We start from the raw sequence: 72,089 nt of genomic DNA, 5'->3' as shown, positions 1-72,089 counted from the left end.
AGGATTAATGAAACAGTTGGTTCTTTGATAAAATCAACAAGAGAGACAAGCCCTTATCCAAACTAACCAAAAGACAGAGAGAGAGAGAGCATCCAAATTAACAAAATCAGAAAGGAAAATAGGGACATAACAAATGACAATGAGGAACTCCAGGGAATCATCAGGTAATACTTCAAAAACCTCTACTCCACAAAACTGGAAAATCTAAAAGAAATGGATAATTTTCTGGATAGGTACCACATACCTAAGTTAAATCAAGACCAGATAAACCATTTAAATAGTCCAAAAACCATTAAGGAAATAGAATCAGTCATTAAAAGTCTCCCGACCAGAAAAAAAAAAAAAAAAAAAAAAAAAGCCCAGGACCAGATGGTTTCAGTGCAGAATTCTACCAGCTCTTCAAAAAAGACTTAATACCAATACTGTTTAAATTGTTCCACACAATAAAAGCAGAAGGAATATTACAAAACACCTTCTATGCGGCTACAATTACCCTAATTCCTAAACCAAACAAACATGCAACAAAGAAAGAGAACTACAGACCCATCTCCCTCATGAACATTGATGCAAACATACTAAAAAAAACAGACTCCAAGAACACATCAAAACAATTATCCACCATGATCAAATAGGCTTCATCTCAGGGATGCAAAGGTGGTTCAACATATGAAAGTCCATCAATGTAATACACCATATAAACAAACTCAAAGGAAAAAAAAAAAAAAAACATCATCTCACTAGATGAAGAAAAGTCATTTGACAAAATCCAACACCCCTTCAAGAAAAAGGTCTTGGAGCGATCAGGAATACAGGGAACATACATAAACATAATAAAGGCAATCTACGGCAAGCCAAGAGCCAACTTCCAACATGAAATTAAATGGAGAGAAACTCAAAGCGATTCCACTAAAATCAGGAACAAGGCAATACTGCCCCCTCTCCCCATACTTATTCAATATAGTATTGAAGTTCTAGCAAGAGCTATAAGACAACATAAGGAGATTAAGGAGATACAAATTGGAAAGGAAGAAGTCAAGCTTTCCGTATTTGCAGATGATATGACAGTAAACATGAGTTACCCCAAAAATTCAACTGAGGAACTGATACACCTTATAAACACCTTCAGTTACATAGCAGGATACAAGATCAACTCAAAAAAATCAGTAGCTCTCCTATACACAATAGACAAACAGGCAGAGAAGGAAATCAGAGATACATCACCCTTTACAATAGCCACAAATGATATAAAATACCTTGGGGTTACTCTAACTAAGTATGTGAAGGACCTATATGAGAAGAACTTTAAGTCCCCGAAAAAAGAAATTGAAGATGTCAGAAAATGGAAAGACCTCCCATGCTCATGGGTAGGCAGGATTAACATAGCAAAAATGGCAATCTTACCAAAAGCAATCTACAGATTCAATGCAATCCCCACCAAATTACCAACACAATTCTTCACAGATCTGGAAAGAATAATACTCAACTTCATATGGAAAAACAAAAACCCCAGGACAGCCAAAAGAATCCTGTACAATAAAACAACCTCTGGAGGCATCGCAATCCCCGACCTCAAGCTCTACTATAGAGCTACCATAATAAAAACAGCTTCGTACTGGCATAAAAACTGACATGTGGACCAATGGAATAGAATTGAAGACACTGACATTAACCCGCACACCTATGAACATATACTTTTTGACAAAGAAGCCAAAACTGTACAATGGAAAAAAGAAAGCATCTTCAACAAATGGTGCTAGCATAACTGGATGTCAATGTGTAGAAGGCTGCAAATAGATCCATAACTGTCATCATGCACAACAATTAAGTCCAAGTGGATCAAAGATCTCAACAAAAATCCAGTTACTCTGAACTTGATAGAAGAGAAAGTAGGAATTAGTCTGGAATGCATTGTCATCAGAGCTCACTTTCTAAATGTAACACCAGTAGCACAGACACTGAGAGAAACAATCAATCATTGGGACCTGTTGAAACTGAGAAGCTTTTTAGAGGAAAGGACATGGTCAACAAGACAAAGCAACAGCCTAAGGAATTGGGAAAGGTCTTCACCAACCCCACATCTGACAGAAGGCTGACATTCAGAATATATAAATAACTCAAGAAATTAGACATCAAAATGCCCAACAGTCCAATTAAGAAATGGGCTAAACAGAGAATTCTCCACAGAGGAAGTTCAAATGTCTGAAAGACATTTAAGGAATTGCTCAATATCCCTAATTATCTGGGAAATGCAAATCAAAACAACTTTGAGATACCACCTTACACATGTCAGAGTGGTTAAGATCAAAAACACAGAAGACAGCTTATGCTGGAGAGGATGTGGAGCAAGGGGAACTCTCCTATACTGCTGGTGGTAATGCAAACTTGTACAGCCACTTTGGAAATCAATATGGGGCTTCCTTAGAAAATTGGGAATCAATCTCCCCCAAGACCCAGCTCTAATACCCTTGGGCATATACCCAAGGAATGCTCAATCATACCACAAGGGCATTTGCTCAGCTATGCTCATATCAGCATTGTTTGTAATAGCCAGAACCTGGAAACAACCCAGATGCCCTTCAACTGAAGAATGGATAAAGAAAATGTGGTACATATACACAATGGAGTACTACTTAGCAGAGAAAAACAATGACATCATGAGATTTGCAGGCAAATGGATGGATCTATAAAAAATCATCCTGAGTGAGGTAACCCAGACTCAGAAGGACAAACATGGTTTGTACTCACTCATAGTAGGATACTAGATGCAAAACAAAGATGACTAGACTGCTACACAACTCCAGGGAGGCTACCTAGAAAATGGGACACTAGGAAAGACACAAGGATCACCCAATGACAGAGAAATGGATGGGATCTTCATGAACAACCTGGATGTGAGTGTGGGTAATGAAGGGCAAGGTTCGAGGGAAAGAGAGCTTAGGGGAGCAGGAGATCCCAGTTGGATCAAGAACAGAAAGGGAGAACAAGGAATAACAGACCATGATAAATGATGACCACATGAGAACTGGAATATACAGAGTGCTGGAGAGGTCCCCGGATATCCACAATGACACATCCTCTGTAGACTGCTGGCAATGGTCGAGAGAAAGCCTGATCTGACCTAGTCTGGTGATCAGATGGCCAAACACCCTAACTGTCATGCTAGAACTCTCTTCCAATAACTGATGGAAGTGGATGCAGAGATCCTCAGCCAGGCCCCAGGTGGAGCTCCAGGAATCCAATTGTCAAGAACCAGTGGGGATTGTAAGAGCGTGAATTGTTGAGACCAAGATTGGAGAGGCCCAGGGACAAATAGCCAAACTAATGGAAGCACATGAAATATGAACCACAGGCTGTGGAGTCCCCAGCTGGAGCAGGCCCTCTGGATAAGTGAGACAATTGAATAGCTTGAACTGTTTGTGAGGCTCCCAGGCTGTGGGTCCCAGACCTTTCCCTAGTGCATAAGCTGGCTATTTGGAACCTTGGGCTTACACATTGACACTTTGCTCAGCCTGGAAGGAGGGCACTGGACCTGCCTGTACTCAATCCATCAGGTTTAAATGAATCCCCAGGGGAGTCTTGGCCCTGGATGTGATGGGAATGGAGGGGAGGGGATGGGTGGAAGGTGGGTGTGGGGACGAGAAGGTGGAGGACAGGGGAACCCATGGCTGATGTGTAAAATTAAAACACAAATACAATAATAAAAAACAAAAACAAAAAAAGAGGAAAATCAGAACCAATCTGACCTTTGCATGGGTTCCAGCAGGTATGCAACTCTGCACGAATAATAAATAAAATTTTAAAGAAAGAGAGAGAAAAAAGATTTTTCATACCTTAGAAGATTAATTACTAATAGGCAGATCATTTTAATAGCATATATATATATATATATATATATATATATATATATATATATATATATATATATATAATTAGTCAGGCAATTTTTAGATTTTATGGTATAAAAATCACTAATAAAACACTAAATTTGGGAGTTAGAGACATGACTCAGCAATTAAGAGCACTTTCTGCTTTTGCTGAGAATGTGAGCTCATTTCTTAGCACCTACATGAGGTGGCTGTCAAGTACTTATAGTTCTACCCACTGAGAATCTGATACTTTCTTCAGGCCTCCATGGACATACACATACATATGGCATATTCATACATATAGAAATGAATAAAATAAATATTTTTTATGTTTTTGTGTTTCTTTTTTATTTAAATTGTTTTCATTTTTCATACCAACCACAATTCCCCCTCTCACTCCTTCTCCTGACCTCCTACCTCCCCACATCCCACCCCCACCATCCACTCAACAGAGGGGGCAAAGCCTCCTGTGGGTAGTCATCAAAGTCTGGCATGCCAAATTAAGGCAGAGTCTAGCCCCCTCTCCCTTGCATCAAGGCTGAGCAAAGTATCCCACCATAGGGAATGGGCTCCAAAACGCCTGTTCACACACCTGGGATAAGTCCTGGTTCCACTACCGGGGCCTTACAAACAGATCAAGCCACACAACTGTCACCTACATTCACAGGGCCTAGTTCAGTCCCATGTAGGTTCCCTAGCTGTCAGTCCAGAATCCATGAGCTCCCACTAGATTGGGTCACCTGTCTCTGTGGTTTTCTTCATCATGAGCTTGATCCCCCTTTCTCATATGATACCTCTTCCTTGTCTTCAACTGATCTCCAAGAGCTTAGCTCAATGCTTGGCTGTGGATCACTACATCTATTTCCATCAGTTACTGGATGTAGGTTCTATCATGACACAAATCTGATTACTGGGGAAGACCACTTCAGGCACCCTCTCCACTGTTGCTAAGAGTATTATCTGGGATCATCTTTGTGAATTCCTGGGAATTTCCTTAGCACAGGGTTTATTTTATTTCTATTTTATTGATTTCAGCTCTCAATTTGATAATTTTGTGGTGTCTGTTCCTCCTGGGAGACTTTGCTTCTTCCTGTTCAAGAGCTTTCATGTGTGCTGTCAAGTCACTAGTGTGAGCTTTCCCCAGCTTCTTTATGTGGGCATTTAGTTGTATGAATTTCCCTCTTTGCAATGCTTTCATAGTGTCCCATAAGTTTGGGTATGTGGTGTATTCATTTTCATTGATCTCTCGGAACTCTTCAATTTCTTTCCTTATTTCTTCCTTAACTCATTTGCGATTCAGTTGAGTATTATTCAGTTTCCATGAGATTGTAGGATTTCTGTAGGGTTTTTTGTTGATGTTGTTTTGTTGAAATCTAACTTTAAATCATGGTTGTCTGATAGAACACAGGAGGTTATTCCGATAGTTTTGTAACTGTTGAGCTTTGTTTTGTGGCCAAATACTTGGTCGATTTTAGAGAAGGTTGCATGGGGTGCTGAGAAGAATGTATATATATATATATATATATATTGTTCAGGTGGAAGGTTTTGTGGATATTGATTAAGTCCATTTGAGTCATAACATCAGTTAAGACCATTTTTTCTCTGTTAAGTTTCAATTTGGCCAATCTATCCAGAGGTGAAAGTGTGGTTTTGAAGTCTCCCACTATTTATGTGTTGGGTTTTATATGTGATTTAAGCTTGAATAATGGTTCTTTTACATATGTGGGTGCCCTTGTGTTTGGGGCAAAAATGTTCAGAATTGAGACTTCTTCTTGGTGGTTCTTTGCTGCGATGAGTATGTAATGACCTTCATCATCTCTTTTGATTGATATTAGTTTGAAGTCTATTTTGCTGTATATTAGGATGGCTAGACCAGCTTGCTTCTTAAGACCATTTGATTGGAAAGTCTTTTCCCAGCTTTTTCTTCTTACGAGGTGTCTATCTTTGAATTTGAGGTATGTTTCTTGTATGCAGCAGAAAGTTGGGTCCTGTTTTCGTATCCATGCTGTTAGTCTGTGTCTTTTTATAGGTGATTTAAGTCCATTGCTATTAAGGGATATTAATGACCAGTGATTGTTCATTCCTGTTATTATTTTTATTTTTTGGTGGTAGTGTGTGTGTGTACTTCTCTTCTTTGGGGTTTACTTCTGTGGTGTTATCTATTGCCTGTGTTTTCATGGGTGTATCTGCCTTCCTTGGGTTGGAATTTTCCTTCTAGTTCTTTCTGTAGAGCTGGGTTTGTGGATAAGTATTGTTTAAATCTGGTTTTGTCTTGGAAGGTCTTGTTCACTCCATCTATGATGATTGAAAATTTTACTGGGTATATTCGCCTAGGCTGGCATCCATGGTCTCTTAGTGTCTGCATTATATCTGTCCAGGTCCTTCTGACTTTCAAAGTCTCCATTGAGGAATAGGGTGTTATTCTTATGGGTTTGCCTTTATAAGTCATTGGTCTTTTTCCTTTGCTGCCCTTAATATTCTTTCTTTATTCTGTATGTTTAGTTGTTTAATTAGTATGTGGCGAGGGGATTTTTTTGGGGGGACTAGTCTGTTTGGTGTTCTATAGTCTTCTTATATCCTCATAAGCATTTCCTAGTTTAAGTTGGGAAAGTATTCTTCTACAATCTTGTTAAATATATTTTCTGTGCCTTTGAATTGGTATTCTTCTCCTTCCTCTATCCCTATTATTCATAGGTTTGGTCTTTTCATGGTGTCCCAAATTTCTTGGACATTTTGGGTCATGACTTTGTTGGTTTTAGTGGTTACTTTTTTTTGACTGATGAGTTTATTTCTTCTATTGTATCTTCAACACCAGAGATCCTCTCTTCCATCTCTTGCCTTCTGTTGGTTATACTTGCCTCTGAAGTTCCTGTTTGTTTACTCAGATTTTCTATTTCCAGCATTCCTTCTGCTAGTGTCTTCTTCATTTTTTCTATTTCCCTCTTCAGGTCTTGGACTGTTTCCCTCATCTGTTTTGTTGCTTCTTCCTTATTTTCTTTCAGGGACTTATTGTTTTCTTTTGCTGTAATTGTCCTTTCCTCTAGTTTTTTATAGCATTCTTCACATTTTTTGTTTGTCTGTTCCTCCACTTTATTTTTGAATTCTTCTATATAAGGCTCTAGCCTCTTCATGATGTTACTTATAAGGTTGTTTTCTTCTGCTTCTTCCATTCTGTGATGTTCAGGTCTAGCTGTTGGAGAAGGGCTAGGTTCTTGTGATGCTATATTGCTCTTTATTTTGTTATATGTACTTCTGCCTTGATGTCTGCCCATCTCCTTGAGGATTCATTCTTGGTCTTATCAGTGTAGTTGTTCCAGACAGAGCTGACAGATTTAGGGAGCCTCTGTTTGGTCCAGGTGGAAGCTCTGGGCCAGATGGGAGCTCTGGTCCTGATGAGAGTGCTGGCCAGATAGGAGCTGGGGGCCTGGACTCTGAGTCTCAGGAAGTCCCTCGGGTCTCCTTATCTTGTCCAGATGGGAGCTCCTCTTGTCCAGATGGGAGTTCTGGGACAGGATGGAAGCTCTGGTCCAGATGGGAGTTCCGGGGCAGGATGGAATGTTGGATGCTGGTTTCTAAGTCTCTGGAAGTGGCTGGGTTCTCTGGCAGATGGGTGTGGTGGCAAGGTGTTGAGGTTATAGTATCCACTGGAGGGTCTCTCTGATCAAGATGGGAGTTCCATGGTGGATGAGAGCTGGGGCTGGTCTTTGAGTCTCAGGAAGTGGCTGGGGTCTTGGGAAAATGGTTGTGGGGGCAGGGTGTGGAGCTTGCAGGGTCTGCCTGCAGTCTTGGAAAAGGGAAGACTTCCCAAAGGGCCCGCGGATTGGCCAAAAACTGGGGCCAAGTTGGGCAGGTCCTCTGGGGATGACTGGTGCCCAGGGGTGGGAACCAGAGGAGGTTGCCTCTCTGACCATAACCACTGGCACTCACTTATGGTCCAGATGGGAGTTCTGGGGCATGACTTTCCTCTTTTATTTGTGTATCAGGGATCAAAACCAGTTCATCAGGCTTGGTAGGCAAACACTTGTATCAAATGAGTCACATCACTGGCCTTAAAACTTTTGTGTTATTTATTTCCATTTTCTAATTATTATCATTACATTTTAAAGGTACATAAGTTGTTAGAGAGTGATGGTAGGGTAAGGGGGAACTAAGGGTTAGGCAAAAGAGAATGAATTTTATCAATCACATTCTATAAATAGGTGTATGAAATTCTCACATAATAGGCAAAGATGTTCTCTGTTTAGGTACTTGAAATCCTCATCTACTGACAATAGTCAATCAAAAAACCATGATTTTCTACTCAGAAGTGTGCCATGCCAGAGGCACAAAAGAGAATTAATTTCTACATATAGTCATTTCCATTTTAACAACTTCCCACGTTTAGTCTCTTCATGGTCACACATGCTCTGATCTGTAGATCCAGTTGCACCACACAAGTGTTTCAAACAATGTCCACAGAGCCACAGGGCCTTGGCTTATCAGAACTGACACAGCAAGTGAACTTCCTTTTCAACCTGTGGTCCCAAAGGTTACCAGAAGCAGTTTGGGGCTGGGAACATGGCTCCATGAGTAGCAGCTCTTGCTGGACAAGCATGAGGACCTGAGTTCATATCCCCAGAACCCATTACAATTTGAGATACAGTCTTATGCATCTAGAATCCTGGTGTGGAAGGAGGATCTCTGAGCTTGCTAACTATCAGCCAGGTTCCAAGCTTGGTGAGGCACTCTTTTTCAATGAATAAAGTGGGGATTCATTGAGCAGGACACCTAACATTCTCCTCTGGCCTTAACATACACATATATTTGGGTATAAAATGTACACACATATATACAAACACAATACTCCCCTCCCTGCAATTCTGTTTGCATTGATGTATAAAGCATGATGTGGTTCCCCTACTGTCTGGACTCAGGGTGATGCTAAATCTTGAATTTTTTCACTATTGTCCAAAAACACATTATAGACTATTTTCCAACCAGAGTATCCCAACAAACAATAAAGATACTTTATTCTCAATAGAAAAAAATAGAAATAATATTGAAGTCCCATTTTTAATAACATTTCTTTGATGCATTTGAAAAAATACAGGTGCATTATTGGTTCGCTGTAGTTTGTGCTAATCTCCATGGTTGTAGAAATGTCAAAAGTAGGATATTTTAAAGATTACAATAAATGTAAAGAAAAAAATGATGTTGGCCTGGAATCTAAATGGATAAAGCAATTTTATGTAAATGAAAGCCTAGTCAAGGGGATGTGGAGATATTTTCATTGCTGAAATGTTTGCTGTTCAAGCATGAGGACCTGACTCGGTCCCAAACAGTGATGTCGAAATTGGGCATGGTTGTACACACACACACACACACACATATATATAAACTCAGCTATGGTATGAGATGGGAATGTTTGTAGTGGATTCCAATAGTTTTATGGCAAGACTCTTTAGGCAATTGGTGAGCACTGAATGTGGAGAGATCTTGTTTAAAAACAAACAAATAAAACATAAAATAAATTTGGAGTAAACCTTCTTGGCATCAACCTCAGGCTTACACACACACACACACACACACACACACACACACACAACCACACCCAGACACAGAATACTTCTGTGGAGATTATAGGATTATTTCTACAGTTTATATGATTATTTGTTCACTTGTTTATATTAAAAGGTTGCTTTAGAGTCAAGATACATAATATCTGAAAAACTTTGTACTATCCAATTATATGGTATATTTCAGATAGCATTATGATCAATCTGTAACTGCCTCCTTTAGCACTACCCGTGCTGTAGTAAGCAATGAGGATTGTTTAGAGTACAGCTTTATATTTAATAATAATGACAAGTGTCAATAGACACTGTATTTACACCTTTGTATAGCTGACAAGTATGATAAAGCTCCCAAAATGTATATGCCAAGTTGTGAACTGTTAGTTGGGAGAAAAGTAAGATTGTGGATAGTATGTAAACAACTGTGTATTTATAATTTCTACAAAAATTTATTTATTTTTATTTAGAAAGTAGTTTCACACTGGATTTTCAAAGCTTTACCACATTTAATTTATACTCATACTGTGTGCAAGTTGAATTCAAATCTTGTGAAATTGATTCCACTGGCTGTTTCCTACATCTTCAACTTTGAATCCAAAGACATTGTTGCACATAATTAAACATGAATAATTTCTACCTCAAAGAGAATACTGTATATTCTTTTAATATTTTTAACTCCTCTTATATCTAGGAATTCTTGATTTTTTTTCAGTCAATAATTCAAACATCCACCAAAGTGTAATTCATCCACCAGTAACCACACCGTACAACATGTGGAGAATAGGCAAGCAAGAAAGATCTTTGTTGATCCTGTGATGATCTGAGAACCTGCTCATGAATTTCTTGAAGTCCAATCTCAGTATTGTCTAATCACAAAGGGAATCACTTCACAGCTTTTTAAATCTCATGCATTTATTGTTGCACTTCAGGGCATTAATAAATGATGTTAGTCACACTAAAAGGCAGCTACCATGCAAAGCAGAATGTCTAGTTACAAAGTAAACTTTGAATAACAAAAACAAAGCAAAACAGAAAATACTGGAAAAGAAACTGAATTAAGTACATCATTCTAAAATCTAGACTCATCAAATAAAAATGATCACAGTTCACAGGGTTCAGTTGACTAACATGCAGACGGACACAGGCCAGGGAGCTGTGAAGGGTAATCCAGAGTCTGGTTTCTGCTCTGAATGCAAAGTCACTATTTCTACTGACAGGGAAAATAAACATTGTAGTAGTTATTGTTTTTATTGCTGAGGAAAAATATTCTCATGAATGAGACTTAACGACAGATAGATTCACTTGGGCTCACAGTAGGCAATGCATAGTGGTAAGAGCATAAGACACCTGGACACATTGCACAGTCAGGAAGCAGATGGAGATAAATGCTGGTGCTCAGTTCTCTTTCTTTTTCAGATGCAGCCCTGGGACCACAGCCCAGCAAATGGGCTGCCCACATTTTGGGTAGGTCTTACCAACTCAAATAATATACTAAGGAAACTCCTTTGTAAACATGTTGGTAGGCTATGCTAAGTTATATAATTTCTGAATGTTGTGCCTAGAGGCTTATCTCAGGGGAAAGTCTAAATCAGGTAGAGTTAATATTTCATATTGACCTACTGAATTCTTTTTATGACTGACACAAAGACATGTTATTGCATACCTAGCTAAACTTACGAGCTCCATGCTCAGTTAGAGATCCAGTATCAAAAAATAGGTGGAGAATAATTGAGGAATACACCCAGGGCCACCATGCTACATGGTCTCTACCTACATGCACAGGCAGCATGCACATACTAATATGAAAATATCTATACATCACAAACATACACAGTAAAGTAAAATTAAATTAAATAAGTATGTGTAATGCAAAATAAAAGCAAATACATGCTTATATAATTATAGGTACTTTCCTAGAAGGTGATGGTCTCTGATGTTTTAGGGAAAGTTACAGCACAATTAAAACCATAGTAAAAGGAAATAGATACTGAAGGCACACACACAAACAAAAAATGTAAGGAGAACAATAAAACACTATTTTATTAATTTGTGTTTTGCAAATTTCATACAACAAATATTGGATTCTATGAACTGCTACTCATTCTTTTTTTATTTCACTCCCAGCCCTGTCATCCATAATTCTCCCTACAAGTTTGATTCTCATATTCGTAACTTTTTGTTTGGTTTGGTCTGATGGACCACTGATTTTTTTAATTTTTATTTTATTTTTGAGATTATAATGTAACTATATCATTTCCTCATTTTCTTTTAGTCCTCCAAACCCTTTCATATATTGGTAGCTAGAGGGCCAGCTCCCAGCTACCCAGCGTATGCAAAGAAAAAAAAAAAAAACTTCAAAAAGGTGTTGAGAGCTTAGGAAAAATTCTTATGTGTATGAAGGCTAGACTTTTTCTATCTGAGGGTATTTAGAAATAAGTTTCTCTCTATATATGTGGGGTTAAATAAGGAAAAACATATACTTTTTGATGGTAACTTACTCTTTTACTTCATTTAGAAAAATCTCTTTCTCTGAAAATCTCTATGTTCCACAAAGATACATTCCACATTTTTATATTCTCTATACAGTCAAGTTACATTTCGCATTATTACATTGTCCATAAATTCTCCACATAGCCACATAGGCCTTTTGCACAGTTACATCTACAATTTTCTTCTCCACTCTGTCACATTCCTTCACATTATTATTCACCATTTATCCACTCTCTCACTCATTCACTCTCTCACCTTACTCTCTTTTTCTCTTCCCAACTCTAGATGATTGTATGTTGCATTTTCTCTCTGCCCATTCAGCAACATCCCTCACTCAGGATGCATACCTACAAACACTCACACATTCATTCTTTCCTTCTGTCCAGCTCTTATACTATTCCTTCACATAACTTGCTCTCCCATAGCTCTGTTCAGATGTGGCTCTCCATACCACTGCTGCATTCTCATAGCCAAACGCTGGACAATTATAAGCTGCATTTCAGGGTCCCACCCAATCTGATAAGAGAAGTCAAGTAGTTTCTGTTAGACTAAGAATGTCACATTGTGATCTTGGATGAATCTTGAATGGTCAGGGTACATGCACAAAGATAATTTCTTTGGGGAGATATATCTCAGTGTTAACAGTCTGGCCTTGGTTTAGCAATAAACACCTGGGAACTAGTCTTTGTTATTTTCTGCAGAGGCAGCCTAGACTGTTTTGAATTTTTCTGAAGTCGAAAGTTAGCTCTCTTTGAGACTGAGATTACTATTACTTTTCTGTGTCTGTAAAGAAGAATATTCAGGTATTGCTTCTGTTCATCAGAATTGTACAGCTTAAACAGAAATCATCTTCCTGACCATCCACAGCTAAATGTGTGCCCCAAAACACATGACTGAAGAGCTGTAGAAAGAACCACACAGCTGTTCTTATTAGGGAGGCATAGCAATGGCATCCAGGAAAGTTACAGACAGAAAACAACCAGTCACTCACAGTCAATAACCCCACAGCTTTGGCAAGTGGGGCCCCCCGCAACAGATAATCATGCATCTGGTCAGTCAACTTGCTAAACACTTGCCACTGCTGTACATTCTCATGGCCCCCTTCAGCCATACTCACTTCCTTGCTCCTTTTCAAATCAATCGCCTCTTTTATTATTAGCTGATAATGCATATATATATTATATGCAAATATATTGAAAAATAAATGCAATTTGTTCAGTATGTATGTGACTCACACATATGGATTCAGGTTAATCATTTGATATTAGATCATCAATTGTTGTGCTTTTCCCTTGAGGAGGTCATATCTCTCACTTAGTATTCTTTAACTGACTGAAGTTCTCTGTAGGGTTGAAGGCTCATGGACTTTCCCTTGTTCACATAGGAATGTCTACTGTTGTCCTTCTTCATTTCATATTCATCAAATATTGGTGAGGCAGTGGGGATGTTGCTTCTGAAATTACTGAAAAATATCTTGCAGCCAACTCTCCATACTTCAGGCTTCTAAAAATCTTTCTTACTTTTTTCCCATAATGTGCCCTAAACCTTTTAGTTGAAGGACTATGTTGAGGATGCATTAACTGGGACCAGGGTCTATAACTCTGCATCTTGATTGTAAATTTCCTTGATGAAGGATGAAGACATCACCTATTGAATTTCTGGTGTGTATGTAGGAACTCTGGCTAAACCATGGTATGGCTGGACACACTGCCTGTGTTTGCAGAACTATCTATTGGAGGTAGTACAGCAGCCTCACTGCTGGATACACAACTGAAAACAGTAATTGTCCATCCCCTAGAATACATTAATTGCACATAGTTCTTCAGAGAGCGGTCCCTATGAACCACTTCAAAGTTTATGATTGGCTATGAGCAAGCCCTGTATCTGGAAGTTTCTCCAGTCCTGCATGGTCCCACAGTCAGGACAAATCTCTCCAAACCACATCCTGCAACTACTAGTCCCAAATAAACACATGGAGGCTTAGATTACTTAGTAACTGCATAGCCTATGGGAGGCTTCCTGTTATCTACCTCTCATAACTTAAATTAACCCATTTCTATTAATCTATGTTTTGGCACATGTTCTGTGGCTTTACTCGTCTGCTGGCATGTTGCTCCTTGGGCAGCAGGCTGGCATTTCTTCTGCCTCTGCTTTTCTTCTTCCTGTATATTTGTTTGGATTTCCTGCCTGTCTCTAAGTTGCCTTGCCATAGGCCAATGCAGCTTTATTTATCAACCAATCATAATGACACAGCATGCAGAAAGACATCCCATAGCACTTCCCCTTTTCTGTCTAATAAAAAAGGAAGGTTTTAACTTTAACACAGTAAAAAAGTACTATAAATAGGGAATTCCTGGAAATAATGTTTCTTCAAAGAACAATGGCAATAGAACACCACTTCCTTCTGGATTACGCAGAACATGTGGTAAAGGCAAACATTGGACTAATCAAAGTAGATCATTAAGGGACAGACAAGGTAATCCTTTGCTTTTGCCAATGGGAAAATCCCTGAGGGGCCTTTCACAGTCCCCCAGGGCAAATTTAGTTCAGTCCATTCCTACCATCTTTGAAGAAACCCCATCCTAGAGCAATTAAGTAACCAAATGCCTATTGTAAAAAACAAAACAAAACAAAAACCCATACTGCTTGGGGTGATAAAACAGCTATAGCAGAGAGAATAATTCAGGAGAAATTATGAAGACTCCAGCACATTTCTTATCAACAGTTTATCAATCTCATCATTACCTTTTAATGGCAGACTCATGTGGGATCAGTTGTTTTTTTTGGTTATTTTACCCTCTAATCATTCTACTATAGGAATTTTAATGCATAGGGGAGATATTATATTGGAATTGATATTTCTGCCAATAAACAATGTGAAAAATTGAAAGCTTTTGTGAAAAAGATCTCTAAGTTGATTTTAAAAGGAAAATTGAGACATAGTCAATTACCAGGAATAGACACAGCAGAAATTGTAGTATCTCTAGCTAATGATAAAATTTATACTTATGGGCAGAAAGTGAACCTTGGCAAAGAGCTTGTAGTAAATTTTTGGAAGAGATTAACAGCAAATATCCCCAAAGTGGTAGAATTATACTTATAAAGAGAGCTGATTGGATTTTGCCTCATTGTGTATGGGAAACACCAATATCTAGAGACCCTGCATTTTATACATATGCAAACAAGAAAATCAGAAAATTTAAGTAAATTGGTTCAAAGCCATTATAATTTAGTTAAAAATATGAATTATATGCTATTCTGATGATATTAATGGATTTTTTTGGAAACTCTCAACATAGTTACTGACTCCCAGTATGCTGAAAGATTCTACTTACATATTGAAACAGCAGAATTTATCCCTAATGAATTAGAATTAACTTCATTATTTATTCAGTTACAAGATATAATCAGGAATAGGAATCATTCCTTATATATAACTCACAACTGATCTCATATGAGTCTACCAGGACTTCTAGTACAAGGTAATGATGAGATTGATAAACTATTAATAAGAAATGTGCTGGAGTCTTCATAATTTCATAAAAAATCATATCAATAGTAAGGATTTAAATTTATTTTTCCATAACCTGGCAACATGCCAAGAAAATTATGAGTAAAGGTCCTACTTGTTCCTTTTAAAATTAAACTCCACTAACAACAGAATATAATCCACAAGGTACTCAGAAAAATAAAATGTGGTAGATGGATGTGTTTCACTTTGCAGAATATGGAAAACTGAAATAAGATAGTACTTCTGAAATGGTGCAGAGATCTTTCATTTTCTTTTAACAAGCATGCTTGGGTTTAGAGACTGAGAGAGCCATGCTTCAACTTCAAAGCCAGGTTTAGTTTTTAATTGAATTGGGACTACATAAAGACCCTTTATATTAAGTGCAGAGAACAGCAAAAAATAACATTTGGGAAGACTTATAGAATTTTATATGTGATATAACAATAGACCAATTTACTTTTTCTTTAATCATTTTTTTTTCTGAGTGACTTGTCCTTTTCCTTCAAATGTTTCATTTGTCTGTATTCCTCAGATTCCTTAGACTTTATTTTCCTGAAAGACAAAATCAATAACCCTCCTGAAACCCTACCTTTGAGGAGGTACCCATTTGGCAAATTATATCTAATTAAATGAAAAACATTTGTTAGTTGTATAAGTTAATTGAAATTGAATGGTCACAGTGGTTGACAAAATATCACCTCTTGTAATTAGGAGGTCTCTCTTGTTCAAATTGAACCTTTATCAATTTTGATGGTATCCATAGCTTTTTTTTTCTCTAGTGGAAACAAAAGCAAAACCTCAGCCCCAACACAATACATATCCTGGTTTCAATTCTGAGTTCAGTACATCCTTAAAGTATATAGGCTGATTTAATTCTGTAGTTTTTTTTTTTTTTTTAATCCAATGTCTCCCAGAAGCTGCTGTTCCTTTCTCATTAACACTGAGAAAATTCAAAGTTAATAGAGCATTATGTAATCTATTTATGGTAGTTCTTGCTACCTATTTCTGTTTATTTAGCATATCGTTTAGAGTTTGGTTTGATCTTCCCAAGACTGCTTGCCCTATAGGATTGCTTGACAATTATTGTGAGAATATATTTGCAATGACTGTGTCATGTCTTGACTTCACAGCCCTTTTTCCAGTCTCATGACTCTTCCATATTGCATTTTCTCTTTCACAAAGTTCTGAAACCCCTAAAGTGATGACATAAGCATCCTATTTAATGCTAAGCACCCAACTATCATTTATTCTAAATATCTTGAGTAGCCAGTATTCTCTGCATTCACTGTAAAGAGAAACTTCTCTGATTATTGATGAGACAGTAGCATTTGTCTATGAGTACAAGCACAAATATTTAGACTGATCTTTAGCGCCATGTCAATATAAACAAATATTAGTGATTTATATCCTGAGACCTATGCCTTCTACAACCATGCATTTTGGACCAGGTGTAAATTACCAGGAATATATTATCATGGGGCTTAAATCCAATAAGACAATGTTTTGTTACACCCATAACAATCAGTTTTTAAAAGCTACAAAAATGGCCAGAAAAGGTTGGGTAAATGAGTCGGTTGGTAGAGTGCCTGCTGTGCAAGTATCAGGACCTGGGTTTCAATCTCCAGTGCTCATGTAAAATCATACATAACTTCATCTATAATCCCAGCACTGGGAAGCTGAGGACAGGAAGATAAGTAGGACTTTCTGGCCCTCCAAAGGTGATGATTTGATGAGCTTGATGCTCAGTGAGAGACTGTTTCAAACCTAAGTTAGAAAGTGAATAAAGAAATACCCTCTGGCACACAGTCACTTGAATATGCATATATACCACAGACATATACAAAAAAATGAAATGAATTTACTACAAATATAGGAGTATTTGGAAAAGAACACCAAAATAGTTTCAATCACAATAAACGTTTGCTAAAAAAGACAACAAATTATCTTACAGATTCATAACTAACATGAGAGAGCCTTCTGTAGCCCAGAATCATGTTATATAGCACAGACTTTCCTTGAAGTTCTAGCTGTCCTCCTACCACAGACCACCAAGTGTTAGCATTACAAGCTCTGTTATCTTGCCTATACTTTACAGCAAGACTTTGTTTATCATTTAATAGGTAAAGAAAATATTTTTATGAAATTTAAACAAAAACACAACACTTGATTTTTAGACTCTAGTGAATAAACAGTTAGACTCGCTTAATAGAATGTGTGTCTCCAGGCCCTGTTGTGATCACCATGTTTAATAAGTAAAATCATATCCTGTGAAGCTCCTCAGTTATGGCTCTTACTTGGCTTCTTTTATTTTTTTTCTAATATGTGTATATTTTTCTTTTTTATTTATTATATTTGTATTTTAATTTTACACATAAGCCATGGGTTCCCCTGTCCTCCCCCCTGCCACCCCTGCCCCCACCTTCCTCCCAGCCCCTCCCTTCCATTCCCATCTTCTCCAGGGTCAAGACTCCCCTGGGGATTCATTTAAACCTGGTGGATTCAGAACAGGCAGGTCCAGTCCCCTCCTTCCAGGCTGAGCAACGTGTCCCTGTGTAAGCCCAAGGTTCCAAACAGCCAGCTCATGTACTAAGGACAGGTCTGGGTCCCACTGCCTGGGTGCCTTCCAAACAGTTGAAGCTATTCAAATATCTCACTTATCCAGAGGGTCTGATCCAGCTGGGGTCTCCACAACCTTTGGTTCATAATTCATGTGTGTCCATTAGTTTGGCTATTTGTCCCTGTGCTTTTCCAATCTTGGTCTCAACAATTCAGGCTTTAATAGTCCCTGCTGTTTCTCAACAATTGGACTCCTGGAGCTCCACCTGGGGCCTGGCTGAAGATCTCTGCATCCACTTCCATCAGTTATTGGATGAGAGTTCCATCACGACTGTTAGGGTGTTAGGCCATCTGATCACCAGAGTAGGTCAGATCAGGCTTTCTCTCGACCATTGCCAGTAGTCTACAGTGGATATATCATTGTTGATTTCTGGGAACCTCTCTAGCACTTTGCTTCTTCCTGTTCTCATGTGGTCTTCATTTATCATGGTCTGTTATTTTTGTCTATTGTCTGTTCTTGATCCAGCTGGGATCTCCTGTTCCCCTAAGCACTCTTTCCCTCAAACCTTGCCCTTCTACATGAACAATCTGGATGACAGTAAGACTTACTTGGCTTCTTAAAAGATTGATTGGGATTTCAGTTACAGAATAACAAAGAAAAGAAATAATGAAAGAACCTGGAGGGAGAAAAGAAAATTGGAAAATAAAAAATATCAACAGTCATATTCACTAATAATTCTTTGGTGTCTTTAGGCAACAAGTGGAATTTTCCACAAAGAAAACTAATAAAGATGGAAAATATCAAATTAACAAAGAGATTACAGTAGGGAAACACCAAAAGGAAAGAATTGTTATTATGTGGTGGTGCTTTATCATCCTTGGCCACCATCTCAGATGAGGAAGACAATTTGTATTCTAAGTTGCTTCCAAACCTTAGAAAACCAAATATCTGATGTAAGTCAGGAAACAGAACACATTTTGTTTAATATTTTAGGTTTTAATATCTCAATGTTGCAATTTAATATTTTTAGGTACAGGATACATGGAACTGCATGTACATAATTTTCTTAGGGATACCAACTGTAAGAAGTAATGCATCTCAACGGTTTTTCTAGTATCAACTCATAGAACAAGAATGAAAATAAAATATGTGCCAATAGTACCCAGAATTTGATGCATATACACCATTTCCTTTGATAAAAAGATTATTAAAAGTAAAACAAACAAAAGCCATGAGATAATTTTTCACACTGATTATTTTAAAATGTGGCTAACAAAACTTAGAATTTCTGATAAAACATGGATAAAAATAAAGTAGATAATGTGCTGGATGGAATTTTGTTTTTGCTTAATTTTTCTTTTGTTTGTTTCTTTGTTTTGTTTTTTTAAAAGATCTATTTATTTATTTTGTATACAGTATTCTGTCTGCATAAACACCTACAGGTCAGAAGAGGGCAACAGATCTCATTAAACATGGTTGTGAGCCACCATGTGGTTGCTGGGAATTGAACTCATGACCTCTAGAAGAGCAGTCAGTGTTCTTAACCTCTGAGCCATCTCTCCAGCCCCTGTTCTGGTGTGGAGAAAAAATATGTAGCTTTTTTGACAACTGGACTTAATGAGATTCTTTTGGCTTAGCTTCTGAATGGTGATTTCGGAAGTTTATACCACCAAGTGTGGATTTTAAATGAATATATAAAATAACTTTTCTTTCTCTAATATACGATAGCATTTTGTAGTCCCATATACATAACCAAAGAAATAAAAAAATAAAACTCTCATTAAGGAAAAAAGTTCTGCATTAAGAAATTCTAGCTGGGCAGTGGTGGTGGTGCACGCCTTTAATCCCAGCACTCGGGAGGCAGAGCCAGGTGGGTCTCTGATTTTGAGGCCAGCCTGGGCTACAGAGTGAGTTCCAGGAAAGGTGCAAAGCTACAGAGAGAAACCCTGTCTCAACCCCTACCCAACCCCACCCCCCAAAATTATTCTAGCTGTATCAATTGTTCCAAAATATGTGTCTAGTTTTAATAAAAATCTTAGAATTAGCCTAGTAAGCATCTAATTTATAATTATTAGAATATATATATCACATACACACATGTATAAATATATATATATACATATATATCACACATACACACATATATCTATATATCTATATCTATATCTATATCTATATCTATATCTATATCTATATCTATCTATATATCTATATCTATATCTATATCTATATCTATATCTATATATATATATATATAGATATATATATATATATATAGAGAGAGAGAGAGAGAGAGAGGAAAAACACCTGCTGTGAATAGCATTACATATTTTGAAAGATGTTTTTAACAAAAAAAATTATAAGTACACAAATTGCTATAAAATTACAAAAAGTACAGTATAAGAATTTTAAATTACATTTTATAATATTTTAATTTTATGTGTGTGTGGGTATGAATGTGTGCAGCTACCTAGGGAGGCCTGAAGACAGCATTAGTTCACCAGAACATGAATTACATAATGTTTGGAGCCACTTGATATGGATGCTGAGACCTAAACTCAGGTCTTCTGCAGGAGCAGTGTGCAATCCTTAAACATTGACTTATCTTTCCTGAACCAAGAGTGAAGAGTTTTTTTCCTGATATTACAAAAATTATTCTATTTTCATACAATACATCATGATTAAGTTTTCTCTCCCTCTACTCATTCCAATGTCTCCCTATTTTCCCTCGCTTCCAAATATAATTCCTTTTGGTCTCTTTTTTAATAATTTAATATAGTTTTACATATCAACCATGGGTTCCCCTGTCTTCTACCCTCCCGCTACCAACCCTGCCTTTCCCCCAGCCGACAGCCTGCTTTCCCGCCAGCCCATGCCCATTCCCATCTCCTCCAGGGCAAAGACTCCTGGCAATTCAGTTCATCTGGTAAATTCAGTACAGGCAGGTACAGTCCCCTCCTACCAGGCTGAGCAAAGTGTCCCTGCATAGGCCCCAGGTTCCAAACACCCAGCTTATGCACTAAGGACAGGTGTGGGTCTCAATGCCTGGGTGCCTCACAAACAGTTCAAGCTATTCAACTGTCTGACTTATCCAGAGGGCCTGATCCAGCTGGGGGCTCCTCAGCTTTTGGTTCATAATTCACGTGTGTCCATTAGTTTGGCTATTTGTCCCTGTGCTTTTCCAATGTTGGTCTCAACAATTCACACTCTTACAGTCCCTCCTGTTTCTTGACAATTGGACTCCTGGAGCTCCACCTGGGGCCTGGCTGAGGATCTCTGCATCCACTTCCATCAGTTATTGGATGAGAGTTCTAGAATGACAGTTAGGGTGTTTGGCCATCTGATCACCAAACTAGGTCAGATTAGGCTTTCTCTCAACCACTGTCAGTAGTCTACAGTGGATGTATCTTTGTGGATTTCTGAGGACCTCTCCAGCACTCTGCCTATTCCTGTTTTCATGTGGTCATCATTTATCATGCTCTGTTATTACTAGTTTCCCTCTCTGTTCTTGATCCACCTGGGATCTCCTGCTCTCCTAAGATCTCTTTCCCCCAAACCTTGCCCTTCAGTAGCCCAATTAAGAAATGGGCTATAGAACAAAACAGAGAATTCTCAACAGAGGAAGTTCAAATGGCTGAAAGACAGTTAAGGAATTGCTCAACATCCCTAGTTATCCAGGAAATGCAAATCAAAATGACTCTGAGATACCACCTTTCACCTGTCAGAATGGCTAAGATCAAAAACACAGAAGACAAGCTTATGCTGGAGAGGATGCGGAGCAAGGGGAACTCTCCTCCACTGCTGGTGGGAATGCAAGCTTGTACAGCCACTTTGGAAATCAATATGGGGCTTCCTTAGAAAATTGGGAATCCATCTCCCCAAAGACCCAGCTGTAGCACTCTTGGGCATATACCCAAGGAATGCTCAATCATACCACAAAGGCATTTGCTCAGCTATGTTCATATCAGCATTGTTTGTAATAGCCAGAACCTGGAAACAACCTAGATGCCCTTCAACTGAAGAATGGATAAAGATAATATGGTACATATACACAATGGAGTACTACTCAGTAGAGAAAAACAATGACATCATGAGGTTTGCAGGCAAATGGATGGATTTAGAAAAAAATCATCCTGAGTGGGGTAACCCAGACTCAGAAAGACAAAGATGGTATGTACTCACCCATAGTAGGACACTAGACATAAAACAAAGATGACTAGACTGCTACACATCTCCAGGGAAGCCACCTAAAAATCAGGACCTTAAGAAAGACACAGGGTGTCAGGGACCAAGATGTCAGGAACCAAATATGAACCATGGAAAAGTAGTAGCTAGGCCAGAGAACAAGTCATAAGCCCACTGCCCTTCCCCAGAGCAGTAACACCCGTTTACTAACCAGAGGCTCCCAAAGATAAGAAGACATTCCACAGTCAGGTTCCATGACAACCAAACATAAATAGCATTCCATGGTCAGGTAGCCTAGCAACAGAATAAATGGCCCCTGACCAGTGACCTTAGCCAACATCTCACAGTTGCACGATCTGTCTCACACATCTTGCACCCCTTCCATGTTCTGCACGCCTCTTTTCCCCTTCCCTCCTTCCTGCCCCCTCCTCTCCTGTGCTATATAAACCGTGCTGAGGAAAATAAGATTTGCAGCTTGATCAGAATCCTGTCTTGCTGTAGTCTCTCATGTCCCCTGTCTATTTCATTCACTCCCACAAGTAGGTCCCCTTCCCTTCCCCCCCCCCGCGTTGAAATCCTGCTGGCTGGGGCAACTGGCACCCAATATTGGTGCTCGACCCTCCCCTCGTTGGGAGTTGAACATCCTTCTCCAGGAAAGCCCAGATGTCTGGTGGAGATTTGAAGCAATCACCTGTCGAGACTGCCTGACTTGGCATCTGGGTGATCCAGAGGAGATCGTGAAGGACGAGGTGAGTCTAAAACTATACACTTCACCATGAGACAGGGAACTTCTTGTCATGACTTGTTCGTAAAAGGCATTATATAGGCCCTCCAGACATGAGGGATAAGGGTTCATAAAAAAAGGCCTCAACAAATGTTTTAGTCACTTAGAGGACTGTTGTCCTTGGTTTCCCCAAGAAGGAACAATTGATGAAAATTGCTGGAAAAAGACTGGTGACTGCCTTAAGGACTACTACTGAGCCTTTGGCCCAGATAAAGTCCCTGTCATAACCTTTTCCTATTGGAACCTTGTTAATGATATTATCAAGATCCAAAGGACCTCCCCCTCCACTGACATTGAGTCGGTTATATTTAGGGAGAAAAAGTCATGAAAAAACAGTCTCGCTCCCTCTCGTGTGGATTCACATCCTTCCCACTCCCCTTGACCCCCTTCATGGAGTGCCCTCAATACAGGAGATTAAAAATATGGAAGAAGGAGTCCAATCACCCCCACCTCAGTCTATCTACCCCTCCCTCCAGGGTCTCGACCTGGCCCGCCTTAACCCTGGTGATGAGGCCAGTCTAAAAAATGGAGGCTGCCAACTTGGCCCCCTTAACCTCCCTTTCACAAAAGCCACCGCCAACAAAGATAACATATAATCTTACTCAGACCCCTCCTTATGATGCCCCCTCACTGCCCCCTTCTGTGTCTCAGTTGTTGAGGCCCCTGCAGATTCACCACTGTCACTCCCAATGCCCACCCCCCATGATCCAGAAATCCCCGCTAATCTCATAGCAGAGTTACAGCACCTGCAGGGCACACTTTGGGCCTGTAGACATCACCTGGCTCTTCTAAAGGAATTATTCTCCCTTGATCAGGAGCTATCTGACCTCGCTCTGGGTGCCCCCAAAACTCAGCCACCACCCATCCCCTCCCTCAAAAAACCTCGGCCACAGCCAGTCTTGGCTTTTGCCATTACCTGAAGCCATGTGAGTGGATTGGATACACCAAATCTGCCTGAGACAGAGGAGTTGCCTCCCTTTGAAGAGGAGGGAGAGATCCCCCATGAAGAGGAGCCCCTGATTATGGGCTCTGGGGCCAATCAGGGCCCCCCACCTGGTTAGTCTTACCAAAAACTTAGCTTTCACTTTGTTGAGAACCTTAAATCAGCCTGTGCCCAGTATGGCCCCACTGCTCCCTTTACCCTTGCGTTGCTTGAAAACAAGAACAAGGTTTGGTTTATGCCAAATGATTGTTATTTTTTGGCCCATGCTGGCTCCCTGTCTGGGGGAGATTTTGTCTTATGGAAAACTGACTTTTCCAAAAACTGCCACAAGGCAGCCCAGCACAATGCTGATAATCCTTCCTCAAAACATTGGACCATTAATAAACTTCTTGGCAAAACTTCTTATGACAAAAATGAGGTTCAGGCCACCTTTCCACCCAGTTTATTGGCCCAGATTCAGGTCAATGGCCTTTGAGTCTGGAAGCAGCTTCCCCAAAAAGGCGCCGCTACCACCTCATTGGCCAAAGTGTGTCAGGGACCAGATGAACCCTATAGTGATTTTATATCCCATCTCAATGACACTGCTGAGTGCCTCCTGGGCTCAGGAGAAAGCAAGAGTACATTTGTTAAACACCTTGCCTTTGAAAATGCAAACCCAGCCTATCAGGAGGTTCTCTGCCACCACAGAGATAGGGGCCCCCTTTCTGAGTACGTCTGCCTTTGTGTGGGAGTTGCCTCCATCCATGCCATAGGTCTGGCTATTGGCACAGCCTTAAAGTTGGTGGGCACCCAAGAATTGAGATCCCAACAAAGTTGCCTTTGCTTCTCCTGTAAATAACTAGGACATTTTGCGTGGGAATTCCCCAAGCGGATCCCTGTCCCCTTGGGGGGCACGGCTGTAATGTCCTAGCTTGGGGTTATTACTTGGCCACTACCAACCACCCCATGTCCTAGATGTGGCCATGGCCTTCATTGTGCAAGGGAATGTATATCTAAAACCATTGCTCATGGTCTCCTGCTCCCTCCCCCCACATCGGGAAACTTTCTTTGGGGCCAGCCCCTGAACCCTCAGCTGCAGGGAGTGCCCCATGGGGCCTTGCAGGCCACTCCCCAACTGTCTGCTCCTTCCAACGGGAAACCCCAGGCGGCGCAGGATTGGACCTCTGTGCTGCCACCAACACAATACTAGATCCATCCCAGGGTCCCCAAGTCATCCCTACCAGGATATGGGGACCCTTGCCCCCAGATAAGGGTATGCCCTTATCCTTGGCCATGCCTCATCCACCTTAAAAGGTCTCCAGGTATACCCTGGAATTATTGATAATGACTATATGGGAGAGATTAAGATTTTGGCCTCGGCATTCCAGGGTCTTGTTGCCATCTCCCGTGGCGCCCGCCTTGCCCAGCTGGTTACCCTCCCCGTGCTTTCCTCTGACAACCCCGTTCAGTCCGCCTAGCCCTGAGGAGCTGCTCAGATTGGCTCATCAGAGGCTTATTTGGTTCAGCCTAATTTCTCACTCTTTACCCACACTTACCCTTAAACTAGATGACAAAAAAAATTTCAAGGGATTTTTGATACTGGCGCTGATGCCATTGTAATCTCCCAAGACCATTGGCCTGCCTCCTGGCTCCTTACCCCCTCCCTCACCAACCTCAAGGGCATAGGTCAATCCAATAACATCCTCCAATCCTCTAAAGTTCTGGCCTGGGAAGATGAGGAGGGTAACTAGGGTACTGTCACCCCCTATGTGGTCCCTGGGCTCCCTGTCAACCTTTGGGGTCCAGATATTCTCTCCCAATGAAGGTCATCCTCTGTAGCTCAAATGAGGTGGTTACCCAAGCAATGTTACACATGGGCTTCATCTCAGGAAAGGGTCTTGGTAAACTTCAACAGGGCCGAACCCAACCTGTCGCACCCACTAATAAAACAGATAGGCTCAGTCTTGGCTTTGAGGGTTTTTAATTGAGGCCACTGATCCCCCTGTACACCATGCAGATAAAATCAGTTGACTTACCCAAGAACCTGTGTGGGTAGACCATTGGCATCTGCCACAAGAAAAACTACAGGTGGCAGAGATGTTCCTACAGGAACAGTGCGCGGCTGGTCATATTGAACCATCCAATTCCCCCTGGAATATACCCATCTTTGTCATAAAGAAAAAATCTGGGAAATGGAGACTCCTCCAAGACCTGCGAGCCATTAATAAGGTTATGCAGCCCATTGGCGCCCTCCAACCAAGCATACCCTTACCCATCGCCATCCCCGAGGCCTATCATAAAATGGTTATTGATTTAAAAGATTGCTTCTTTACCATTCCCCTACATCCTGATGATTGAGCATATTTTGCCTTTAGCCTCCCTTGGGTTAATTTTCAGGGCCCCGTGCTTCATTTTCTTTGGTGTGTCTTACCCCAGGGAATGGCAAATAGCCCAACTCTCTGCCAAAAGTTGTGCCCCAGGCAGTCGATCCCATACGCCAAAAATGGCCCTCTACTTATATCTTGCATTACATGGATGACCTTCTTTTGGCCACCCCTAGCTCCTCCATCCTAGAAGTAACTTTCCAAGATCTGTCACAGGCTCTTTGTGCTGCTGGCTTACAGCTTGCCACTGATAAGATCCAGTACTCCGCACCCTTTAGTTATCTGGGCCTTGAATTACATACCAATCGAGTCTTGGTCCCACGCATGCAGCTGCACACAGATAACCTTACCACCCTTAATGATTTTCAAAAACTTCTCAGGGACATTCAATGGCTTTGGCCATATGTAAAACTCCCTACTGCTGATCTTCTACCCCTCTATGACATTCTTTGCCCCTTTACCCCTTCCCTCATTCCTGCCCCCTCCTCTCCTATGCTATATAAGCCTTGTTGAGTAAAACAGAATTTGCAGCTTGATCAGAATCCTGTCTTGCTGTCGTCTCTCGTGTCCCCTGTTCCTTTCATTCACTCCCACAGGTGGGTCCCCTTTCCCCCCTCCCCCCCCATTGAAACCCTGCTGGCCAGGGCAACAGAGATTGCCCAATGACAGGGAAATGGATAAGATCTACATGAACAACCTGGACAACAGTGGGAGTAATGAAGGGCAAGATTTGAGGGAAAGAGAGCTTAGGGGAGCAGGAGAACCCAGATGGATCAAGAACAGAATGGGAGAACAAGGAATAACAGACCATGATAAAAGAAGACCACATGAGAACAGGAAGAAGCAAAGTGCTAGAGAGGTCTCCAGAAATCCACAATGATACATCCACTGTAGACTTCTGGCAATGGTCAAGAGAAAGCCTGATCTGACCTAGTCTGGTGATCAGATGGCCAAACACCCTAACTGTCGTGCTGGAACTCTCATCCAATAATTGATGGAAGTGGATGCAGAGATCCTCGGCCAGGCCCCAGATGGAGCTCCAGGAGTCCAATTGTTGAGAAAGAGGAGGGACTGTAAGAGTGTGAATTGTTGAGACCAAGATTGGAAAGTACAGGGACAAATAGCCAAACTAATGGAAGCACATGAATTATGAACCAAAAGCTGTGAAGGCCCCAACTGGATCAGGCCCGCTGGATATGTGAGACAATTGAATAGCTTGAACTGTTTGGGAGGCATCCAGGCAGTGGGACCCAGACCTGTCCTTAGTGCATGAAGTGGCTGTTTGGAACCTTGGGCTTACACAGGGACACTTTGCTCAGCCTGGAAGGAGGGGACTGGACCTGTCTGTACTGAATCTAGTAGATTGAGCTAAATCCCCAGGGGAGTCTTGGCCCTGGAGGAGATGGAAATGGAAGGGAGGGGCTGGCAGAGGGTAGGGTGAGTGCAAGAGGGGGGAGGACAGGGGAACCCTGGCTGATATGTAAAATTAAAACACAAATATAATTTTTAAAAAGGCAAAAAAAAGAAACAAACAAACAAACAAAATGGTGTCAAGTCAAATTCAAGCCTTAAAAGAAGTTGTTAAAAATGATAAAAAGACTTAAGGCACAGACAAAAGAGACTGGAGGGGAATTAACATTTCCAGTACCTTGCAGAGTTAGAGATGACTTTTCTAATGTGACTTCACCTGCTATGATTTATCTTGTTATTGTTTGTGAAATGCCAGCCTATACATATGAGAGATTTAAAAGGTACTAAATCTACCTATTGTTTGTATTCACTGTATGTGTGACAAATGTTAAATACATTGTCATCAAGGAATAAACTAATTCCAAATGACTGGAGTCAATTAATCTCAGTAGTAGTAGAATATAGTCATCAGCTACAATGAAAAATCTGGTTGAGAGAAGAAGCTAAGGCACTTGAACAGCATGATAACATTAGAGGTTGTGAGATTTCTCAAGATCATAGTCTTGGTGAAGGCTGTTTTGCTGATGTAAGCAAACAAGCTATCTTTGATGTGCATACATTGTCTATATAATGTAGCTTTAAATGCTTGGGATAATATTCAAGAACCAAGAAAAACAACTGAGCCAAATATTGAGATCATACAAGCCTCAAAAGAACCCTTTTCTGACTAATTACTAAAATTGACCAGAGCTGTAAACACAGCAGTCTCAGATCAAGAAGTTACATGAGTACTAATTCAATCTTTGGCTTTTGAAAATGCTAATTTAGAAGGCAAAAAGATAATTACACCTTAAATGTCAGATCAGAATTCAAAAAACAGATCCAACACACAATCAATATTGAGTTTCTTTACTATAGTGATAAGGCTTGGATAGGAGAGGCAATTTCCAAAGTCCCAAAGAGATATCAAAGTGCCAAATTTTTTATTATAGTAAACCAGGCCATATGAGAAAAAATTGTACACAGGATGATCCTAGAAACAATATTTCTTCTAGGAATGACTGAAACAGAAGGTCCCAAACTTCTGGATTATGCAAAAGATGTGGCAAAAGCCAACATTGGATCAACAAATGTTGATCAATAAGAGACAAAAACGACAACACTTTAGCATTAGGAAACACCTGGGGGGGGGGGGGCTCTTATAAGCCTCCAGGTTGAAATTGGTCCAGTCATTCCTAGTCACCTTGAAGAAAACTCCTCCTCAGAACAATTAGGTGGTCTAGTGCACAACACAAAAAACAATACTGCTTTGCATGATAGAACATCTTTGAAAGATGAATCAAGCATTCCATAAACAAAAAAAAAAAAAAAACATGGAATGAATATTTGGGCAAATTTCCACAAATGAACAAAGACCAAAAATAAGGATATGGATAAATAGCATTATAATTGAAGGCTTGCTGAACACAGGAGCAACTGTGACTATAATTACACCAGAATCATGGCATCCAAATTGGCCTCTTAAGGAAGTAAATGTTCAGTTCCTAGAGATTAGAATCCTATCTCTGATAAAAACAAAGCACAAGATGGGTTAAATGCATAGAGACTAAAGAACAGAAAGGAAGGCTGAGGCTATATGTGATTAATGTAGCCGTGAATATATGGGGTCATGATCTGTTACAGGAATGGAATACTCAGATTAACATTCCTTCATTCTCAAAAATGGGCCATAAACCAATTCATTTTTCTGAGAAGAATATTGTAAGAAACTATAAATAACAGTCACCAAATACACAAGCTGCACAAAAACAGGGTTCAACATCTGTTGAACTCTCAGAGGTACCAAAGGCCTTACCCTTAAAATGACTAAGTGAAATCTTGTTTGAATTTGGCAGTGGCATATGACATCAGAGAAATGACAGTCCTTAAAACAGCTGGTTTAGGAGCAGCTAAGTGCTAAATATATTGAAGAATCAACCAGCCCTTGAATTCTCATGTATGTGTTATTTTTTTTTAAAAAATGGAAAATGGAGAATACTGACAGATGTGAGTGCCATAAATAAAGTAGTTCAGCCAATGGGCTCTGTACAGCCTGGGATGTCTTTGACTTATCTGTTACCTAACAAATTGTCTGTTGTAGTTATTGACATAAAGACTGTTTCTTTACTATACTTTTGCAAGAAAAAGACAAAAAAAAATTGTCTTCATGGTATCTACTTATAATCATTCTTAGTCAGTTAAGAGATCTCAATGGAAAGTTCTCCAACAAGGAATATTAAATAGTCCAACCCTGTGACAATATTTTATGAAAAAAAGCATTGAAAATAATTTGTGTATAGTTTCTACAATCTAGAATTTACCATTGTATGGATGAATTATTAGCTGATTTAAATGTAAATACATTGGGAAAATATTTGAAGAAGTAAAGGAAGTTTTGCCACACTGGAGATTACAAATTGCTCTTGAAAAATACAAAGAGTTTCTATTGGTTATTGAGGACATAAAATAGTTATACAAAAAATTAGACCGCAAAAGGTACAAATCAGGAGAGGTTGATTGTGGAGTCTTAATGACTTTTAAAGATTGCTAGGAGACATTTCCAATTTATGGCCTACTATTGGGGCAAGTCTTGATAAATTTAGAAGGAAAGAAGGATTTAAATAGTCTGAGAGAATTACTAATTGAAGCTGAGAAGGAATTAGCTCTAGTGGAAAAAAATACAAGGGGTACATGTGGCTCATATGAATCCAGAGGTTAACAGCATTCTGGTTATATTACCCTCTAGGCAATCCTCATGGGGATTTTGATGCAGAGGGAAGATATTATATTGGAATGGATATTTCTACTACATAAAAAGAGTACGAAATTAAAGACTTATGTGGAAAAGATTTCTGACTTGATTTTAAAAGTAATATTGAGACTTTGTCAATTGGCAGGAATGGACCCAGCAGAAATTGTAGTGCCTTTAACTAATGAGAACATTTCCTCTTTATGTAAAGATAATGAATATTGACAAAGAGCTTGCAGTAATTTTTTTTTTTGGGAGAGATTACCAACAGTTATCTCAAAAGTGAGAGAATCAAATTAATTACAAAGATCCAGTTGGATGCTCACATTGTACAGAGAAAACTAATCTCTCAAGTCCTTACATTCTATATAGATGAAAATATATCAGGAATGGCAGGATATAAATCAGGAGATTTAAATAAAGTGGTTCAAAGCCCTTATACTTATGTACAAAGTCAGAATAGTATGCTGTTCTTAAGGTATACAAATAGACTTCACAGAAACTCTCAATATAGTTACTGACTATCACTATGTAGAAAGAGTTCTTTTGCATCTTGAAACTGCTGAATTTATTCCTTATAAAACAGAATTATCTTCACAATGACATTTTAATTACCTCCTTGTGATGCTTTAATGAACTAAAGAAAAACTGTCCATGTATTCATAAATTTTCCATAAAATTGGGACTGTATCTGTCCCTTTTCATCCATTATCTATGTAGTCAAAATTTTCAGCATTACATAAATTAAAATTAATGCAATGAGTCTTTGTCATGTATAAATCTTGTAGAAAACAAATTTTTCTTTAGGACATGGCACTAGAAATATTAACTACAACAGTATAGACAATTTCTTTTAAAACTATTGGCACACAGTGAAATGGCATTCTAGAACCTTCTCAAATACATCTGAGGAATGTTCATCCCACTTGTCACTGGTTTTTATGGCATACTAAGAGTCTTAAAATTTATTCTATATGTACAGATTTTAAAGTTAAAAATTTGATTAAGATATTCCTTTTATGGGCTAGCAAGATGGCTTATTAAAGATCTTGCCACTGAGCCTGATGACTGAAATTTAAACACTCAGAACACAAATTGTACAGAAGTGACTCCCTCAGGTTATCTTTTAATCTCTCTTTATGTCAGTACTAGTGAAGCTTATGAGAAACTGAACCCTGAGCTGGAGGGATGACTCAGCACTTCAGAGCACCTACTGTTCTTTGAGAGGTCTAGAGTTCAATTCCTAGCACCCATACTGGGTAGCTCATTATGACCAGTTCCAGGGAGATCTCAAACCACCTCTGTAAGTATCTGTACTTATGTGTACATACCCACACATTGATGCACATACACACATATAATTAAAAATTACAGAAAGGAAAAACAAACACAAACTAAGCCCTAAATCAGGCGCTGACTAAATCTTTGGTTGATTCTTTGTGGGCCAACAGTATCAGAGCTTGTGAAATACTTAAAATCCTAACATTAAATAATATAAAATATCCTGGGTAGTGGTGGCACACACCTTTAATCCAAGCACTAGGGAGGTAAAGGCAGGCAGATCTCTGTAGGTTCAAAGCCAGCCTGGTCTACAAAGCTAGTTCTAGAATAGCCAGGGCTACAGAGAAACTCTGTCTCAAAAAATCAAAAACAAAACATAGCAACAAGAAACAATGTGAAATTTTGTGGGTAAACAGAGTGATTCTTTAGGTAAGGATGTAATTTGCTTTTGCTCTTTTGTTTTAAAAATGCAAGTTATCTTCAATAGATGAACACAATGTGCCTATATTAATACCTAACAAACATATAATATTACTATCACAAACCTAAGACCTCTAAAAATTAAGTATAATTTAAAGTAAAAGTAACAGGTCTTTTTAAAACAAATATTTGTTTATTTATTATGTATACAGTTTTCTGCCTACATATATACCTGTACACCAGAAGAGAGAACCAGATTTCATTATAGATGGTTATGAGCCATCATGTAGTTGCTGGGAATTGAACTCAAGACCTCTGGAAGAACAGCCAGGGCTCTTAACCTCTGAGCCATCTAACATATACTTTTAATCCCAGGGCTTGGGAGGCAAAGACAGGAAGGTTCTCTGAGTTTAAGTCCAGCCTTGTTTACAAAGGGAATTCCCAGACAGCCAGAGCTACACAGTGAGAGACCCTGTCTCAAAACAAAACAAATGTAATGTTAACAAACAGTATTTATTTTCACTGAAAAGCCCTGCAAAGCCATGAAAATTGCAAAAAGCGGTTAAAATCCACATACAATACAGGTAATAAAGCAAAAAAAAAAAGTGAGAGAAAGATAAACTACTAGCTCCTGGTTTAAAAATAGTAAACACTGGTATTGAACAGCCCTTTGATTATATTTGAAGAAACTTGAATACTGGCCTTCAAACTTATGGGACAGGAAATAATTTATTTTGTCAAATTTTTTGACCATATACATTACCATTTTATGTCTCAAAAATGGGAATTACAAAAGGAAATGAATTAACAAAGTTGGCACAATTGGGAGGGAGGACCTGGCTCACTCATTTCTCTCAAGTGGCAGAGGAAGGGGAGGCAGAAAGGACAAAAGACCTTTTCTACCAGGTTGAAAATAGAGTATGAAACCTGTAACACCTGAACAGTAAAAACCTAGCCACAAACCACAAAGTACTCTACAATAACACATTTGCTTTAAAAGTTATCCATACAAACACCACAAAAAATGTGTATCTCTGTAAACATAGTGCCTGTTATTCATGTATACATGTATACACAAGCCAATTAGTTTACCCCTAACCCCACTACAGGAGCTGCATTATCACAAACCTTACTCTTTGGGTTATTCAACTTAATTCTTCAAAGTATAAAACTGTATAGATTAGAAAGGGTTGTGATAAAATTCAAGAGATGAAAACAAGAAAATTAATCCCAAAGAAAGTAAAAAAACAATTAAATAAGCTTTTGTAAAAGCATGTGGTGTGTTTTAAGGGGGGGTTCTCAAAGTCCCCCAAAAAAGATTTTTTAGGGGGAAGCAGCAATGTGTTAATGAAATTGGCTAATCCCCTAGAAAGATTGATCAGGAGAGAAAATCCATATTAGTAGTATCAGAGAAGAACAAAGAAAGCCACACTGCCACAAATCCCAATATATACTTAAAAAATAGTCAAAAGGATATTACAGGGTCTGGGGTGAGAAGCAGTTTCAAGTTTTATAGTATACACTTAGCATATGTAAGGACCTGAGTTCCATCCCAGCACTCAAGGGCACAAATGGTATTATAAACAATTGCATTTAATAAAGTTGGCACTCTACATGAAGTGGACAAAAATGACCAAGACAAAAGAAGATATTTTTGTTGTTGTTGTTTGAGAAAATACTTCTTTAAAAAGATGGGTCTAGTCTGGGCATGGTGGTTCACATCTTTAATCCCAGCACTTGGAAAGATCTCTATAAATTTGAGACCAATGTGATCTACATTGTGAGTTCCAGGACAGCTAGGGCTATGCAGAGAGACCCTGTCTCAAAAACCAAAAAAGATGGATCTACATAGAAAATCTGCTTACAAAATCAAGTATTTTTTTTTAATTAATAAATGTTACTAGTAAAATCTTCCAACAGGGTATAGACATTAGGAGAACCAGAAACCTTATATAAGCTGATTGAGAAAACTGAAAAATAATATTACTTTAAGAACTTTAGAGCAAGCAAAATCTGACCGAAACTAAGGTCTTTACAAACATTATTTCACTTGATCCTCAAACAATGCCATGAAGTTCTATTACTGTTATCCCTATCAAATGAGGAAACTGAGGCTTTGAGATTATTTAATTTACCTAGTCATAAAGCTGATATGGTGCAAAGGTGAAATTTGATTTGAATGCCAGTAATAAGACTTCTGTCCATATTCTTTAATGTGAACTGACAATTTATGAATTTATATATATATCATACAAAATGAAGTTGGTTAACTTGGTCCCATAGGCTACACTGAATAATACAAAGGTTTCTCCCAGATTCAACAGAGGGCTTAAATCATTCATTTTATTGAAGACTGACAATGTAAGACATCTGAAAAAAGATATAAAAACAAACAATGTTGCTTTCAGAACTTGAGATTTTTGTTGTTGTTGTTTTTTGTTACTGCTGAAGACCTTGTATTTACTTTTCTTAAACAAAACATTCATTTTATGGTTGCTTCACAGTCATTTCTATCAAGTTTTCATACTCAGCACTCAAAAGTATAGGAGATATACAAATGTGTCTTTATGTTTAATGTCTTACCTGATTCGGTTGGAGGGGGATTGAGACTGCCCATCAGGAGGAGCTTGGGCTTGGTTGTCATTTCCCTCCAACTGGAGAGACACAAGTTGTGGCTGTCATACTCAACACAGGAGAGATCTTTGCAATTTTGTCTGCTTATGTAGTTGTCTTAAGAAAAGAAATTATAGTCCACTTATAGAAGATGAAGTACCAGCATTTGTCAGTCTTAATAAGCTCCAATTCAAGAATGAATCATCTTGCAGAGACCATTGCATAATCTACAAGTAGAAGGGAAAAGAGAAAATTTTGTTAAAAGATTTATTTATTTATTATGAATACAGTGGGCTGTTCCTGTGGCCTCTCTGTGTGTCCTGTCTCTGTGGCCAGTCTTTATGGCCTCTGGTCTCATCCAATCTTATCTGGTCTGAACTAGATTGAACTAATCTTCACCAGATTGAACTTGTCTGAACTGGATTGAGCTTATCTGAACTGGAATGAACCACTCTGGACCAGATTGTCCCAATTTGAACCAGTCTGAACCAGATTGAACTTGTCTGAACTGGATTGAACCTGCCTGAACCAGTTTGAACCACTCTGAATAGTCATGCACACCAACTTCAGAGGGCGCAGCTGAGAAACCAAAACCAAAGAAAGACAGACAACTTCATGAGATGGTCCTCTTCCCTCCACTCACATGCTGAGGCACACACACACACACCTTCATCATGTATACATGCAGCAACAAACAAACATAAACTTCATCTCAACAGAGGAAAAGGAGAAAAATCAATAAAGCATTTGTCCACAAAAGAAAAAATTGGCAAATTCCCTAAATAGAATTCCTATCATTGCCAAATATAGGTCGATGATAAAAAATATGGAGCACTTACTTGGGTTAAGATTTCCCTAGCCTGGTGTCTTGGACACCTGCCTTTAATCCCAGCACTAGTGCTAGAAGCAGGAGGATACCTGTGAGTTTGAAGCAAACCTGGTCTATATAGCAAAATCTAGGAAAGCTAGGACTATGTAGAGAGCTCCTGTCTCAAAAAAATCAAAGGAAAAGGAAAAGAAAAATAATTTCCTTGATGGTATCAAACATTCAAGGTGTTCCTCTTCAAAATGTCTAGAACAAGAAGAGTGTGTGATTCTTGCAAGCACAAAACCATGTCAGTCTTATTCTGAAGTGAGTAATGAGCCCCAGCTGCTTGGAAGGCAGAGTAAAGAGGATACAGGGCATTCAGAAGTTCAAGGTCAACCTGAGCAACACATTGAGACTCTATCTCAAAAAGAAAACAGAAAACAACCAAATAACAACAAACACAAACCCACAAAGCAGCTGCTGCCAGGTATGGTGGTACAGGCCTATAAACCTCGGGAGGCAAAATAAGGGATTGCCAAACATTTGAGGCTAGCTCAGGTTACATATGAAGACCCTACTTTCTACAGAGAGTAGGGGGAGTGCTTGCAAAGTTCACCACAATGCGATGGATAAGTGAAAAAAAAAAAAGAGGCCAGTATGAAAGGATTCAGTGTGTCCCAGATAAGCATGTGGACTCAAGTTCCACATCTAGAACCCACATTAAAAAGTGTGTGTGTGTGTGTGTGTGTGTGTGTGTGTGTGTGTGTGTGTGTGTATTATTTTGTGTGTGTGTGTGTATGTGGTGAGGTGGGGAGTTGGGGGGGTGTAAGTGCTGGTAACTGATCCTAGTGTTGGGGAGGTAGAGGCGGGCTGAGCCATCCCTGGACAGTCAGCCTGGCCAACTTCAGGAGTCCCAGGCCAATGAGAGGACTTGCCTCCAAACAGAAACAAAGGGGACAGTGCCTGAACTATGATGACACCTGAGGCTGTCCTTGGACCTCCACTTGCATGGACACACACATGCACTATGAAGCATTCTGGTAGTGATAGGGATTGTGGAACTCAGTACTTTGTCCATGATAGATAAGCACTCTACACACATGAGAAAAGCAACCAGATAGATATGCTGGAACTCTAGGTATCTTCTTCTCAATATTGCTAGGAAGCCAAAGCTACTCTAAAAAAGTAGCTGGAGAGATGGTACTGTAGTTGCAGTGACTGCTCTTCCAGAGTATCTGTGTTCAATTCCCAGCACCCACCTGGCAGCTCACAGCTAACTCCAGTTCCAGGTGTTCTGACCCCTGTAGTCAGACTTTCCTTTGAGCCGCCAGTTCACAAATAAAAACATAGAGACTTATTATTAATTAGAAAAGCTCTGTCTTAGCTTAGGCTTGTTTTTAACTAGCTCTCATAAATTAACCCATTTCTATTAATCTACATTCTGTCAAGAACCACCCTTTCTTCTTTCCGGCATCTCTTGCTTCAAGTGTTAGGATTAAAGCTTTTTGACACCACTACCTAGCCACATAACATTTTTGTAAAAACAAAAGCAAACAAATAACAACAACAACAACAACAACAACAAAAAAAAAACAGAGGCAGGTCCAAGCCCCTCACCCTGCATCAAGGATGTGCAAGGTGTCCCATCATAGAATGTGCCAGGTTTTGCAGACTCTTCATGGGAGGCCTTACCTTTTCAGAGGAGGGAATGGGGGGAGGATAGGGGAAGGCTTGGAGAAGAGCAGAAGGAGGGAAGAGAGGAGGATCTGTGGTTGCTATGTAAAATGAATAAAAAATTTCTTAACAAATCAATCAATAAATATTTTTTTTAAAAAGTAATGTTGATGAAAACAAGCCTCAGGAGATTGTTTAAAGGTTGCAGACACCTCCTATCCTGCTTTGTGTACCCTTTGCAATGTGTCTCCCTCCCAATTCCTCCTGTGTGGACATGATGTCTCTTCTGCTCTCCTCCCTAGGCTGGACTGACTTCTTGTAACCAGTATAAGGGAGTTCCATCAGCAAGAAGTTTGGTCATTTGGTGTGGATTCTCTTAGAAAAGTCTCTTTACTATATAAGGAAGCCCAGGGTGTGGCTGTCACTGGAGAGGACTTTTGGGTCCTTACTGATAATCTGACACCCAGTGAGGCTATCCTGTTTATCTCCACAGGCCTCCCAGTGAAAATAATACCACACCAACAAATAAAACATCAGCAATGACAATTACAGGAAATATTCAGAAATATATGTATATACATATATACATATATATATCACATCAGATCCCATATGGGTCTGTGGGTCTGCCAGGTCCTCTAGCACAAGGTAATGATGAAATTGATCAATCATAAGTAGGAAGTATGATGAAGTTCTTACAATTTCATTAAAAATCATCATGTCAATAGCAAAGATTTAAAAAGAGATTTCCCCATCACTTGGCAACAAGCCAAAGAAGTTGTAAAAAAAATGTTCTGCTTGTTCCTTCTATAATAAAACTTTGTTACCAACAGGAAGTAATCCTAAAGAGATACAGAAAAATGAAATCTTGTAAGTAAGTATGTTTCTTTTTTTTTTTAGAATTTGAAAAACTAAAATAGGTATATCATTCAATAGATACACTTCCAGGATTTCAATGGGCAATTTCTTTGAGTTCTGCAAAGGCTGATTCTGTAATTACACACCTATTAGAAGTCATGGCCACAATGGGTATACCTGTACAAATTAAGATTGACAATCCTCCAGCATATGTTTCCAATAAAATGAAACAGTATTTTTGTATATTATCAAATAAAATAGGTATATCACAAAATCCTGCAGGATAAGTGTTTGCAGAAAGACCCAAACCCACTTTAGAAGAAATGCTTAATGAAAAGAAATAGGGAACCCAAACCCTCAAAGATAGATTGCATAATGCCTTATTAACCTTGAATTTTTTTAATGCTGATGAAAAAGGAACAACACCTGTAGAGAGACACTGAACTATAGAAAAAGTACTGAGCTAAATCCACCTGTACACTAAATTAACTATCCCAAGTGAGAAAAGACAGCAAGACACCCAATAAGTTATTAGAAATCTAAACTCATCCATTTGTGGAACCAACTTTAAGAAAGTATTGTACACAGTAAGTATACATATATAACTTGTCCTTTGGTTCTGAAAACATTCAAAGTTAAGGAAAGCACATGTATACATATAGTAGGTTATTTTATATATGATAAGATATGATGACATGAAAGAAAAGAAATTTGAATTGAGGAATAGTTAATATAGCATTTGAGAAATGATCAAGCATACTCAAATGCCATCACCTAGTGATATTAGGAAGACATTAAATTAAACAAGGTAAAGACCTTGAAGTAGTACAGAAGATGCACTTGTTAAATCGATAAAGTTCTTAACAAAGCATTACGTATTGTATAATTACTTTCATAATGTGATTAAAACAAAAATCAACCACTCTCCCCTGAGGAATGTCTACCACCACCAAGGCAATTTATAGAAGAAAGAGTTTATTTTGTCTTATAGTTCTAATGGGTGTAGATTTCCCATGACAGGGAGGTGTAGCCTTAGGCTCACCTCTTGAACAGCAAGCAGAAAGCAGAGATAGCAAACTGGAAGTCACTGGGTGCATGCATGCTTAAAAGTGACCTCTACTTCCTCTATCAAGGCCACAGGTCTTAAATCTTCAGAAAAGGCCCCACCAACTAGGGAACAAACATTCAAATGCCTGATACTAAGGGGATATTTCTCATTCATGAGTAAACAACTTGTAAGTTGTTTTTTGCTTTGTGCAATTCATCACAGCAACAGAAAGTATTCCAGATCAGTCAATAATTGAGAGAATATTTGGAGAATAAATAGGTTTGTCTTGGGAAGAATGGATAAAGAGGGAAGCTGGTGTTTAATTCTTCATTACACAGACAAATATATGCCTTGATTGAAATAAATACTATTGAATGAGTACTATTAAAAATCCAGGAACTTTGAAAATGACAACACTATTTAGAGGGAATGTTATAACCTGAAAACATCCATGAACTTGACTACAGTTTGGAAGGGGATGAGAAGAAAGCAGTTCAATGAGTTTATTTCAGATATAGCAATAACCTCAGATACTGTTTTAACTAATCTTGGTATTCAACTTAAATAGATTTAGAATTAATTAAAACCCAAGCAGTTTGGCATACTTGTAGGTTGATATGATCATTTGGAGTGGAAAAACTCAACCTAATTCTGGGCCACACCTTCTGGCCACAGCTTACCTAAAAGGATATGAAACAAAGAAGTCTTTTTTTTTTTTTTTCCTGATGTTCTTCATTCTCACTGGCAAATTTATCTGTTGTGCTACTAAGGTATTCCCCTGCTGTGATTAGAAACCAGTTCTTTGGGATTACAACATAGACTAGAGACCAGCTGAGAATTTCAGCCAATTGGACTGAACAATTACCAGATTTTCAGTCTTTTCATCAGGAGACAGCCATTGTTGGACTAGAGCGAAGACAGTTTGTGAGACAGTCTAATAATCAGTTTTGTTATTCTAGAGAACCCTGACTAATAGTGACACACAGAGAATATGATGCTAACAATAACACAACTCAGTCACCAAGCAAGCTTCAATAGGTGACTGTTGTCTGATTAAGAGGCCAGGAATTCTATACAAGATCTCCTTGTAGAAATGTTGCATATCAAGTTTGCTAGAAGTCTCTTGGGAAATCCAGAGTAATACTGAAAAGCCTTTGACTTTTGTAGTATTTTAGAATCTGGGACACATATTATGCTGCAACATTTGTTGAGAGTGGTTTTTATCTTTTGGGAACTTCAGTGACAACTAATTACTAAAAAAAATATTGCATGGGACCAATGTAGGACCTCTACATACCCTACTGGGTAAAGCAAGCTCAGACTTTCTGATCTTAAGTAAGGACTTATTATGGACTTACTTATGTGGGTCCACATAAGTTCCCCCTTCTTTATAATGTAAAGTTTTCAAGTGTTGTGGCAGCCTATAGGCAGCCCCTTGGCTCTGTTTCACCCTGCAACTAAGAGCTCCAGTTGGCCTGGGTTCCAGTGCATCTTCTCTGCACATTTCCATTGCTGTCTAGTCTGGAGTGTGAACCTGCCCTACTGTTCATTTCATTGCAAGGAGGATTTCAAAACCTCCACTGTACTCTCTACTCTGCAGCTGCTAATCACTGATATTCACCTTTCCCATGGTGTTCCTGCTCAGCTTGTCAAGGTTTTAGAGTGTAGCCTCCAGCCGAGTCAGTCTGGCTTTCACAAACACACTGAATGACTCTGTTCTCCTCATCACACCTCCTTTGCAGACACTCTCTCCTCAAGCTGGCTCTCTCAGTGCTTGGTGTGAATGATGGGATGATGCCTTTCAGGTCCTAGTTTTGTGGATGCCTAGTCTGGGAAGCCAATACTCATGCTGCTGTTTTCTAAAGCTGTTGTTTGTTCTTGGACTGCTAAGTCCAAAATAACTTCTGAGTCCCATACACTATTTTCTGCATCCTAGTAGATCCTAGTAGATCCCATGCTCTATTCTATCCTAAGTTATTTCTGTCAAGCTTTCAAATATCCCTATACCTACAGCCTATATTCAAACTTCACCAAAACTTTATGACTTACTTATATTACAACTTTAGACCTAATTAGCAGATGATAGATAGATAGATGATAAATAGATAGATAGATAGATAGATAGATAGATAGACATACTTGCTGCAGCCTAATCTTAGGTCCTCTAGCTATATTTACAATGTTGCTTCTAAAAAAGAAAACAACTGTACCCCAATTAATTATCATGCATTTCCACTAAATGTGTGGTGTTCCTTCTCTTTATCCTCCATACTCAAGTTCCACATTCAGCACCATATGTGGGAGACTAGCTCTGACCTGTTAAAGTTTCTTCAGGGGAGGAGAGAGTAATGAGGAAGTATTAGATACAAATATAGGCAGAGATGACAAGAAACACAGGGACACAGGATAGGTTCAGGAAGGCCCTGGGTCAATACCATTAACCTAGAACTTATTCATAACAGGCCTTTTGTCCATCAGCAAGGGGAAGGGCAAAATACCTTTCCCTTCCAAGGTCCAGGTATAAAGTACCAATAAGTGTAGACACTCCAAAACATCTGGTAACCACACCCCTGGCCAAATCATCCTATTTTGCAGCCCTGCTAGGTAAAGCAAGATCAGGCTTTCTAACCTTGAGTAAGGCCTTACTAGGGAACCTCTGAGGATATCCACACCCATGGGAGGCCTGGCACTTTCTAAACAGAAGCAGAGGAGTAGTACTTTTGGTGAGGGATGGAGTGGGGGTGGAGGGACAGAATGAGAGAAGAGGAAGAAGGAGAAACTATGGTTGGGATGTAAAAATAAATGAATAAATATAATTAATGAAAAATGAATAAATATTTGATACACTAATATACAACATATTCTTCAAATAATAAAGATACAATAAGAAAGGCATAAAAATAAGAATAAAAAAATATATATTGTACTCTCCACCCTAGCTAGGTTTGTTCAAAGCTGAAACTGTTAACTTTACACAGAAGGACAACTTAAAACTTTTAATTTTACTTTCTGGTTTGTTTGTTTACATCCAGTAATAAGAAGTTTTTCTGAAAAAATTTCAAAATGTTAATAAAGTGAGTGCATATAAGATCAGCACCAACATTTGTATTTATTCCCCAGTGAGAGAGACAGAGACAGAGAGACTGAACACATACACAGAGAGGGAGTGAGAGAGAGAGAGAGAGAGAGAGAGAGAGAGAGAGAGAGAGAGAGAGAAGAGAGTGGGGGAGAGAGATTCTTCATTAATGGAATATAAAGAGATACCAGACTCAAACTTCAAGGAAGCTTTGAACATGGGTCAGTAATATGGATCAACAGATAAAGAGACTCGTGACAAGCCTGACAACCCAAGTTCAATTCCTAGGACTCACATAGAAGGAGAGAAAGAGCTAGTGTGAGTTGTCCTCTGACCTCCACAAATGTGCAATGCATCCTTGTGTCTTTGGCAACAGAATTTAAAAGAAGAACTGAACATGGACATAGTAAAAACAAAGTGTCCTTCAGTAGAAAGTCTATTTAGTCCCATCAATGTTAATTAAACATTAATTTGGTTATAATCTTATGGCACACACAAAATTAATTCCAGTAGATGAAAGCCTTAATTTAGATGTCATTCATCTACTTCAAAAAGACAACAGAGTGGGTTGTTATCTAGAGGCCAGGATCTGAAATAAGGTGCAGATGCTCAGGTCCTAAATGCTGATCCTGGGACTTGGGCTACTGACTAGATAAAAGCACCATGTTGGATTTAACAGTGCAGTGCTGTAGATTAAACTGTGCTTTTTGCTTCTAAATTTAAATAATGTTTCAAATCAAACAAGAACACATATTACCTATTAAAAAACAAATGTGAACAGGTATTTTAGAAAAAAAAAAGGAAATTTGAAGAATCCATAGAAAAGGAAAACATGCTTTTGCTGATTAATAGTCAGAGAATAGGAAGTTGATATTACAGCAAGATATATTCTACTAGTCCATGCTTGATAAAAAATCTAAAATCTGACAGTATTGAATATTGAAAAGGGTGCCTGTCAAAATGAAATAACATGAACCAATGTAGGTTTTAGGATCTGAGACCCGTTTTGCAAAATGTGCTCACTCTGTCTCCCTCTTTCTCTGTGTAATTATGGCAGTGTTGTATACATGTGGGTTGGAGCATGCATGTGTGTGTAGTGTGTTTGTATTATGTGTGCCTCCCAAGAACATGAGTGTAAGGGTGCACATATCTGTGTCTGTCTTTCTCAACGCCTTTGAGAGAGAGTCTTTCATTGAGTTGATTTTTAAACAGGCTGATTTGTCTAGGCTGGCTTGCCAGTGAGCTCTCTGGATCTGCCTGTTTCTGCCACTAGTGCCAGGATGAAAGGAAGATTCAGATTGTCATGTTTGCAGTCCATTTACTTAGTGAGCCATCTCTCCAGGCCTTAGAGTCTTATAATAATGAATTATGTAAGTTGATATGAATTAGTAGAATATGTATTGAATTAACATTTAACTTTTCGCTACAGTAGCTGGAGTAATTCTGTATGGAAATTGATATGAGGCTTCCATATACCTCCCCTTTCTCTTGTTCTCTGTTTTGTTAATGGAAAAATGAAGGTTCCATTTTGGGGTTCTCAGTTTAAATAATAACAACAACAGCAACAACAACAACAACAACAATAATAATAATAATAATAACAATAGACTCAGAAGGTAGTTCATGGAGAATTTAATGGAGATTGAGAAAAACAAAAGCAAATAGGACTGGACACCTCAAAACTCTGGCACCTGCAAATGAATGGACATGGAAAAGAATTTTGTGTTTTTTAAGTTAGTTAGGGAGGTAAGATAATGCCTAGAGTGTTAGGAAGAACCTGCTTAGACATAAGAAGTCATGGATTTTAGTTCACAGATAATCTAATTCCAGTCTCTAGTTTCAGGATAAAGGAATACTGTAGGGTCATGTGATCAAAAATAGAAACAGAAACTGCTTATTAAGAAAGAAAGACACTTCCTGGAATGGGTTGTGAGTCAAAGACGGAGCCCTCAAAAGCATCCTCCAAAGGACTCTACATAGTGTGTTGCAGGACCTTTTCAATAAGTGCCTCTCGCATTTGCATCTCCTGGGATTTTTCAGATAGGCACTTTTCCTTTAACAATGCCCACTTAAGAACACCAGCCAGTCTTTGTTGGCAAACTACGTTTCTTCTCTGTGTTAATGTTAACGTTCACTCCACTCCTTCACAGCTGCTTTTGTGAAGGGCTGTGTTATGAGACTCTCCTAGGAAAGTAACACTTGGTCTTACAATTCCATGATCTGCCAAATTCTTTTCTTCCAAAATCTTGGTTCAAAGTGAGGAAAATGTGGAGATGCTCCTGTCCACCTGAAAAATATAATTCATGGAACTGTATCCTATATCCATTAAAAAGAAAAGGAATAAACATTTATAAAATACAAAGTATATCCATGGCAACTTGATAGATATTTTGAAATTATTTAGAAATGTTACTGGGCACATTTTAATATGCTATGTAGCTGGCATTTTTTTATTGTTAAGTACTCAACTTGGTTCATTCAGAAGTGTTACCTGAGAGAATAAATGTATTCATCAGGGTTCTCTAAAGCAACAAAACTAATAGAATAATTTTAATTAATTTATATAGAAAAGAGGATTAGAATGCCTAATAGGCTGTGGTCTGGTGAGTTCAAAAATGTCTCTGTTGTGATGGAAGTTCCAAAACCTCAGTAGTTGTTCAGTCCACAATTTTGAATGTGTCAGATGGGCTTCAGTCTATGTTGAAATCCTGAGGAAGCAAGCTTTAATACTAGGAAAGGAGTGCCCCAGCATCAGGATGGATGGACTTGACTGTGACAATGCTGGCAAGCAGAAAGCAAAAGACTTCCTCCTTCTGTGTCCTTTGTGTATAGGCTGCCATAAGACGATATGGCTCAGAATTAGGTTGAATCTTCTGACCTCGAATGATCTTGGCTTAAGATGGGTCTTCCTGCCTCAAATGATACAATGAGACTAAGATCTTGCATACGGAACTTTATTGTGATGGTTATTCTTGGTTGTCATTTGACTGCTGCAGGAATCAACTAAAATCCCAAGTATCTGGTCACATATGTTAGAGATCTTAGTCTCACATGTAAGAGAAATTATAATAAGGCTTGTAGATAAACTTGAAGACAATTTTGTAAGCATTTGAGAGAAGAAGAAAAAAAAGAAAGTAAAAATGAAACAAAATGAAGCAAAAACCAAGCAAACAGAAAAGGCAAATTTGAAGTGATTTTTGAAGCTAAGTAGCAGGAATTTGAAGATCAAAAGCCATGTTTTTGAGTTAGAGGCAAAAAGTGGTCAGATTAAAGCAATGTGAGTTTGCAAGCAGCTCTGTGTGTATGGAGTTGGTGCTAGAGTGAGTTTAGAGTTCAGAAAGAAAGTGTGAAAATTTCCAAAGTACTAGAATAAGCAAGTGTAAGATTTTGGTTCAAATCTGAAAAAGAGAGAAGAGATATATATCTTCACATCTGAGGAGTGGTAATAATTGAAGCAGGAGGACTCAGCAGTGAGATCTTAAGCAACTGCATGGAGAAAGAGCTTCTGGGTTGTGCAATTATACGTTTTATTAGTAGATAGTTAATCCTTCCTTGTTAAAGTATTTTCATATATAGCATGATTCTGGAAGTTTCTGTGTCAGACAGCTCTCTGAGGATCTGTTTCCTGCCTCAGGTGGCTGACAGTGCATTTGGATTAATTGTTTAAAAAAGAGGACAGTAGTAGATTTTTGCAATCTTACAATCTTTGGTTACTGTGGAATGTCAAATCTCCAGGAACTGGGGCTGGGGCGAGGGCTTAGTTGGTAGGACATTTGGATTAAGCCTGAGAACCCGAGTTTGAGCCCCAAGGCTCATGTAGTAGAAGAAAAGGACCAAATTGCTAGTGTCCCGTGGCTTTCATATACATGCCATGGAACACGTTTCTCCCAGAGCAAATAAACAGATAAAATGTTAAAAGAAAAAAGAACATCATCATGTCTCTAAACAGTGCTAGACATCAGAGCATTGTTAACTTTAAGTGAATACAGAAATAACATAAGGTGCTAAGAAACGTTTTTTGTAATATAATGCAGTTTATGCTATTTTCTATATTATTGAAATCTATTCATTTTAAATTTAGTAGCTGTATACATTCAATTGAAGATGAAAGCATTAAAAAGATATCTAATCTTGACACCCAGAGATTATTGTTAGTAACATCCAATGATTTTTTTTTTTTTTTTTGGTCTTCTTATGCATGTATTTGATTTCATGGTTTTACTAACACATTTTTCAAGCAACTAATGAGAACAGGAAGCAGAAAAGGTCCATGGCAGCAGTTCTGAGACTGTCCATGCTGGAGGAAGGAATGCCAGGAGCAAGCTCTGATCCTGTTTCTATGTTGTCTATTGCATGAGCTGTCTAAAGGAACTTTGTACTCTCTTCATTTCTCTCCTTCTCTGTCTCTGTCTCTGTCTCTGTCTCTGTCTCTCTCTCTCTCTCTGTTTCTCTCTCTCTCTCTCTCTCTCTATATATATATATATATATATATATATATATATATATATATATATATGTGTGTGTATGTATATATATACATCTATAATGCGACAGAAATTATCCTCACCTTCGGTAAGATGTTCTGGGTTGATAGCTGTCAGCCTGGGCTTAGGGATGGCTATATGAATCTATAATATGAATCTATAATAAACCCACTCTCTTTGAATATTTAAAACCCACTCTCTGTGGTCTATGAATTTAATTATCTGAATTTGACAGACAGGGACCCTTGGCTCTGCAAGCTTTGGTGGCCAAGAGCTGAGAAGGCTGCTTCTTCTTCTTCTTCTTCTTCTTCTTCTTCTTCTTCTTCTTCTTCTTTTTTTTTTTTTTTTAAGACATTTAAAGATTCCTTAATCACAATCTTCAGTTTAAATACCTCTATCTGGCATCTATTAGAAACTATATTCTCTGAATAATCAATAAATATGGTTAGAGGGCACCCTTTGTTGTGTGAATGTGAGCATACACATGTATGAGTGCAGCCACATATGTCACAGGTAAGTGTCAAGGTCAGAGTACAACTTTATCTGTGAGTCCTAGCCTTCAGTGTTAGGGATTGGGTCTCACTGAAGTTATTCCTCAGCACACACAAAACCAGCCAACCTATGGACTTCTCCAGTCTCCACCTCCCATCTGGGGAGAGGAAAGCTAGAATGCAGATGCTAATTAACTATCTTTGAAGTGGGGTCTCAGGATTAAATCTCAGGTACTCACGTTTCAGCTTTCACTCACTGAGCCATGCCCAAGCCCAGGCTGACAGCTATCAAATGCACTGTACCAGCCAGAACATCTTACCGAAGGTCAGGATAATTTCTGTTGCTGGGAGCATTTGCATTCTCAAGTAAAAATCAACTCTGTTGGGATCTGTTCCTCTCTCTCAGATATACTCTTAGTCTCCTCTGTTATATTCAAAATGCTGAGCATACAAATAAAGGAGAAAGTGCCACAGTTCACATAATACACCAAACTAATTTCATTTCCAGGGTGAATTGAATTGGAAAAAACTCATTTTCTTAAGAAAACTTTGTATCTCATAAAGCCTTTATGTGCTAGAGAGGAATACACCTTTGCCCTAAGGAGCCACTCAAGCCTTATTCCTGTTAAGAAAGGAGGGCAAAAAAAAAAAAAGAAAAACAAAAAAAGAAAGAAAAAAGCCAACAAAATGCAAAAGTATCAACATGTAAATTTGCTGTTTTTCTCCTGGTTGATCAGCTGTCTTCTCCAGCAAGCCTTCACTCACCAGCTGTTCTGTAGCCTCTGCCTGTGTCTCTCAACCTGCCTCACTCAGCCAAGACTTCTCTCACTTACTTGATGCTACTGCAGACCAACAGTGAGTTAGTTTCAGGGGAGGATACCATATAATGTGGTGATCTTCAGAAAGAGGATTCCTGTATCTCAGATTCTACAGGAAGCTGTTCTTTGTGGCATAGGATGTCACTTGCATAGGTAATGACGTGTTGCTAAAAGTGAACAATATCATATTTTGTCTCTGACAGACCAGTCTTTTCTCTTCCCAGCACAGGAAAGGGACTTCTTCATGCATATACATGACAGCTCAAGATGCTTGTTCAGTTGAGTTTTCTTCCCCTCAGTTGTTAAATGTGCAAGATATTCATTATGCAGCCAGAATTATATGAGATCAGTGGGGACCTTTGTAGGAGCTTATATTATTGGTATTAATATTAATCACATGAGCCACCATCATCTTCCTACTTTGCAAACCCAAATGTCAATAGAGGAAATTGCACTTTTTCTTCCTCTCAGGGCTAAGGGGGGGGGGGGTAAACTTTAGAAGAAAAAAGAAAGATGTTTCTTTTATAATTTATTTTTCAAATAATGAAGGGCATCTGGAGGCATCTTCCTAAATTCTCCCACTACAGAAAACAATTTAACGGGTGTTAAAATACAAGTTTTAGAAGTGGATGCATTTTCTTTCCTATTTAAAATGGGGTAGAAATGGAAGAAGAGGTGAGCTAAAGAGCAAAGCTTCTTCCCATGCCTGTGAGAGAGTGTGCACTCTGGGCGTGGCTTTCTCTCTGGTCATAGCATAACCACGGAATAATTTACTGAAGAGAAATTAACTTTAGCTCTGGAGTCATGGCAAGGAAGTAATAACATACTACAATGTTGTCTAGGTCTACAGGAAGGGGAAGTCAGAGGGAGTAGACAGAAGGTGACAGAGTTTTCACCTGGGGCCTAGCCATCATCAGACTTCCCACAACTATCCTGAAACCTTCAAGAAATATTTGAAATCCTGGCACATGCAGGAAGAGTGAGGTTGACAAAAGAAAAGAAACAAGTGGCCTGACAGCAGCAGTCTGAATTGAGAGGAAGGTGGGGGAAGAGTGGGATCCTGCAAAAGAGACATCTCAGTCTAAGAAAACAGGAAGCTCTCTCCACCTACCATCTGTGGTAATTACAGAAAAGAGAGAGGCAAGGAGGAAGGTGATTGAAAAGGTTCCTATTTTCAGTAGAAGAGGAGAGATGTCTCAGCAGTGAGGAGCCTGTACTATTGCAAAGGACCAGGGTTGGGCTTCAGGGGAGCTGAGATGCCTCCTTCCAGCTGTCACAGGCCATTGTGCTCATGCACTCAACCCTACATACACACACACACACACACACACACACACACACACACACACACACACACACACAATTATAGAGAATTTAAAAAACCCCACAATTTCTAAGTAAGGTCTGAGGTTGAACACTATTATGAGTGACCAGGGAGTTTTGAGGAAAAGAATGGCATGTAATTGACAGACATCTTTCCTGGCTGCAGTTATTTTGTGGTTGATAATGTGAGGAGGACAGAAATCAAGAGAAACAAACAAATCACTTTCGTGTCAGGAACTTCCATGGTTTAACCTGAATGAAGGAGCTTTACAGAATGGAGTGGCCCTGACTGACTGAAGCAGTAAAGAAGTAAAACAGGGGCTCTATGCTGCAGTGTCCATGAGCTCATCTTTCACCCTGGGCAGGGCAGAGGTTTCCGATGGTGATATATTGGTCCATTATCTGCAGTCAATAGACATTAGTTAACATATCCCTGGGGAAAGTGACAGAATTGCCAAACTAGGTACCTCTCACTACCCTGTTCTTCTTTGAGAAGATAGATTCAATGCTATTACTGTCTCAACTGATCAAATCTAGCTAAGTTATGAAATACTACTAAGCAATCCAAATCTCCTATTGCTTTGCATCCAACCCAACTGAAAACAGTAACCATGTCCCTTGTACAGAATAAGAGTAACCTTTCTAGTGCATCACTCAATCATGTAGGTGCTCACATGTATTTGAGCTCCAGCATCTGACATGCATATACAGATAAAATAATGGATGTGCTGACAACACTGTTGTCATACATTACCAGCATAGCACAGTGGGCAACAGCCATGTTTCCTTGATATGACACAGAGGACCCTCTTGTTTCACTGGCCTGTGTTCTATGTGTCCCATTTCTATGTGACTATATTACCACACACATTGACTTCTGGGGTACAAGACTTTGTAGTAGCTTATGTGAGTCCTTCACCAGTCCCATTTTATTTCTAGAAATTTTCTCATGACTTTTCATGAAGAATTTTCTTCTTTGTCCCATTCGAACTTCATATTTTAGCTGCTCTAAGAAAATATTTCTCCCCATAGCCAGAGATTGTGGTTACTGAGGATCAAGTCTCAGAACCCTGTGCATGAACAGCAAATGGAGATTAAATAAACCAGAACTGATGCAGTTGGTGGAAATATAGAAATAGAATAATAATGGCTGCAATTCTCTTGGCCCACAAAAAGCTCTGTTCATGTTAGTTATTGGAGATCTATTTATTTGCCTGCACCTTCAATGCTCACCTCCTCACATCTGTTGCATCCCTTTGCCATTTCACTGTGCACAACAACATTGTTAATTTCACTTTTCTGTGTGTCATGATGGTTACTTATCACTCTCAACTTGACAGTGTAGACTTATCTGGAGAATATCTGTAGGTATTCCCATCAGAATACTGACAAAATCCTTATCAGGGAGTTACCCTGGATACTGATAGGGATATGTTCTAATAAATTAAGAGCTAAGTGTACATTTTAGGTCATGATTGGAATTAAATTGATATAATATTCACAAAAAGTTCAACCTGTGATTGACACTTTATTGAGAATGAACTGGTTTTCATTGTAATAACTAAAATAATTCTGAACTTTCCCTAAATACTTCTCATTTATTTTCTACCTTAAACTTCAGAATTTTTAGCTTTTCTATTTCCATTTTTAAAGGCATTATAATTGGTGTGTGTGTGTGTGTGTGTGTGTGTGTGTGTGTGTGTGTGTGTGAATGCAGGTGCATGCATACCATGACATATATGTAGAAGTCAGTCTGTTCTGTTCTACTGGTATTGAGGCAGGTTTTTCTGCTATGCCATGCGTTCCAGGCTAGCTTCCCTGGGAACTTCATGGAGTTCCTCTTATGTTTGCCTCCTAATTTGTAGGAATGGTGCAGGATGCTTGCCTCCTCATCTGTCTTTTTGAAGTGAGTTCTAGGAATCATCTACATATCTTGGCATAAGACCAACTGAGGCATTTCATCTTCACCTTTTCTATTGTTTCTTTAACTTTTCTCATTTAATCAGTTATTAATATATGCATGTGCCCACCCATAAGTGTGTAGGGGAATGTGTATGGTGGTGCGTTCCTGGAGCTCAGGTCACATCTTTGGAGAATAGGTTCCCTCCTTCTAATACGTGGGACCCAGGGATGGAGCTCTTCATCAGACTGGCACAGAAAGTGCCTGTTCTTATAGATCCATTTCCCTGTCCCCTTTCTGTTTTGTAAGTAATCATTTCTAATCATCAGTGTTTCATGTATCCTAAACCCTGATTCCACCTAGGTTTCTTTGTGGTTCTGATGGATTTTGTAACAAGATAAATTACACCTGTATATTGCTGGTGTCCTTATCTCTAATTTCCCTGGTTACCCTTCCCCTACTGGTGTGCCCATTTCTGAATTCAGATTGCATTGAATTCACAGTTTTAAACTTCTTCTAAATTAAATTTACAATTGCACATGTTTACAAACAATGGAAGATGAGGCTGGAGAGAAGGCTTAGGGTTAAGAGCACCTACTGCTCTTGTAGAGGACCTGGATGTGGTGCCTGTTCTGATCATCAAAAGTCCAGATCCAGAGGATCTGATACCTTTATATCTCTAAGCTTTTGCACATATGTGGTCCACGTACTTACAGGCACATGCATATACACACAAATGAAAATAAACAAGATTTAAATATAATTTGAGAAACAGAAAATACGACTCTTCCAACTTCTTCTCCAGTCTCACTTTCCAGAGTCTGACCATTTTTTGAAAGATTTAATTGTACTCACACACACAGTCTGCATTTTGTAAAGATAACTTCACTGCTATCACAATTTACAAGTGTGACCAACCTGCAGCCTACATGCTATGCAGCCCAAGATAGGTATAAATGGGGTCTGAGCTAAAATTATAAACTTACTTAGAACACCAAGAATATTCTGTGATCTATTTTGTGTGTGTGAGATTTGGTTAAAATGGTTCTTGAGTATGTGGTGTGTAGATTACCATGTGAGCAGCAATGGCAAAAGGATGGATATTGCTGTAGAATTCATTTCTTAATGTATGTTGCATGAAAGCTCCTCACTATCTTTACATATGTGGATGATTCTTTTCTCACTGACTCCACATTTTTTAACACACACACACTATGGGTAATTACTATTTTATTTTTGTATTCTATGATTTTTACAAATCTTTTGTTGTTATTGTTGGTTTTTTGAGACAGGGTTTCTTTGTGTAGCTTTGCAAATTTCCTGGAACTCACTTGGTAGCCCAGGCTGGACTCGAACTCACAGAGGTCCCCCTGGCTCTGCCTCCTGAGTGCTGGGAATAAAGGTGTATGCCACCACTGCTCAGTGATTTTTACTAATCTGTTGTTAAAAGCAATCCTTCATAAAATGTCTACAAACAAAGGACTGTAGCTATTTCTCAGTCAATAAAGTGTTTATAATGAAAGTCATGAGATTTGGAGTTAAATTCCCAGCACTCACATACAAAGCTGGATGGGCATGATAGTCTAGTAGAATCAGTCAGCACCAGTTTCATTAAGAAACTCTGTCTCAGAGTATAACAGAGAATATGATTGAAGACACATGACCTTGACAGGCAAACTCCACACATATTTACATACAGATACAAACACACACACACACACACACACACACACACACACACACACACACACACTTACCTATAAGATAATTTTCTGAAAATGGTACTACAGGTTCAAAGGATATGAGCAGTTAAATTGTACTTACAATTTTACACTGACCTCCAAACATACTGCAATTATTTGTTCAGTACCAGCCCATGAGGCATTTATGGTCCTAACATTTTGAAAATTAACTTTTATTAATTTTGGAAGTAAAAATATATTTTGTTAGTATTATTGTTCATTTTTGTTATGCAACTGGATGTAGTAATATATTTACATCCCATGCAAATGAGCTAATCTTGCTATGAATTATTTACTGTACTAGTTGGTAGCATAAGCCTGGAACACAGGGGCCTAAAAATGAGGCCAACTAAAAGGTTATGTATTAGCAAACTTTATTTAGATCATCAAACATTTTATATGCTGAGGGTAAAGAAGAATCACAGGAGAAAACATTCAATCCCAAGGACATGCCAAACATGGCAAAAACAAGTTTCTCCAAAGAGGAACATGAATAACAACAGCTGAAGTCAACTCACTTTTACCTGCTACAACTGTGAGGAGCGTAAAAGCACGTTCCGTGAACAATTATGCGTTTTCAAGAAACTGAGGTCACAAGACTCTTGTTTTCTTTTCTTAGAGTTTTCTCACAAACACTCAGAATTGTCACATGACTCCATTCTTGGACTGTTCTGACAATGAATGGTTGACATTCATTTAATGAACTTTCTTAAATCTTCAATCAATAAATTAACTTTGTAAAATAATTTTTAAAAAATATTTAATTATGTTTCAGTCTGTCTGTTTGGGAGTGGGTATGTGCAGGTGAAGCCATGTCCATGTTCTCCATGGTGCACATGAAGGCCAGAAGAAGACTTCATATCCCTTGGAGCTGCAGGTACAGGCACTACTGAGCAGCCTAAGATGGGTGCTGGGAACCAAACTCCAGTCTTCTGTAAGAGCAGCTTGTGCTCATATCTGTTCAGTCATCTTTCCACTATTCTCTTATTTTTCTGAAAAAAATTAAGGCCTTTTTTCATATTCCACAGAATACCCAAAACAATTTTGAATTAATTGTCCTTTCATTTGGATAGCATTGAGTCTTCCTAAGATCAGACAAGCTCTTCCTCCTCCTCCTCTTCCTCCTCTTCTCTTCTTTCTCCTCCTCTTTCTTCTACTTGGAATATTTTATTTAACTCATCATTTTGTCTGACAGTTATTCATTGATTATTTTTTATGAAAGTTTTTCATATTTTTGAGATTAAACTTTAATCATAACATCTCAGCCTTCCCTTTACTACCTCCAAACATTCTAATATATCTACTCTTTGCTCTCCCATTTTGCTTTTATTAGACATTAGTATAATGTTTGATGCTGTTATTTTCATTTAAGGTGGCGATGTGATAATAGATTTTATAATTAGAGGAACTATAAACAGTCTTAGAGATTTTAATAATGCTTTGCATAACTCTATGTTCTATTCCTTCACCTTTTTTATTAACTTTCAACCTTTGTTTCTTTCCAAAGGATACAAGATGGGTTTTAGCAGCATCATTTGTACAGAGCTAAGATTACTATATAGTAAACGATGGTCAACTCTTCTCAATCAAAATGGCCCTTAAGGTAATGCTACAAACTGAAAGCAGAAGCATGATGATGAGGATATTACTAATCAACTACAAATTTATTTTCACTTCGTGTAAGTCATATCATATCTTGACAAAACAATATTGTTAAATTTTACACAATTCCCCACTGACTGTTGTATAATGAATGTATACTTCTACTTCTTCCTCTCAGAATCCTCTCTTTCTCTTTCTTTCTCCATTCATTTTTTTCCTTTTTCTTTTCTTTTTTTTTTTTTTTGCTGAGGGAGAGAGAGGAAGGTTACCATGAAACATGAAGTTCAGTGGGTTGTTAGACAGGTAAAGATAACCGTGGAGAACTTTGAGGAAGGGAAAACATGATTAAATCTTGTCTTATTTTTATGTGTATTGCATATCTTTTTAAAAATTGTCTATCTGGAAGATAGAGAGATGGATCAGTGTTTTAATGTGGATATCGCTCTTTCAGTGGTCCTTAGTTTTGGTTCCAGCATAACTTCCTGTACCTGCTGCTTCTGGGGATCCATTGCTAATTCTGCCTTCAGTTGGCACCTGCAGTCCCTTCTGTTGGCATGCACACACACAGACACAGACACACACAGACACACACAGACACACACACGCACACACACACACTTCTAATTGGAAAAGTCTTTAGAAAAGTTTATTTTTTCAACAAAATTATCACCCTGGATTTATTTCTAGTAAAATAATTGTAAGATAATATTTTTCTCTGCCTTATGTCACTGTTAATTAATTTGTTTGTTTTCAAACGACATAGTCATTAATCTTGAGAGGGAAGGCCTGTATTGAGAAGGAAAGATGCTAAAGTTAGCCTTTATTTGAATACAAAATGTGTTTTTAGGGAATTCATCTTCAAGGTGGCTCACACTCCTGAAACAGGAGGAACTCTAGCTTTCTGCATTTCCCAGGCTCTTTCTCCCTGTTGTGCTTTTCCTGTTGCAGTTTTAGAAACTATCCAAGTTTCTCATTTATTACTATCTCTGTTTGCATCTTATAATTAGAATTGCCAACACCTCATTTAATACAATATGCAAATACTTTGATACTTATTGTCTAATCAACACTTTTATTTGATAGAATAGTGATTTCTTTTAATGAGTATCATCTTCATTTATTTTAATAAAGGCCACAGTTTGTTATTATCTTAAAATAAAATGATTCAGGTTTTTGCATTTTTTTGCAAACTTTGAGTTAACAATTATTGTTTGTTTTCTCATTCTTTCCCTTTGGGTATGTATTTTGTCTTGTCAGGATAATGCTAAGGTTTCATCAGCTCTGGCATCTTTCTGCTGCCACTTTTTCTTGCTGAATACTTTTGCATTTTAAAAAAGAGTGCCATTTCTGTATATTTGAACATCTTATGATCTTACATGTATATTATCTTCATTGGAAAAAATTGTTATCTTCTCATTTTCTTTCAACTATTATTAAAACTAAACTCTCCACTGATTCTTTAATGATGTTTTGTGAGATATCAACATGTAATTTACTAATCTGGAAAAGATTGAGACAGACTGGAAAGAGAAAATATGGGAATTTCAGAACTGCAAACAGAGAAGTGCAATTGATGAGATGGCTCAGTCAATAAAGGTGTCTGCCACCAACTTTGGCAATTTGAGTTCCATCTCATGTACCCAATAGTGGAGGGGGAAAAACAAGGCTACCAATTGTCCTCTGACCTCCACAGATGTGTTGTAGCACATAAGTAACCCCCATAAATAATCAATGTAAAACTTGTTAAAAGAATTTAAAGATGACAAAAACTCATGAAATATGAATTGAGGTGTTATGAGTTTCAGTACAGTCTTAGTTAAAGTTTATAAGGCTGTGAAGAGCACTATGACCACTGCTGTTCTTACAAAGGAAAAAAAAATAAATTGAGCTGGCTTGCTTACATTTCAGAGGTTTAGTCCATTTACCATCAAGGCAGGAAACAAGGCAGCTTGCAGTATACATGTTTCTTGAGAAGGAGCTGAGAGTTCTTACATCTAGACTCACAGGCAACAGGAAGTAGTCTGAGACACTGGGCATGGTTTGAGTATATATGGGACCTCAAGGCCTGCCTCCCCAGTGACACATTTCCTCCATCAAAGCCACACTCACTCTAAAAATGTCACACCTCCTTAGAGTGTCACTCCCTTTGTGGGCCATTTCCTTTCAAACTAACACTTTCCATTCCCTGCTCCACAAAGCTTGTAGCCATATCACAATGCAAAAATGTATTCACTCCACCCTCTAAAGTCTCCATAGTCTATACCAGTCTCAAACTTATATAAAGCCTAAAGTTTAAAGTCTTCAGAGATCACACAATCTCTTAACTGTAATCCATTATAAAATAAAATATAAAAAGAAGATTGATCACATGCTTTCAACATATAATGGCACAGGATATACATTACCATTCCAAAATGGAGCATAGTCAGGAAATACTGGACCAAAACAAGTCCAAAATCCAGCTGAGTAAACTCCAGATTCTGTATCTCCATGTCTGAGGTCAAAGTGCTCTTCCGATCTCCCACTCCTTTCAGCTTTGTTGACTGCAGCGCATGTCTTTCTATGATTCTGACTCCACTCTCTGTTACCATCTCTCCTTGGCAGGTATCCCATAGTACAGGCATCTTCAGCATCTCAGGGTCTCCAAGGCAATATGGGCTTCCCATTCATAGCTTCATGCAATTTCTTCTCTTGACCTCTGTTCCGGAACACCCTGAAACATTTTTTTTCTTTTTCTTTTTTTTCTTTCTTTTTTTCTTTCTTTTTTTCTTTTTCTTTTTTCTTTTTTTTTTTTTTTTTTTTTTTAGCTCTGTGACACTTTTCTGACTAGTTGCTGGATTCTTGTTTGGGGTGATATCCTCAGAGCTCCAAGGCAGGTAAAAAACAACTGGTGAATATATCTATACTACCAGTTAACCAGAGATAACCAGAGGACTATGGGAAATCTTCTTGTGCCCTCAATGAAGGAATTTGTGGTCTCATCAGTCCTCCTTCATCCCCAGTAGAGTACCTCAAAACTAGAATCCAGCAACCAGGCAAACTGGAGGAGGCCCAGCACCTTGGCACTGTCAACAGGGTTCCAAAACCTAGGCTGCAGAACAAAATGGAGGGTAGGACATTGGGGGCAGGTTTAGAATTCAGATAGGCCCATTGTGGGGACATAAGGAAATACAAAGGCTGTGGAAGGGGGAATCTGAAACAGCCTCCTATCCAATAAGTTCCTTTGGTCAAACTGGTGAAATCTCTGGGTGACAACAATTCTTGGTGTGATCTGTTGTTTGTTTTATGTCTTGTCTTATATTTCTGAACTATCTTTGTGTATTATGGCTCAGAGTGGGCAGCATGGAGCCACAGATCCTACAATTGAGTACTGTTGGTGCAACCCTGCCTCTTACCTGGATGTGACAGGTTTACATACAGATACCTGTTTTTTTTTTTTTTTTTTTCCCATATTGTGAATTTCAATGTAATTGTAATCCTTATATATCTAGAACATTTATCTCCTTTGGTAAACTAGAATTCATGTAAGCTTCAGGAAGTTGAAAAAGGTTATAAGGCTTACATCCATCACATATAGGTCAAATGGAAAAAAGTTCCAAATGTAAAGTTTTCCTTTAAATTCCTAAATTTTAATTTCTGGCCCTAGTCTATATTTGTCTCATCATATTTCCACTTGGTTGACAGATACCAGTCAGGGAGCACCTGCAAAGGTCAAGCTGATGAACTCTGGATTTGCTGAAGCTGATGTGAACCAGTTCAGTCAATGTAATTGTTTCTTGTGTCTTCACCTGGATTGTATAGCTAATCAGATGCTTCTGATAAATGCCCCCTTGTTCAGCCTTTGAGTAGCCTTTCAGACTTCCTGGGCCCTGATAATCGACACTCCAGTTTCAGATGCATGTAGTTACAGAAGAAAATATGTTGTCTCTTTTGCCTCTCCATTAACAAGCCTGAAATGCTAAGTCAAAAGGAAACTTACTGACATAGGGGACAAAATGTCTACCTATAATGCCAATTGGCATACCAGAAAAAATGGACTCTTCTTTCTCAATAGGTAGATTCATTAACTAAAATAGTTCTACAGTATGCTAGGACAGTTGGACTGCTTTCTGCAGAGCAAAGAGATATTATCAATCACATGGTCTTTTCCATTCTGCTTTCTGTTAATTACTATTGATTGTTGGCATTTGCATCCATTGATACAATGACTAAGTGATAATTCCTATGTGTTTACCATTAAACTGATTGTTATTAGATTTAATGTAAACCAGTACCCACCATAGAGTCAGGGATTTGACCCAGGATACAACTTCATGGGGGAATGTTAGTCTCTCAGTTGTCCTTTCATGCCACACCTACCAAAATACCAGTGTAACTTTCTCTAATCCTAGGAGCTGTAGTTCTTCAAAATCACAACAAAGCACCATGGGAAAGTAGTGTGGCCTGTGGATTGTATTCATATAAATGCCAACAGCACATGTCTCAGAGCCACACAGCTAGAAAGTTTCAGGGTGATGTGGTCTTGATTGATTTTGGTCAGTATTTAACATTTAATAAAAGCTTGTTTAATTTGGCCAAAGTGGTTGAACAAGTTTTTCTCTGGTGAATTTCAGGATTACCACTTGATCAGCTTTATCTTTTTCATTATAAATCTTCAGTAGTGTTAAAACTAATAACCATGCAAAAGAGTCTATACTAGGATGTTTTGATATTTACTCTGCCAAAGTAATTAATCCAAAACTTTCCAAATTAGACTCAGGCAGAATTTTCTGATAAGGGGAAAAAGCAGCCACAAGCTTCACCAAAGTATCATAAGTATTATTTCTAGGCAACATACTAAAATTCTTCTCCTCTGAAACCTCTTAAAATAGCCGGTCATAGTTCAAATTATCCTTAACATCACTGTCTTCCAAGCTCCTACAAGTAAGACATATTGAACAGGGATTAAAGTATCCCATTGCTTTCCTTACCCGAAGTACCAAAAGTCCAGACTCCTTTAAACAAAACATGGTTAGGCCTATCACAGAAATACTTCAGTCCCTGGTACTAACTTCTGTCTTAGTTAGGGTTGCTATTGCTGTCAAGAGACACCATGACCATGGCAACTCTTACAAAGGAAAATGTTTAATTGTGGAGGCTTGGTTACAGTTCAGAGGTTTAATCCATTATCATCATGGTGGAAAGCATGGCAGCATACAGGCAGACATGATGATTGAGAAGAACCTGAGAGATTTTGGATATTGATTTACAGGTAACAGGAAGTAGTCTGAGACACTGGGCATGGCTTGAACATATATGAGACTACAAAGCCTACCTCCACAGTGATACAGCTAATAAAAACCTTCAGCAACATTGCAGGATACAAGATCAACTCAAAAAAAATTAGTAGCCCTCCTATATACAATAGACAAACAGACTGAAAAGGAAATAAGAGATACATCACCCTTTACAATAGCCACAAATGATATAAAATAACTAAGCATGTGAAGGACCTATATGACAAGAAATTTAAGTCCCTGAAAAAAGAAATTGAAGAAGATGTCAGAAAATGTAAAGATCTCCCATGTTCATGAATAGGCAGGATTAACATAGTAAAAATGGCGATCTTACCAAAAGCAATCTACAGATTCAATGCAATCCCCATCAAATTACCAACACAATTCTTCACAGATCTGGAAAGAATAATACTCAACTTCATATGGAAAAACAAAAAAACCCAGGATAGCCAAAAGAACCCTGTACAATAAAACAACCTCTGGAGGCATCACAATTCCCAACCTCAAGCGCTACTATAGAGCTACTGTAATAAAAACAGCTTGGTACTGGCATAAAAAAACGACATGTGGACCAATGGAATCGAATTGAAGACCCTGACATTAATCCACACACCTATGAACATATACTTTTTAACAAAGAAGCAAAAAATGTACAATGGAAAAAAGAAAGCATCTTCAACAAATGTTGCTGGCATAACTGGATGTCAATGTGTAGAAGGCTGCAAATACATCCATATCTGTCACCATGCATAATATTTAAGTCTAAGTGGATTAAAGACCTCAACATAAATCCAGCAACTCTGAACCTGATAGAAGAGAAAGTAGGAAGTACTCTTGAACGCATTGGTACCAGAGATCACTTTCTAAATGTAACACCAGTAGCACAGACACTGAGAGAAACAATCAATCAATGGGACCTGTTGAAACTGAGAAGCTTTTGTAGAGCAAAGGACATGGTCAACAAGACAAAGCAACAGCCTACAGAATGGGAAAAGGTCTTCACCAACCACACATCTGACAGAGGGCTGATATCCAGAATATATAAAGAAGTCAAGAAATTAGATATCAAAATGCCCAACAGTCCAATTAAGAAATGGGCTATAGAACTAAACAGAGAATTCTCCACAGCGGAAGTTCAAATGGCTGAAAGACATTTAAGGAATTGCTCAACATCCCTAATTATCCAGGAAATGCAAATCAAAACAACTCCTGTCAGAGTGGCTAAGATCAAAAACACAGAAGACAGTTTATGCTGGAGAGGATGTGGAGCAAGAGTAACTCTCCTGCACTGCTGGTGGGAATGCAAGCTTGTACAGCCACTTTGGAAATCAATATGGTACTTCCTTAGAAAATTGGGAATCCATCTCCCCAAAGACCCAGCTGTAGCACTCTTGGGCATATAACCAAGGAATGCTCAATCATACCACAAGGGCATTTGCTCAGCTTTGTTTGTATCAGCATTGTTTGTAATAGCCAGAACCTGGAAACAACCTAGATGCCCTTCAACTGAAGACTGGATAAAGAAAATATGGTACATATACACAATGGATTACTACTCAGCAGAGAAAAACAATGACATCATGAGGTTTGCAGGCAAATGGATGGATCTAGAAAAACATCATCCTGAGTGAGGTAAACCAGACTCAGAAGGATAAACATGGTATTTACTCACTCATAGGAGGATACTAGATGTAAAATAAAGATGACTAGACTGCTACACAACTCCAGGGAGGCTACCTAGAAAACGGGACCCTAGGAAAGACCCAGGGATCACCCAATGACAGAGTAATGGATGAGATCTACATGAACAACCTGGTCGACAGTGGGAGAAATGAAGGGCAAGATTTGAGGGAAAGAAAACTTAGGGGAGCAGGAGATCCCAGCTGAATCAAGAATAGAAAATGAGAACAAGGAATAACAGACCATGATAAATGAAGACCACATGAGAACAGGAATAGGCAGAGTGCTGGAGAGGTCCCCAGAAATCCACAATGATACATCCTCTATAGACTGCTGGCAATGGTCGAGAGAAAGCCTGATCTGACCTAGTCTGGTGACCAAATGACTTAACACTCTAACAGTCGTCTTGGAACTGTCATCCAATAACTGATGGAAGTGGATGCAGAGATCCTCAGCCAGGCCCCAGGTGGAGCTCCAGGTGTCCAACTGTCGAGAAAGAGGAGGGTCTGCAAGAGTGTGAATTGTTGAATCCAAGATTGCAAAAAAGCACAGGGACAAGTAGCCAAAGGAATGGAAGCACATGAATTATGAACAAAAGGCTGTGGAGCCCCCAGCTGGAGCAGGCCCTCTGGATAAGTGAGACAACTGAATAACTTGATCTGTTTGGGAGCCACCCAGTCTTTGGGACTAGGACCTGTCCTTAATGCATGAGCTGGCTGTTTGGAACCTTGGGCTTACACAGGGACACTTTGCTCACTCTGGAAGGAAGGGACAGGACCTGCCTGTACTGGATCCACCAGGTTTAAATGAATCCCCAGGGGTGTCTTGGTCCTGGAGGACATGGGAATGGAGGGGAGGGGCTGGGGGGAAATTGGGGGTGGGTGTGGGAAGGGGGAGGACAGGGGAACCCATGGCTGATGTATAAAATTAAAACACATAATAATAAAGAGAAAAAAAAAGGAAAAAATACTGTACTTGGTTTTCTACAATAGATCTCTCCTTTTCCCCTCAAGCGAACTAACGACTTACGCAGTAAAATATTTAAATGATACTAATAGTATTTTGAGAATTAACAAAAACAAGTTCCTACTTCTGATACCATGTTGAACAACCACTGATTTAGAATTTTTCTGAAACAAATGTCTAAAATGAAGATTAACAAAACACTATGCATATACAATACAAAATTATTGTGTAGGTAAAAGTTTAATTGTACATCACAACTTTGTGAAGCTACTAAAACATACCAAACAATTATTGACAACATGGTACCTCAAATGAAGGTAAGTTGTAGCTCAGTTAGTAGAGTGCTTGCTTAGCATGCAGAAGTCTCTGAGTTCAGCCTCCAGTCCTATAAAAGTAGAAGTGGTTGCAAGTTCTAACAATTGGTATGTGAAGAAAGGAGGATCAAAGTTCTATGCTTTTCTCCAGTACAAAGCAAGTTTGAGGTCAAGAAGAGATACATAAGTTCCTGTCTCAAAATCAATCAAAGTAACAGAGGATATAAAGTCAAACAATTCATATTGTGCATTGTCAATGCAGGCATGAGCCTCGTTCTCTGAAGGAGGTAAACAAGGTGGAAACAGCAAACTGGCTCCCAAGATCAGCATACCATTCTCCTGCAACCTTTATCTCCTTAGTTTAACTTTATTTTAAGCATGGATTTAATTTGTACTTACAAAATGCATGCCAAAAATGACCATAGGAGAGAAAAATATGCCAACCATTCAATTACTATATCACATAATTTGCCGGAGTATTTCTTGCCTTGGGCAAAATGTTTAGGAGTTAAGTAATTTTAAGACATTGGTGAAGAGGAGCTCAAGAAAGCAACCACTGACATGTCAGACATATTTACAAGCACTTTTATATGTTCAAACTTGTCAAGAAATCTAGAATTCAAAATTCAATTGGCTTCCAAATAATTCCTACACAGAACTTCAGAATGGAGTCTATTTCTTTGCTTTTGTTTTTGTTTTTCAAGACAGGGTTTCTCTGTGTAGCTTTGCACCTTTCCTCCAACTCACTTTGGAGACCAGGCTGGCCTCGAACTCACAGAGATTCACCTGCTTCTGCCTCCCAAGTGCTGGGATTAAAGGCGTGCACCACCACCACCCCACACTAATTTTGCATCTTTAAAAACATTAAATTTTCATTTCTAACACTGGCAGAGAGAAATTGCTAATGACCTTGTTGGACATGGAAGTCTCATACTAGTTGATCATATATGCTTTGAGGTTAGAGATATATTGACTTGGATCCCTGTTCTAGAAATCATTAACCAGAACATTTTTAGGCAATTTTTGGATACCCCAAACATTACTATTCCCACTTATGGAACAGGAGGAAATTGCAACACTGTCTCCTAGTCTATGTACAGGGTTCTTTCTTCTTCACTGCTCTGTTCTCCTCCTTGTCTTCCTTTTTATTTTCAAAATCCCCCCACTCCCTCTTCCTCTCCTCTCTTTCTCCTCCATCTCTATATTTCTCTTTCTTCTTCTGCTCTTAAAAAAAGAATAATAAGGCCGGGCAGTGGTGGTGCATGCCTTTAATCCCAGCACTCAGGAGGCAGAGGCAGGAGGATTTCTGGGAGTTCAAGGCCAGCCAGGTCTCCAAAGCGAGTTCCAGGAAAGGCGCAAAGCTACACAGAGAAACCTTGTCTCAAAAAAACCAAAAAAAAAAAAAAAAAAAAAAAAGAAGAATGAAAAATTTGTGGAGAAACCAGTACAAGCTTATTGTTAAATGAGTTGAATGAATCTGAACATACAACTGAGGACAATCTGGGTCAGAGGGTCAGAAAAGATAGAGGTCAGAAATCTCAAAATAAACAGTCACCAATGCAGCCAAACAGCATAAAATATTCTGGATCTACATACACACTCAGATAAAAATGTTACAGAACCTTTGAAAAGTCTAACAGTTTAAAATACTAGCACAGAATTAAAAATAGTAACATCATTAATAAAAATCTACAAATCACTTCAATTGTCTTCCTGGAGGAGAACATAGAAGTATGAAATCACCTAAAAATAAATAAAGATGGAGCAAGCATCATACACACACACACATACACACACATACCACACACTCACTCACACACCACACACACACACACACACACACACACACACACACACACACACACACACACACACACACTGCAATCTCTAAATCTTTATTTTGGTTTTACTTTCTGTTTATTAATGTTTTACCTGTCTATGTACTGTGTGTGCAATGCCTGTGGAGACCAGAAGAGGGTACTGAACTTACAGACAGTTGGGAGATGCCATGTAAAGACTGGAAATCTAATTCAGATACTCTGGAAGAGTAGCTAGTGCTCTTAAAGGCGGAGTCACCTCTCCAGCTCCTTCCCCTGAGCCCCTGCATTTTCTGGTGTGTGTGTGTGTGTGTGTGTGTGTGTGTGTGTGTGTGTGTGTGTGTGTGTGCGTGTGTGTGTTGTATGTGCCTGTTTGCTTTTTTTAAAGAAAGGGAAACATATGAAGTGAATGGAAAAGAAGGAACAGTAAGAGTTGTATTTCTAAATTAAAGGTGTATCAAAAGATACCCAAATACACCATTTCTAATTTATAGGAATTAGATTAGTGGTAATTTTCATATGATGAATTGTTTTCAAGTATCCTTGCATACATATGTAATCCAATGACATTACAGAATATGAAATCAGAGATTACCTACTTTGTCCTAACCTGACTCCATATGTTACATAAGTGTCATATTATGTTGAGTAAGTCTCTAACCCAAGAAAACTGAGTTCCCTTCCATAATATGATAAAATTTCTTACACGAACTGTTGAGAAAACTAAATGAGTTTCAGCCTTTATAATACTTAACTGAATGTCTGGTGTGTACCTGGTGAGTGTAAATGTAAATTCCGTTCTGATTATAAAATCTATAATGTTACTTAACACTCAGATATTAGGAAGAGTGTGTTATTATCAAATTATTTATAATGAAAATCTATGTTTAAAAAGGCCAAGACTGTAGCGTTAAGACCAGAATGTAATTCCAAGACTGCCTAGTACAGCTGCCTTTCTTTCAGAAAAGCTCACACTGTGAGAGACCTACCTCTCCTCAGACTCTATTTAGACCAGTACACTTGATGTGAAGGAAGCGGGAAGATAGTACTCTGGTCTCATTTCCTTGACTTCAATATACACTGCAACAACCACCACCACAAAGACAACTTAGGAGATGAAGGCTTTATTTCACTTCACAGCTCCAGGCCACAGGTCACTCTTGTAGGGAAATGAAGGGGGTGGAACTTGAGACAGCTCCTCACATACACAGTCATGAGCAGACAGACATGACTAACACAAGCTCAGCTGGTTCTCTCGAGTCTTCTACAGTCGAAGACTCAGCCTGAGGGATCTGTGCCTCCTGCTTTCAGGCTGTCTTCACATTCGATAAACATATTCCAAGTAGTTCTCCACTGACACGTCCACAGACAGCTTGATCTAGACAATCCTTCACTGAGACTTACTTTCCAAGTGGTTTTTATATTGTATCAACTTGACAATTAAAACTATTACAGAATCATATAGACCTTTGTGAATATTATTGCAGATATTGGAATATTGAATATCCACTGTTTCATGGTGGTGTCTTCTTTTGCCAATACCTTGCCATTTCCTAGCATACTTCTCCTGCTTCTAAAATTCAAAGTTTCAACCTAAAATTTCAAAATAAAACTTCTTTTGTTCTACACATAAGAGATACCAATATATTTTCATTGTTGTTTATTTTTTATTTCTCTCCATTTTTCTTTTATTAAAAATAGATTGTTTTCATACAGTATATTCTGTTTATGGTTTCCTCTCTCTTCAAACTCCTTGAAGATCTTCTGTACATGAGTACAAAAAACTTGTCATGCAAACACAAACACATAGATAAAATTAAGTTTGGAACTTTTGTAATAATAGTTACTTAAATTCTGAAATTAGGTAAAAATAAAATTGTGTGTGTGTGTGTGTGTGTGTGTGTGTGTGTGTGTGTGTGTGTCTGTTTGTGTACATTCAGGGACATGTGTGTGTGTGTATGTGTGTGTGTATGTGTGTGTGTGTGTGTGTGTGTGTGTGCACATGAGTACATGCAGGATCTTTCTTTTTGTGCTCTGCATGTAGTCTTGGCCCCAGGAAAGTTAACTGAAGTGATACAGAGCATAGATGACAACAACGCCCATCCATCACTCTGAGCAGTATTTCCAATCTGTGTGTGTGTAAATTCCAGTAACAGTGAAGGCTAGTCTCCCTTTGTTACTTCATGATCAATGCTTCCACTCAACTAAAGCTTTTGTTTTATGTGGTAAGTTACAGGAGGCTTCATTTGCTCATTCATGTAGTTTTCAGGGATAAAACCTTCAATTCAGTAACACAATTCTATTGTTTCAAGCTGTCTTAGTTACTGTGTTGTTGCTTTGATAAAATACCCAGATAAGAGCAACTTAAAGGAGAAAGATTTTGTTCTGTTTCGCAGCTCTAGGGAGATAGAGTCCATCCTGGTTGGGAATATAAAGCATCACAAAGGCAAAGGCATGGCGAAAGGAGCAGAGGCTGGCTGGTAACAGTAACTCCAGAAATAGGGTGTAAGCAGGGTGTTGGGCCAGGCTATCAAACTTCAATAACCCAGCAACTTACATCCTTCTTAAACATTGCCACAAATTCTAAAACAAATGTTCAAACACAGGAACCAATGTGGAATATTTCACATTCTGACCTCAACATCATTGGAAAGGGGGGTAATTCTTAGTAGTATTTGATCCTTGCTATCTGTTAGCATTTTATCAGACTAGGAAGCATGGCAATCCACAGACTAGTGAATGCCTAACTATGACCACACATAGACAGACAGACATACATACATGAACATATATACACATGAACATACATGTGTGCACACACTCATTCACAAACAAGTACTCACATACACAAACACACACACATCGCACATACACACAAATGCACACACATACACATATGCACACTCACAGGACAATGTACATTAAACTCCTCAGCAGTACTGTCAACAGAACATGCAGTTTATGAAAATGAACTGCTTCTTCATTGTCCAATAAGATAGCTTTTGATTACATGTATCTATGCAGTTCATTGATATTGATAACAATAGTAATTTGAAACTGATTAGAAACAAAAAAATTCTTATGGTTAATTCAGCTTGCTTCAGACTTGGGTGAACTGCCTCACACTTGTAGTCTCAGTACTCTGGCAGTACACAGGCAGGGGATTACCACAAGTTAGTGGCCAGCCATGTCTACCTAGTGAGTTCTAGTCAGCCAGGGACACAGAATAAAATCCTGATTCAAAATGAATGAAATCTAGGATACCCCATATTAAAGCAGCTTTTAAAACATATCCCCACTTTTTACACAATGGTAGCTGTATTTTTATTCTTTATTATTTAAATTATGAGGAAATGGGTATTTATTACTTATTGTTTGCCTAGAATTTTGGTGAGAATAGTGAAATCACATTACTTTATAGAGTAGCTGAGAAATCTAAGAAAACTTGAGGGATACTTTTAATAGCTATTACAGATGCTTGCTCATCTCCTTCTAGAAGTTAAAATGTGTACAGTTCACAGGGTTGGCATGAACCAGTGGATCTACCAGATAGTGAGCTCAGGTTAGCAGTTCAGCTTTAGTGGTTCTGAGCCTAGATTGACAAAGCCTCTAGACTCACTCTGATATTCCCTGAAAATACCATGTCAATTGATGCATGCCTAGAGAAAACACTCATACATTTGACCTTTGGTGAAATACTACTGAATGGGATAAGTTATCTGTTATCTTTATCTTTTTTTAAGGCAAAAATCCAATGTATGACTTTTTTGCCATATGTCTTATGAGGAAATATGTTCAAACTAAAACTTTCTGTAATTTCCTGTTGATCATAAATTTTAATAGAAGAATGAGAGTATTTGCATATTTATATAGAACATACAAAGCATATAAAAAAATGTGGTTCCTTAAATCAGAGAAGTCTGTGCTTGCCTCAGCTTTTTTCTCAAGGCCCCAGGGATGGCACTCTGTCCCTTGCATCCTAGAATTCCTCTAGTCCACAGTACCAAACTCTTCCATATTTCTTCTGCAAAAATTTCAAAATCCTACAAACCACATATTTAGTGCCTGATGTCCTGTATTAATTTCGTGTTGTTACAACAAAAGGCCAGACAAAAAGTAGCTTAAGGGAAACAGGATTTATTTCGGCTCACAGTTTAAGGATTCAATTCTTCATGAAAAAGAAGCTTGAGACAGATGCTCATATGACTTTCACATTCTTCAAGCAGAGAAATGAATGTTTATTTATCTTAGCTTGCTTTCTCCTTCCTATTCAGTTCAGAACCCCATCCAAGCAATGGTAGGTACCATTCACACTTAAGGTGGGCCTTCCACATTTACTTAACGCAATCTAGAAACTTCCTATGGTCTCACCCAGAGGCTTACCAGCTAAATGACTTTAGATTCTGTCAAGCTGATAATCAGTGCTGACCATTTTTATCCCTTTGAATGGTGTGCAAATACTGCCATACATCCTTAGGTCAGATATTTCTGATACATCCACTCACATCTCAGGTTTTATCAGATGAATATTTTCCATAGACCTTTACTTGCCTTGAAACCTTTCAAAGGCTGGTCAAACAGTCAAATTGCATGTGACTATTTGGAACCATGTTCAAGCCAATAGAAATTCATTTTTAGCCAACCAAAAACTACACTGTATGTTCAGGACCCAAGTGAAGTCCCAAGACTTACTCAGGATTGGATTTTTAAGCACAAAAATCATCCTAGGTTAACACACCTTAATAATCAAGAACAGTTAGTCAGGAGAAAAGTTAGCCTGAAGTTGAACTATGGAAGTCAAAAAGTAATGTTAGTACATTAAGGAAAATTCCAGGATTAATTAGGTCTTTGTTTTCATTTTGCCAGGTGTTGCTACCTACATGCTGGGTTCCAAGGCCTGAATGGCACTTTCATCATGCCATCAGTTGTGCTAAGGTCTGGAGGTTTACCAAAGTCAGGGGACCTCTTATAGTAAACCAGATTCAAGTATATGAAATATCATTTCAAACAAACCTCAGAGGAAGCTTTTAATTTTTTCTTAATTGTAAACATTAAATCAATTAATTAAACTCTAAAACATGATTTTTTTCAAGAGTGAATACAATATTCTATTGTAAAAACTAATTTTATAGAATTATCAAACAATTCCTCACGACCTCCTAGAGCCTTAGAATGCCATTTTATTTGGGTAGCAGATATCTACAAATGTAAATAAATTATGTTTAAAGATGATACCATGTATGGCTAGGATGGATGCTAAATCCAATGAATATCCTTTTTAGAGACACACTGATATATTTTTTTTTCTAAAATGTATTTTATTCCATATGGCTTATCAGAATTATATAGTTCTTAGGGGCAAAGATGAAGTCTATGGCTGCTGCACTAGAAGATAGGAATAAGAATGCTTCCAAAGCCACCATGACATTTCCCTTTGTACTATGGAAGACAGGGAAAAGAGTGACCAAGACACTGATGAACATAACTGTCCTATATTTCAGGACCTTGGCTCAATTAAATATGTCAGACAGGTTTCTAGACATGAAGGCTTTCAAGTATCAAGGACCAGGGGTATCCTAGGATGCAGTGGAAGGCAATTGAGTCCCTGATGTGCATAATTATGATGTAGCCATGGTCAATATGAATACTTAGTCAATGAGAGGAGGATAGTTTCCCAACTATTTTCCATAGGGAACAAACTGGAACAAGATACAGATTGGCCCTTTATATCATTAATCACCTCATCATTCATCCAGGAACATTGCCTTGAGGGTCATAAATATAGTATGAGCTTTGGCCAAGATAGTAGAAAGAATCACAATAGATAGAATTCCAAATATGCTCTCTTGGAGGAGACAAGTCACTATGTCAGAATAGCCAATTAAGAGCAAGGGACGAAAAGTCAGGAGGTGGGAGTGATGAGGAAGTTATTGAAGAATTTGGTTATTGGTCTTGACAATGAGAGCATCTTGGTACCTCACAAAGACCCCAAGAACAACAGTGTTCAGTACAGGAAATATAAGGCCTTTGTAAGTAAATACCATTCCCCAAGGTAGACAGGCCATAGGTTTCTGGAGACAGTATTTATATAGTGATTTATGGACAGTCACAGTGCTCCATAATATAGTCAGAAATGTTTTTCATGAATCCAAGTTAAGGCTCTCCCTATTATTCTAGCCACTTTTCAGAACAATTCATTGAAATATGATTTAAACTAATTTTCTTCATTGTTTTAGACAAAAATAAATATGTACTCTATACTTGGATCTTATAGTTACAGGCTCTAGAAAAGTAATATTCAACTTGTGCACTGCAACCCCCGAAGACCACTGGAAAACACTGATATTTACATTATGATATATACCACTAGCAAAATTACATTTATGAAGCAGTAATGAAAATAATTTTATGTTTGGGGACTGCCACAACATGATAAATTGTATTAAATGACCAAAGCATTAGGAAGGTTGAGAACCCTTGCTGTAGAATTTGGAGACATATGCTTCACAGTTCTTAGAGAGGAGGCTTAATGCTCTCAGCTTTCATTGCTAGGTAATAGCACTCATTGGAAGGCAATGTAACCCTCAATGCTCAGCAGTAACTACTAGTAACAACAGCCCTTGGGTATTATAACCTGTGGCTTCTAGTAGAACCTGGGGGTAACCCTTTACTTTCTGTGCTGCTGGTTTTCTTGAGATCTTCAGAAATCATAGTTTTGTTGCTGCCATGACCACTGACTCCCTTGCTGTGGCCACAGCCATGTCCTTTTCTTGTTTCCAGCTCAGCCTTCTCTGTTCACACTGTAAAGATCAGCAGCCAACAAGAGTTCATACAGGAGAACATTTATGGGGTTTAATGTTGCAATAATAGGGACAAGATAGGAGGGTGTTTCGTGGCTGATTTAAAACGTGAGCCATGTCACATGACAAGGTTGTTTGCAATGATAACAACAGTCTTTATCAAATGAACATTGTGTTTGTACCCATCACCTCGAATTAGGACACAAACATTGAAGAAGCAGGAAATTTTCTGAGAGTGAAGTCTTCGAGGATAAGTAATAAGGCTCTGAAAATAGGACCATGAATGTAGAGATGGAGACAGAGTCAAGAAATGAGGTTTACCTGATAAGCTGGGCCACGAAGATAGGGCAGTAAGGCACAATGATTATGTTCAAGTCATTATTTCTGATGGAGTTTACCATGCTTCTCCTCTAAATTGCTTGGACACAGTAATCCTTTTATCTCTTCAGAATTGTCCACATAGCTTGAAATGTATCTAGATTAGACAGAGAAACCTTTGACATTTTAGCAGCAAAACCTTTTTCCTCCCTATTTCTCAGGTCCACAATTAAAGAAAAAATGTTTGTAAGATGAGCGCCCCTCCTCTGAGTTACAACTATATTTGTTTTAGATGTTGCAAGTTGAGCTTTCTCTATTTGGTTAATATTGA

The sequence above is a fragment of the Onychomys torridus genome, chromosome 11, assembly GCF_903995425.1.
Source record: "Onychomys torridus chromosome 11, mOncTor1.1, whole genome shotgun sequence".
Taxonomy (NCBI): Eukaryota; Metazoa; Chordata; class Mammalia; order Rodentia; family Cricetidae; genus Onychomys; species Onychomys torridus.
Note: the sequence above shows the minus strand (reverse complement) of the source record.